The sequence below is a fragment of the Natator depressus genome, chromosome 12 (assembly GCF_965152275.1).
Source record: "Natator depressus isolate rNatDep1 chromosome 12, rNatDep2.hap1, whole genome shotgun sequence".
Taxonomy (NCBI): Eukaryota; Metazoa; Chordata; order Testudines; family Cheloniidae; genus Natator; species Natator depressus.
Genome location: NC_134245.1, coordinates 20,987,522 through 21,042,444, shown reverse-complemented (window position 1 = coordinate 21,042,444; position 54,923 = coordinate 20,987,522). Strand labels below are relative to the sequence as shown.

At 42.7% G+C, this 54,923-nt stretch overlaps 1 protein-coding gene across 3 annotated transcripts; it reads right to left on the bottom strand.

The window, feature by feature from the left end:
- Positions 1–33,303: 33,303 nt before the first annotated feature.
- On the bottom strand, positions 33,304–43,427 carry POP4 (POP4 homolog, ribonuclease P/MRP subunit). 3 transcript variants are annotated; one of them, XM_074968684.1, is made up of 7 exons: positions 43,064–43,427; positions 42,607–42,659; positions 39,864–40,039; positions 39,112–39,189; positions 38,834–38,895; positions 38,246–38,347; positions 33,304–37,792 (listed from the first exon to the last, which is right to left on the bottom strand). In XM_074968684.1, exons 1-7 carry the CDS (start codon positions 43,068–43,070, stop codon positions 37,656–37,658), a joined length of 615 nt encoding a protein of 204 aa, XP_074824785.1. In that variant the 5' UTR covers positions 43,071–43,427; the 3' UTR covers positions 33,304–37,655. The 3 variants fall into 3 exon arrangements, with proteins under 3 accessions (XP_074824785.1, XP_074824786.1, XP_074824784.1); XM_074968685.1 differs by having other exon boundaries at positions 39,864–40,080; positions 43,064–43,424; XM_074968683.1 differs by having other exon boundaries at positions 39,864–40,087; positions 43,064–43,423.
- Between the last annotated feature and the right edge of the window lie 11,496 nt (positions 43,428–54,923).

Here is a 54,923-nt window from a genome sequence, read left to right as displayed (position 1 = left end):
AATTTAAAGGCATGAACAAGTAAAATCCGCTTATTTATACTTCTCTGGTCAAGTTGAGAATCAGTAGCAGAAGGGTGAGTAGTGTCGGAAGAACATGCAAGAATGCACGCAGAAGTGCAGGGAACGTAGCTGAGACAGAACTTGCTCCTTTCGAGATTTTGGACTCGCCCTGCCTCCAGACTGCTCCTGACATCCTGAACTAGATTTCCTACCCTTCCCTTCAAAACTCTGAAGGCAAAGTGTTCAAGTGGTGGTGACCTGGGATCTGGTCATTTTCTTATGAACTAGCCAGCTTCAGGATGTCTAGTGTACTTTCCGTCTAAGGAAATGAGTGTATGTCCAAAGCCTCCTCAATGATTTACATTATAGCAAATGTGGAGTGATTGCTGAAGCTCTAGTAACATTGACATCACTGCATAAACACCATAAAGATAAACAAGAGGCCTCCAACTTGTGTCCATTTCAGAGTAACCAGCAGTTCAGAAGTGAGTATTTGCCTAGGTTCTCTATTTACTCCCAGTTTCCGGACATTTAGATTGTATCCCTATTTGGGAACCCCTTATGAGTTTATACATGGTCTTGTTCACAGGCTTTTCAATGCTGTAATTAATTTCTCCTTACCACACTTCTATGAGATGGGGAAATATATTTATCCCCATTCTGCAGACGAGGATCTGAGGTACAGAGAGACTGCGACTAGCTTGAAGTCAGTGGAGCTATACCAGTTTACACCAGGAGAGGATCTGGCCCATTGATTTCAACAGTGGTGAGGACTTCTACTGACTGGGAAACTATGCCTGCCCTTCTCTGCTGAGCATCAACACACTCTGCCTCACCCTCACCATCCCCAGCTTAGATTATGGGAACTTCATTTACTTTATTCCACAGAGAAGCTACATTTACAGCAGGAAGCAGATTGCTCTTTGAGCAGCAAAGGCAGATGTAAACATAGCTGCAGGTCAGAGGCTTCTTGTTCATTTTCTGACTGGAATCAAAGTTATTGATTTAATCCAGAAAGGCCTAAACAGGCTTGAAGCTGGTTATCTCAAATATCCCATAATCCGCTGAGAGAGCTGAGCTCCACAGGGACAATGCCTCAGAGACTCTCAAAGGTATATAGGTGCCTAACTCCTATAGGTTTCAGTGGAAGTTAGGAGCCAAAATACCTCTGAGGATCTGTGCCAAGGTAACTAGGAAATCCCAGGATAAAACTGTCAGGTGTTGGGGCAGAATGCCCTTAATTGTGTGAGCCCACTGCTGAGACTGAGCCCTCGACTGACAGTATCCAGCTCAGAATGCCAGGACTGCCTTTTTGTTGATGCTTCTGCCCAGTAATGACCCTTTCCCATGACCAGCCTCTGCAGAAACATTGAGATGAAAGGGTATAGAAGAGAAAGAGAGTGATGCATTTGCTAGAACTGTGAGATATGATCACTGTGTTCAGTGCTAAATAAACTCAGCATGTGAAATAGGTGTGAGGAAAAGAGTAGTGTATAAAAAAGGTTGATACAATTTAGCTGGACTGTCTGCAAGTATATATCTTCTGGCTTTGGTCGCCCAGCTTAGCTAGTGTAATTCTGTGCATGTTCCTGTTCTGAATTCTTTTCCCTCGGTGTTGCTATTTTATTTAAACAGTGATCTCATATTCAGTGTGTGCTTTTATTGCACAAGGTAAATCATGATGAACGATTAGGTATTTCAAACACTAAAACCTGGGTAGATTAGGCATTCAAATATTAAAACTGAAAAAAACCCACAACCCAGCACAGGGTACAAGAGTGTGATAATAATCACTTAATTTAAAAACTTCTAAATGTGTTCACCTGTGATTGACTGATTATTCAGAGACACATAAAAAGTTTCATTCAAAAACCTCACTTTGCCTGTTGATATGCCTTTTACTTATGTGGTGAATGTATTTCTTGTCTCTCTTTACCTCAATTTACGTCTACACTACAATTAGATATCCATGGCTGGCCCATGCTAGCTGACTCAGGCTCGCAGGGCTTAGGTGAAGGGGCTGTTTAATTACAGGGTAGCCATTAGGGCCTGTGCTGAAGCACAAGCTCTGGGACCCTCCCTCTTCACAGGGTTCCAGCCTAATCCCAACTGTCTACACCACAAATAAACAGCCCTTAACCCAAGCCCTGTGAGCCTGAGTCAGCTGGCACAGGTCAGCCACAGGTTTTTAATGGCAGCAGTGTAGAAGTTAGAAGAGAGTTAGAGTAAGAGCAGAATTGTGCCATCCATAGGACAGATCAGGGCAACCGCCCCAGGCCCTGCGCTTTGGGGGTCCCCGCGCTTTGGGACGCGGGGTCCAGAGCAGTCTGGGGGGTTAGCAGGGGCTCTGGCGCCGGCAGTAGAGAGTGACCCGGCCCCAGCCCATCCTGCCAGCTCTGGGCATCGCTCGGGGGAGGGGACGGAAGCAGGAAAGGGGCAGGGACTTGGGAAAAGGGGTGGAATGGGGGCAGAGATGGGGCAGAGCAGGGGCGGGAAGAGGTAGGGTGGGACAGGGGCTGGAAGAGGCAGGGGCTTGGGGGAAGTTGTGGAGTGGTGGTGGGGCCTGGGAAAGAGTGGGGGGTGTCCGAGGCCCTGCACCCTCCCAGGGACAGCACTGAGTAAGAAACTCACACATTGAAGGTAAAATTCATCTCAGGAAGAGGGCCCACACAACACCCACTTTTCTGTGTTAAGGTGAGGGGAGGGCTGCACATTCCCACAGCACTCGACTGAGTTTTGTGCACACAGCATATGTGCGAAGAGCTCTGACAGGTCCAGAGAGTACAACACAGGAAAAGTGACCACACGCTCAAGGTGCCCTGCTGACATCTTGGTAACCCTAAGAGCAAAGCTCTAGTTGGATGTGATGCCACCAGCATATCAGAATGAAATGTGGCAGTGCCAAGGTCAAGGAGCACCCCATGATACATCTTTAAAGGTAGGAGGAGATTTGTGGACTCCTGGACAAATGGAATCTCTGTCAGCCTGGCTGTGGAGGTGAGGGGGTGGTAGGTTATGCTGGCTATGGGAGTGTTATGCCGACCTGAGTGAGGAGGAAGGCTATAGAGTATCACATCTTAGGCTCAAGGAGTAAAAGAGCTGCCTGTGAGAGAGGGAAAAGGGATTTCTTTAGGCAGGGAAGGTTGGTTAAGGTTTGAAGAAGCAAACTTGTGGGTGTGTGTCTGGATTGAACTGAAATTCCAAGCCATACAAGAGAACCTCAGCACCAATCTTTACACCTAGAACTAAAAGTCTGGTGTAATATTAGAACAGCGGTAATGGAAATGTTTGAATTTTCAGGGCTTAGTATGTTTACAAGAACTGCAACTGATTTTTAGTGCAAAAATAACCCTATGTACCCAAAAGAGTCCCCTGACTCCTTCCTTAAACCACCAACGTTACTGTATGCAGACCCCATTGTAATCTGCTGGGGAAAGGTGAGTAGGTGCAGTAAGGTAACCAGGCATAGTGGACCCTTGGGGCCTGCTTCTCAATTACACTAAGGACCCTTTACACCACTTTGGCAGTGTAAAGGGGCCATAAAGTGAGTGTTGGTTACATTTATGCCCAGCTTAAGACCCCTTCATGCTGCTAGAGTGATGTACATAAGAATAGCCATATTGGGACAGACCACTGATCCACCTAGCCCAGTATCCTGTCTTCTGACCATGGCCAGTGTCTGGTACTTCAGAGGGAATGAACAGAACAGGGCAGTTTATTGAGTGAGCTGTCTCCTGTTGTCCAGTTTCAACTTCTGACAGCCAAGGGGCCTTAGTGTAAATGAGACTAAGGCCCTTAATGTACTGGTGCCTTTATATTATTTTTATAAATTTGGGCTTAGCTCCTTGAGAATTACCTGCTCAGAATTACCTGCTCAGGTAATGGCTGTTCTGTTCAGCTAGATTCAATAGGACCAGACTGCAATGAACTATCCCATTGATCCCCCTCTTCCAGGCAGACAGACCTGTTGAATCAGCAAAGTGAGTATTCTTTGACCAAGGGCCAGGCCACCCCCCCTCATAGAAAAGCATGTGGAAGGGAAAAAGTTTTCTAGGGAGCTCCGCGAGTTCCCATGGCATCCTCTCACTGGATAAGAGGGTATTTTTTGAGACCAAAGATGGGACAGAGAGCATTATCCTGTGACTGTGCATATGTCCCAAGAGCTGGTGGGACATCTTCCCTGCATTCCAGTTCCAAAAGACATGCTCCATGCTCTGTGCATGCTTTAGTATCCTGTCCACCCCCTTGCAGGAGAGGAATGGGGTCTCTGTGAGTTCATGTTTTCAGATATTTCTATTTCTGGTGTATTGAGATGTACACGAGAGACATCACTTTTGATTCAAAATAAGATGTTTCCTTTTCAAGCCTCCCCCCCTTACCCACCTTGGTAATATTTGTAAAGGGCACTCCCATTAGTTTGCCTGTACACATTTTTGGCTGTTTGAATTTCTTTAACAGGAGCTTCCTCTAATGCCTTAGGCGCCATACCTCATAATGCACCCAGCTTGGGAGAATTTCTTGCTACTACTGCATGCATTAACCTTCATTAATACAATTAGCATAATACTGATTAGGATTCATTTATTCTTTGCAAGGGAGTAAAGCCAGTAATACATATCTCAGGATCAAATACCTCAGACCCTTGTTTTGGGATAGCTTTATTTTGGAGATGTTTATCTCTTTGCATCCTTCCACCTTCTGGGGAAAAAAGTCACTTAATTGTAAATCTGCTTGGATCAAGGGAATGCATTGTGATTGTCTTTCAAGCATATTAAATAGGTGAATTGATCTATGGAAGCCATAGAGCTCAGACATGCTGCTCAACAGTCTAAACTGCCAACTTCATCTTCTTCAAGCACAAAAGCTACTTAGTTTCCCCACATCAAAGCCTTTTTTTATAATAGCAATAAGACAGCTCTAGAGAGAACCATGTAATATTAACTCCAGGGAGTAATCATCTAATCACAATCTGGGGGTGATTTGAGGTACTCAGCTGGACCAAATGCCTCACAACACCCCAGGAGTGGTTTTATTGCATGATAGCAGTACCCCATTGAGCCTTATTGCTTAATTAAAAACAAATTCCCAAGTAATTCATTTTTTTTTTGCCTTCCATAAAAACACAGTAGTACATAGCATGTATAAAACGTCCACTAAATGATGGTAGATGCAAATTTATGTTGTGAGATACAATCCATTTCTTCACCACTTGGGGTTGAAGTTAAATGTAAAACCATTTCCTATAATCTGTGTGCTGCTGTGTTTAGAGAGGAATAAATATGGGAAAGTGAGGTTCATTGTAGGATGCCTTGTTTTTATTAAATGATATGTTTGGTCTCCTAACCCAGCGATTTATGTTACAGACATTACAGACACACAAAGTCTATGTGCTTCCTTCATTATCCTGAGGGTTTCCTGAGTTTCCCATCTGTTTTCACCCATGTCCCTTAAGACACCCCACTGTAACTACCATCCTTTTATTCAGTGCTTTACCACCACCCCCCACAGTGATTTACAAACCTTAGCTAACTCTCACAACAACCCTGTGAGAATGGCAATTATTATCCCTGTTCTACAGAAGGAGAAAATGAGTCAGAGATTTTAAGTGACTTCCCTTAAACCTCAGAAGGGATTTGTGTGAGAGCTGGGATTACAATCCAGGATTCTCAACTACCAAATCTATAATCAGATGACTAGAAATACCACTCTATTAAGGGAAAAGGACAAGATGAAACTGACTTGAAAATTTGTCAGTGCTGCTCCTAAACTAGTTGATAGAGATGCTGTCGAAAATGATGAAGCACCACTCTTTAACTGCTCCCTGACAGTTTATTGGCATGAGAATCCAGAATCAGCAACTTTTAACCTGTGGTTTCCACCTACCAAAACCTAGAACTACCAGGGCATCAATGATTTCTGGATAAAGAAAGACATTGTGACAAAAGCTAACCGGTCAGGGCAATGTTGCACACCCATTGACATTTTCATGGATTAAATGCTTGTTCCTCAAGAAGATGTTGTCCACAAGAAAATGAAGTCCATTGGGAAGGAGATAGGGATGTGGTTATATGACAACATGAAGGCAAGTGTTGCTGAGGAAAAGAGAAAGTCAAAATGGTTAATGATGCTCAGGCTAAAGGGTCAGACAGTTTCAGTCACAAATTTAGATTTCTTCAAAAAAATCTTTCTAGGTTTTATAAGCCACTAGACCAGGCCAGAGACTGATAATTCTGTTTCGTGGCAACTTTGAAGGTTTGAAATTTGTTTTCACTCCTCACTGGAACAAAGCCAAAACCTTTCCAATGTTTTCATGAAACAGAATTGTGTCAAAACATCCTTTTTCAAGTAAAAAAGTTAGATTTTTTGTTTCTCTCTCTCTCTCTCATCAGATCAGTGACCAGAGTGCCTGTACCTAAGAAAATTTTCCATAAAAACATCCCTGAAATCGGTAAGTCTCCATGAAATGTTTCAGCTTCTAACAAATAGCATATTTCGATGAAAACATATTTGGTCATAAATGTTCTGACCAGCTGTACACATCATAATGATAGAATGTTTCCTGACTTAATTTTTAAAAATCTAATTAAAATTAAAATGTTGGACAGATTTGAATATTGCTGGGTAGCATTTACCACCTTAAAAGTCCCCTCATTGGGCTAATGAATGAGAACCAGAAAGTGAGAGTGAGTAGTAAGGAAAGGTGAAACTGACCAGTCTATTTTAATTGTCCAAACTGAATGAAATATAAACAAAAAGAATTACTAAAAATGATTTTTAAAAATTCTTTAAATGTAATTATCGAGGGAGTTATTTAGGTGAGAACATGTATTCATAGAAAAATGACTTTAGAGAGTGTCCTTTTCAAATAAGTGTTTGTGACTGACAAATATGTACCAGCTTTATCAGAACTCATATTAATCTAGCTTTCATCTAACTCATTGAGACAGGCTACACATAAAATTCAAAGTTGAGTATCCAATAAATGAAAGTTTTAGTAGGCAGATTTTAAAGAAGATGTTTTAATAAATCAATTAAATGATTTCCTTTCCCTTCTCTCACAATATTTCAGGCATGTTATGACATTTTACAAGATCCTGTATTAATTTATCTTGATCTACTACAATGATGACCACATGAGGTAAAAAGAAAGCTGAGAAAATACTCTATCAGGTAGTGGAGAGGGATTAAATACACACCATTTCAAAACTAAACTTGTCTAGGACTATCACACATCAGGGAGAAGTTTTTATGAGGGGACACAGGTCAGCTCACCATAAATGCTCCCTGACAGCTTCAGCACAGTAACACGCTTTCATCTCAAAAATCATAGAATGGTGAGTTAGGAGACTGAGCCGAAGCTCATAGAGGTCAGGGGGAGTCTTTCAGTTGACTGCAGTGAGCTTTAAATCAGGCCCCCAGGGTTCTGGCATCATCATGGTGTAGGATTCAGGAGAGAGACTTTGTTTGGCTCCAGTTTGATGGTGCTCTTTGCCTGCTCTTTCTATGTAAGAACTGCCATTGGAAACTTGAAAACTAAATGTATTTGATGGCTGCTTAATGGCATTTGTTAAATGACTTGATGGCTCTCAGACCTATTCCTAGTAGATAAATGTAAAACCCATCATCTCAGCTGATACTAATTGGGCCCTTTGTCTGTAGTCTCAAAAGAGGCCAAGGACTGGATGGGCTTGAAGACTGTATTTCTCTCTCCCCACTAGAAGCAGTCCTGCCTCATCAGAATTGGAACATAATGGGGAGGAAGGGGACTGAGACTGCCCTAGTAGAAAACTTTCTCTTGGTCCAGTTGGGGACCAGGTTTTGAAACAGAGCAGTGGGTCTATTGGCCTACAGTACAGTCAAATGATGGGGTCCTATTCTAGGAACAACAAGCCCTGCTGAGATGGGCAGTAGTGCACTGTTGGTGCATGTCCTGGGTGGTTAAAGGCTCTTGTATCCATTCCATGTATCAATGTCATACCAAAGCACGCCTCATTATGAATGAAATTATTGCTCTGATGCCAATAGTTGTTCAGAACATAAACCTCTCAAGCACTGACAAGAGAATAAATTCCTTGGTTTATGAGTTTTCTGATTTTGTTTGTATTTTTAAGCCTGAAAACAAAGAGTAAGCACAATATTATTGTGACACTTCACCCCATATTCTTCATAGTGATATTATTATTATATGATTATAACATAATTATGATATATTTTATGCAAGATGGGTCATGTAAGGTGTCATTGGAAAAGTTATGATTTGCTGAATATGATTATCCTATTTGTATGCATGTATCATTTTTGTATCTGAAGTTAAAAATATTGGCAATGTATCTGTACTTCAATTGTAGTTACACCTGGGTAACAGCACTAGACAAGATGCTTTCAGTATAGATAGCTAGTTGGGAAGGGCCTATTCAGGGCAGTGAGCCATTAGGGGACACAATAGGCCTTAGAAGAAGTTTATCTCCCACCTGGTGAGCCTTCCTGAGAACACTCCAGACAGCCTGTAAGTAATGGCTGCTATGACTCTACAAGGACATGTGACCAGGCCACAGGATTTTGGACTCCATCTTGGGATGTCAGTATTTTTCCACAAACTGGTCTGGGAACCAAGTTTTGAAACAAAGGGTACCCGCCATATGCTAAAGCTATATAAGGCAAGGAGTGACATCAGTCAACTGTTGTTCTTCACTCCCCACACAAGAAGACTCCTGGAAACACTTAAGGAACAAAGACTGAACTAGGGAAAGTGCTGGATCCAGGCTAAAGGGATTTCTAGTCTGTGGATGAAAGACCTGGGGATTCCAAGCTGTAAAGCCAGTGCAGCTTGTCCCTTAAGAATCTGCAGCCTGCTTGTATCATCAGCCAGGTTGAGAATTTGCTAATTCATATCCTATCTTTCTAGTATCCTAGACTTAGTTTGTGTTTTTGTTTATTTATTAGGTAATCTGCTTTGATCTGTTTGCTATCACTTATAACCTATCTTTTGTAATGAATAAACTTGCTTTTGCTTCATCTAAACCAGTGAGTTGGCATGAAGTGCTTGGGAATATTAGGTCAGAGAGGCTGTTGCATATTCCTCTCCACTGTATGAGGAGACGAACTGTATGAGCTTGTGCTGTACAATTCCCTATGCAGTGCAAGACGGTACAATTTTGGGTTTATGCTCCGGGGGTGGGGGGTGCATGTCTGGGGAGCTGAGAGTTACCTTGGCTTTAGCCTTTCGACTGTTGATTCGTGCCGTGGCTAGGCAAAGAGCCTGCATGTAACTAAAAATGCTTGACTTGGTTTGGCTCTGTATCCAATTTTCATCTTGATGAGGACAGTGATGTAGAATGGGGGTTCTCAACCTTTTTCTTTCTGAGGCCCCCTCCAACATGCTATAAAAACTCTGCGGCCCATGTGGGCCACAATAACTGATTTTCTGCATATAAAAGCCAGGAGCAGAGTTAGGGGCTAGAAAGCAGGACGCTTGCCGGGGGCCTCATGCCACAGGAGCCCCCATGAAGCTACATTGCTCAGACTTCAGCTTCAGCCTTAGGTGGCAGGGCTTGGGCTTCAACCCCATGCAGCAGGGCTTTGGGTTTCTTTCCTGGGCCTCAGCGAGTCTAATGTTGGTCCTGCTTGGTGATCCCCTGAAACCTGCTCGCGGCCCTCCAGGGACCATTGATTTAGAAAACATATTTGCAATAAGAAAAACTCAGTTGTGATAGAAACAGTAAAGAAAAGCAACTGGCAGTAGGATATAACATTCACCAGACTGGCCATAGATGTAAGTGCAGTAAAGTAGCTAAGTAAGTCCATGTAAGATGATGGAACATTTTTCATACACTGCAGCAGTGTCTCTCTTCCTCTGTTAGTCTAACAGCTGGGACCCATTTGGGACACTAAAGGGTAACCCATCAGCTGGTAAAATTTCATTGCTACCACATGTTAGACACATATCTGGTGGTCATCCCCAAGGTGGATGTAGATGCTGAAAGTGGTGCAGGGTTTTTTTTTAATATCATGTAATGTTTAACTAATCTGAAAAAATCATAACATCACAGAAGGGGCCATAATTTACAGAAATGTGGTTTAATTTTGACCAAAGTTAGCACAAATCTTCTAAATACAATTGATAATGCAACTTGTATACTCAAAATAGGATAATAGGAAAGTTTGGGAAATATATAGCCCCGGTTGATATATTTTATGCATGTTCCCACATTTTTGCCTTCAGTTAAAGCAAAAGATGTAATCACATGACACTATGAGTGTGTAATATATTGAAATATTTGCTATTATTTGTAGAATGGAATGATTTGAGAGAAGTTTTTCTGTCTGCTATTTTTATGAAATTGTGCAGCTAATAAGACCCCTACCCCTAATTATGAAACATATAGTTTGATGTTATCTGCTCCACCGGATACATAGGTCGAAATCACATACAGCACAACTGTAATTATCTTCTTACTATCACTGAATACAATGACAATACCTGTAACCGACTTATATAACAGTAATGACTTTTAGCAGAAGGGCTGTAGAATGTCTTGTATGAATATGTAGTGTGAATAACAAAGTAGAGCTATGTATTGTTATGTAACCCTGCACATAACTATGAGCTACTGAATATCTAATGCAACACACCTTTGAGCTATATGTACTCTTAAAAACAGTCGGCGTAATTTGCAGATATTTGAAACATTTCTTTTCCCCCTCAGAATCTGTGTCTAATGTGCTCAACACCCTGTTGCTACACATGCCACTGTCACAGTTGCAAGTATGGGAGCACACCCCCTCTTCCCTGCACTATTTGCATCTCCCTGTTGCACAGGTTCTCTCACAGCTACACCGCACCAAGGGGCGAACGGCTTCTGGAGCATGTGACAGCAACGTCATTTTAGGAACAAGACGTCCTGTGCTATTTGACACTCATCTGTTATTGACCGATGACACTTGAAGCTACTGATCGGTTGCATAATTCCATATGTATGACTGATAATGGGCATGTTTCAGGTGGTGCCTGAAGGACACCATTGTTGGTGGCAGTTTCTCACTTCTTTTGCTCTTCTTAGCAAACAACTTGTAACGCACATTAGCCAGAGATGTTTGCTACTCACAGTAGGCCTGGTTTGACATGAGTAATTGGACATGGATGAGGCCTCATTTCTAGGGAGACAGGATTAGGGAAGTAAATGGATCAGCAAGCTGGAAACAGAATGTCTACACTAGCTAAAATAATGGGGAACCCTCAGGGAACCATTTACAATGGACAAAATACAATGGCTAAGAGAAGTCAGGAATGCAAAGATGGCATAAAAAGTAAGTTGTACATGAACAGTGCGTGGACAGAGTATGCTGTACAGGGATTGATTCCTACAAAGTACCCAAACCAATCCTCAAACATGTGGGGCAATGTACAGTAAATGCAATGCAATGAGTATTGCCCTACCAAAGTCACAGTCCAGTTTGGTAAATGTCATGGTCATAGGATTTTTAAAATAGTAAATTTAATGAGTTCAGCTATTTGAATCTGAAATTTCATGGTGTTGTAATTGTAGGGGTCCTGGCCCAAAAAGGAGTCATGGGGTCTCAAGGTTATTGGGGGGGGTTGCAGTACAGCTACCCTTACTTCTGCACTGCTGCTGGTGGCGGTGCCGCCTTCAGAGCTGGGCAGCTGGAGAGCGGCGGCTGCTGGCCGGGAGCCCAGCTCTGAAGGCAGAGCTGCCACCCGCAGCAGCGCAGAAGTCAGGATGGCCTGGCATTGTATTGCCACCCTTACTTCTGTGCTGCTTTCTGCAAAGCTGGGCCCTCAGTCAACAGCTGCCACTGTCTGTCCGCCCAGCTCTGAACGCGGCAGCGCAGAAATGAAGGTGGCCTGGTACGGTTTTGCCACCCTTACTTCTACGCTGCTGCTGGCGGGGTGCTGCACTCAGAGCTGGGCGCCCAGCCAACAGCTGCCCCTCTCCTGGGCACCCAGCTCTGAAGCCAGCGCAGAAGTAAGGGTGGCAATACCATGACCCCCCTAAAATAACCTTGTGACCCCCTGCAACTCCCTTTTGGATCAGGACGCCCAATTTGAGAAACGCTGGTCTCCCCCTAAAAATCTGTATACTATAGTGTAAAAGCACACAAAAGACCAGATTTCACAGTCCGTGATGCATTTCTGCAACTTTCTGCAATTTCAGGTGGGCCCACAGTAGATGTTGCAATGTTCACAAGTGTCTGTTGTCTGGACTTCTTCCAGGTTCAATGTTAAAAGGCTTTAGCATTCTTTCAGTCACAACTTTTATACTAGCTGGACAGCAATTTCAGCTGCAGCCAGGCCCTTTGTTGTTGCTGATACAGCTGCCTTAAAATGTACAGTCAGGTAATACTTGGTCAGAACCTTATCTTTTGTCTTCTCACAGTCTTTGTTGAGAGCTTGCTCGAGATGGCCATGTCATGCCATATACCACTGATGTGTCTGGCAGTCCGGTATACTGCTCCCTGACTATCAAGCTTATCCTGGCATGTGACTACAGACATTTGCTTTAACCAAAGGCAAAAAAAGCACTGGGTAAATACATAAACCATATCACCTGGGCCTAAATATTTCCCAAGCATTCCCAAACCCTGCCATTTTGAATACATAGTTGCATTATCAATTGTATTTAGAAGCTTTCTGGTCAAAATTAGACTATGGTTCTTTGAGTTATGGCCTTTTTGGTGATTTTTTTTAATGACTTTTTTCAGATTGGATGCCCAATAATGTTTAAATATTATGTGATATAGAAAACCTGCACCACATCCAGCAGCTACATTCACGCTGGGCTTGACCATCAGATGTGTGTCTACTGTGGTAACAAGGAACTGTTTTCTGCCTAGTGGGTTACCCTAACTCATTAATAAGACCCCTTTTTAAATCTGGCCTGTAGATTATGTGCAGTTATTGCTAGAGCAAATCACTTTGTGAGGATCTTGCGCCACCTTCTGGTACTAATGCAAGAATGTACCATACTTGTTAAAATATAGATCAGAATAAGCAGAGAGGTAATAGTTATAATGTATTTTTCTGTTAGCAAAAAGTTAAAAATGGGACGCCACTGAGAAACCCATACAATAGAAAACATGGTTATAAAACTGTTAGTGTGAGATGATTATACACAGATATTCACAGCCTTGCAGCTTGTGTCATCATTTACACAACTGCAAGGTGAGTGCAAATCAGAATGATAGTGTTATACATACTCTTTGCACATGTACAAATGGCAACACAAGATGAACCAGTGCAGGATGAGGGGCTTACTGCTGACTGAGTCTGTCCTAATACCTTGGTTTAAAAGACTAGGGCTGAAACTTTCAAATTTGGGTACCTAAAGTTGGACACCTAACATTAGTCACTCGAGTTTGAAAATGTTGGCCCAGGAAGCTGATTGATTCCGATGTCACATACATCATTATTACACAGCTCCACTAGCTTCCGATTTCCACTATGCAAAACCAAGACCCAAGTTTTGATATTTGGGTTTCTTGATGCTGCAGCCCAGTCTGCTGCATGTAGGGAAAAATGGCTTTGGGAAGACAAGCATAAAGCGCTGGACTCACTAGACAGCTGAAAAAAAAAAACCAATAGTCTACAAAATCATGTTCTTTGGCCACCTTCAATAGAGTACTACCTGCAAAACCTAATCCCAGTTCAGGGGCTCATATTGTGTCTGTAATGTAGCCACAAACTTCTCAAATACCTTGGCCCTGCTCCGCTCCTCATGTCCTTTTCTAGGTGTCTACAGTTTATTCTATCAGGTTTCAGAGCAGCAGCCGTGTTAGTCTATATCCGCAAAAAAACCAGGAGTACTTGTGGCACCTTAGAGACTTACAACTTTATTATATCATCACAAGAACATCAGTGGGAAATTGTAGTAGTGGAAGATGTGGATGACTCCGTGAGGCAGACTGGCAGCAATGCAGCTGCCAGACCCCAAAGAAAAAATAAATAGCGGTATTCCCTTAAAAAATATTTGAGCACTGTTTCCCTTTACCAGATAATAAATGTCAATCCAGTGTGTATCATAGAATCATAGAATCATAGAATATCAGGGTTGGAAGGGACCCCAGAAGGTCATCTAGTCCAACCCCCTGCTCAAAGCAGGACCAATTCCCAGTTAAATCATCCCAGCCAGGGCTTTGTCAAGCCTGACCTTAAAAACCTCTAAGGAAGGAGATTCTACCACCTCCCTAGGTAATGCATTCCAGTGTTTCACCACCCTCTTAGTGAAAAAGTTTTTCCTAATATCCAATCTAAACCTCCCCCATTGCAACTTGAGACCATTACTCCTCGTTCTGTCATCTGCTACCATTGAGAACAGTCTAGAGCCATCCTCTTTGGAACCCCCTTTCAGGTAGTTGAAAGCAGCTATCAAATCCCCCCTCATTCTTCTCTTCTGCAGACTAAACAATCCCAGCTCCCTCAGCCTCTCTTCATAAGTCATGTGCTCTAGACCCCTAATCATTTTTGTTGCCCTTCGCTGGACTCTCTCCAATTTATCCACATCCTTCTTGTAGTGGGGGGCCCAAAACTGGACACAGTACTCCAGATGAGGCCTCACCAGTGTCGAATAGAGGGGAACGATCACATCCCTTGATCTGCTCGCTATGCCCCTACTTATACATCCCAAAATGCCATTGGCCTTCTTGGCAACAAGGGCACACTGTTGACTCATATCCAGCTTCTCGTCCACTGTCACCCCTAGGTCCTTTTCCGCAGAACTGCTGCCTAGCCATTCGGTCCCTAGTCTGTAGCGGTGCATTGGATTCTTCCATCCTAAGTGCAAGACCCTGCACTTATCCTTATTGAACCTCATCAGATTTCTTTTGGCCCAATCCTCCAATTTGTCTAGGTCCTTCTGTATCCTATCCCTCCCCTCCAGCGTATCTACCACTCCTCCCAGTTTAGTATCATCTGCAAATTTGCTGAGAGTGCAATCCACACCATCCTCCAGATCATTTATGAAGATATTGAACAAAACCGGCCCCAGGACCGACCCCTGGGGCACTCCACTTGACACCGGCTGCCAACTAGACATGGAGCCATTGATCACTACCCGTTGAGCTCGACAATCTAGCCAGCTTTCTACCCACCTTATAGTGCATTCATCTAGCCCATACTTCCTTAACTTGCTGACAAGAATACTGTGGGAGACCGTGTCAAAAGCTTTGCTAAAGTCAAGAAACAATACATCCACTGCTTTCCCTTCATCCACAGAACCAGTAATCTCATCATAAAAGGCGATTAGATTAGTCAGGCATGACCTTCCCTTGGTGAATCCATGCTGACTGTTCCTGATCACTTTCCTCTCATGTAAGTGCTTCAGGATTGATTCTTTGAGGACCTGCTCCATGATTTTTCCAGGGACTGAGGTGAGGCTGACTGGCCTGTAGTTCCCAGGATCCTCCTTCTTCCCTTTTTTAAAGATTGGCACTACATTAGCCTTTTTCCAGTCATCCGGGACTTCCCCCGTTCGCCACGAGTTTTCAAAGATAATGGCCAAGGGCTCTGCAATCACAGCCGCCAATTCCTTCAGCACTCTCGGATGTAACTCGTCCGGCCCCATGGACTTGTGCACGTCCAGCTTTTCTAAATAGTCCCTAACCACCTCTATCTCCACAGAGGGCTGGCCATCTCTTCCCCATTCTGTGATGCCCAGCGCAGCAGTCTGGGAGCTGACCTTGTTAGTGAAAACAGAGGCAAAAAAAGCATTGAGTACATTAGCTTTTTCCACATCCTCTGTCACTAGGTTGCCTCCCTCATTCAGTAAGGGGCCCACACTTTCCTTGGCTTTCTTCTTGTTGCCAACATACCTGAAGAAACCCTTCTTGTTACTCTTGACATCTCTTGCTAGCTGCAGCTCCAGGTGCGATTTGGCCCTCCTTATATCTTTCCTACATGCCCGAGCAATATTTTTATACTCTTCCCTGGTCATATGTCCAACCTTCCACTTCTTGTAGGCTTCTTTTTTATGTTTAAGATCCGCTAGGATTTCACCATTAAGCCAAGCTGGTCGCTTGCCATGTTTACTATTCTTTCGACTCATCGGGATGGTTTGTCCCTGTAACCTCAACAGGGATTCCTTGAAATATAGCCAGCTCTCCTGGACTCCCTTCCCCTTCATGTTAGTCCCCCAGGGGATCCTGGCCATCTGTTCCCTGAGGGAGTCGAAGTCCGCTTTCCTGAAGTCCAGGGTCCGTATCCTGCTGCTTACCTTTCTTCCCTGCGTCAAGATCCTGAACTCAACCAACTCATGGTCACTGCCTCCCAGATTCCCATCCACTTTTGCTTCCCCCACTAATTCTACCCGGTTTGTGAGCAGCAGGTCAAGAAAAGCGCCCCCCCTAGTTGGCTCCTCTAGCACTTGCGCCAGGAAATTGTCCCCTACGCTTTCCAAAAACTTCCTGGATTGTCTATGCACCGCTGTATTGCTCTCCCAGCAGATATCAGGAAAATTAAAGTCACCCATGAGAATCAGGGCATGCGATCTAGTAGCTTCCGTGAGTTGCCGGAAGAAAGCCTCATCCACCTCATCCCCCTGGTCCGGTGGTCTATAGCAGACTCCCACCACTACATCACTCTTGTTGCACACACTTCTAAACTTAATCCAGAGACACTCAGGTTTTACCACAGTTTCGTACCGGAGCTCTGAGCAGTCATACTGCTCCCTTACATACAGTGCTACTCCCCCACCTTTTCTGCCCTGCCTGTCCTTCCTGAACAGTTTATAACCATCCATGACTGTACTCCAGTCATGTGAGTTATCCCACCAAGTCTCTGTTATTCCAATCACGTCATAGTTCCTTGACATCACCAGGACCTCCAGTTCTCCCTGCTTGTTTCCAAGGCTTTGTGCATTTGTATATAAGCACTTGAGATAACCTGTTGATCACCCCTCATTCCCAGTATGAGGCAGGAGCCCTCCCCTCACAGACATTCCTGCCTGTGCTTCCTCCCGGTATCCCGCTTTCCCACTTACCTCAGGGCTTTGGTCTCCTTCCCCCGGTGAACCTAGTTTAAAGCCCTCCTCACTAGGTTAGCCAGCCTGCTGGCAAAGATGCTCTTCCCTCTCTTCGTAAGATGGAGCCCGACTCTGCCCAGCACTCCTCCTTCATGGAACACCATCCCATGGTCAAAGAATCCAAAGCCTTCTCTCCGACACCACCTGCGTAGCCATTCGTTGACTTCCACGATTCGACGGTCCCTACCCAGGCCTTTTCCTTCCACGGGGAGGATGGACGAGAACACCACTTACGCCTCCAACTCCTTTATCCTTCTTCCCAGAGCCACGTAGTCCGCAGTGATCCGCTCAAGGTCATTCTTGGCAGTATCATTGGTGCCCACGTGGAGTATCACTCTTGTTAGTAGCGATTAATCAATATGCTTGATAATTTTGTTCACCTTAGTCATTTATTTTACATTAAGAGTAAGGAAATTCTATCACACAAGCACGAAGAGCTTAAATCTCTCTCTGATGCAGTAGCCTCCTCATTTCATTAAGTGGAGCATTACGTTTATCATCTCTAATCGAAGCTCCAGGTTTTCAGTAGGATCCCTAAGATCATAAACAATTGGCCTTTAGTACAATTACAACAGTGGAAACAAAACTAGCTGAATTTTATACACAATGTTGTGGAAAATATGTGGTTCTAATCCTATTTGCAAGTGATTACCAACAAGAAATGTCACACTGCAAACTATGTGATAAAAAATGTAGAGCGTCTGCTTTACTTACTGGGTTTTTTTTTTTAAAGACATCTTGTCTGTGTTTTCGCTGGAGATTAGTTTTAGGATATATGGGACCTATTAATTCTAGGATATATGGGATATATACAGAAAAGTAAAAGAACTATGCGAAAGTAGGTGAAGGAACATAAATTTTATGGCTCCAATACTGCTGTCCTTACTTGGGCAAACCGCCCATTGACCAAGATAATGAGCTGTTAAAATGCGGAGCTTTTCTATTAGGGTGGGTGTTTGGAGGCCAATGTGAAAAAAGTATGTTTAGTTCAGCTCAGTTGCCAGGGAGCCAGGCATCCATATCACAAAAATCACCTTCACAGCAGGCTCCAAGTGTTACCTTTGTTCACAGTATCAGCAGAGTGGCCATGGACTGAATGAGAATGGAGAGTGAATGACCTTCTTACCCTTTAGTGTGGCCCTTCTAAATCAAGGTTGAGGCTCATTAGTGGGGCAGAAGCTTGGTTTGCCTGTGCTGTTATTGTTCTGTGGGGATAAACAGAGGACGACAGTCTCTAGGTCTTTCATTCTGGCACCTTTTGCTCCCTACTCTGTTTAATACATTCAGGCAGAGTTCTTCTGGGTGGTGTCCAATGTCTCCTTGAACTCCTTCACAGAGTGCTGGGCATTCTCTGCTCAATGGCGCCTTCCAGGTCCCTCATTTTCAACCTCCAACCTTTCCCCCAGCTCCATTTAGCCATTTGTTGTGGGAAGCAATTACTTGATTTCTGGGCCTATGGAGGTCTTTAGTTCTTGTGGGCTTCACCAACCCTAGCCCAGAATTCAAATAAGCTGGCATCTTTCGCCAACCCTAAAAAATCTTGTGGGATGGGGGCGGACTCTACTCACGTGAGCTAGAGTGTGTTCGATAAAATCAAAAATCACCTGGAGATTTTAATTGAGGAGGTTTTAATTTGCAACCCACTGACCATATTATCTCATGGACATTGCTCCAGCAGATCAGGTTAATGTTCGTAGAGCCAGAACACTGTTCTGGCATGTTCCGGCTCCACTGCGCAGCTATGTATGAGCACAAAGTGTCTTTGCTAATGGTGTGCGTGTGGTGCTCTGTGGCCCCCAAATTGGCTGCTCATGCCCAGTCGCGCTTTTAAAAATAAACCCTCATTGATCATTTGCTGTTTTGAGATGCAAATATCAAAGAAATTTTCGTACCTGAGATAGCCCTAGTCTAAAAATACCACCCTTAAAAATAAAGTGCTCAAATATTGCAATAGTGGGTGCTGCATAAGACACTAAACAGAGAGACACTATTATTTAGTAATAGAGATCAAAAAAGTATCTAAAATAAGTAAACTTGTATATTTTCAAGCAAGGATTTGTTTTAAGAATGTTAGCTCATGGGCTGAGCACTCATATGCCACGTTTTAATCTCATCTGAATTTTTATAGCTGCTATAACCTGTGATATATAAACCTGAAAACAGGGTTTTAGAACAGAAATGCCGAGTCCCTTGACTATAGCCTTGCAAAAAATGTCGCAATAATGAGCTGCAATACCAAGACAAAATAGAATGAGGATAGATGATTGCAAGGCCGACTTAACTCTCAGTTTCATCACTTTATTTGGGTTAGGCCAGAACTTGAGAGAGAGAGAGAGAGAGAGAAAAATAGTGTGTGCGTGCGTGCACTCTAGCTTCAAAGAAACAAGTGATTTTTTTGCAGCTGAATATAATGGGTGAGATCCAGCACTCCTTACTCATTCAGTTCAATGGGAGTTTTTCCCCAGCAAGGCAGGATGGGGCCCAATATTGTGCACGATAAAGAACAATTTAATTTGGTTTCCTATTTTCCTCTCCTTCTTCATTTCCATACAGAATAAATGAAAATCCGTTCCCGAGCTCCCCAGCCTCCAGAAGGATTCCATGTGCCAACGCTGCTTTCCCCGCTCATTATCATAGTGTTGCAATCAAACTCTAATTTTTGAAATAAAAAACTGTAGAATCCTTTATTGGCAGTATTAAACCTTCCATCTTCATTATTTAGGATGGCTACTTACCTTTTACTCAATGAAGCCATAATGCAACTGCTCCTATAAAACCTATTGAAATGGCTACTGTGGCAGTGAGTAGATTTTCCTCTGTGTAAAATAATCCTCTGTGAGTGAGGCATAACTATCATTTACATTAATTAAGCAGCCATATAATGGGGTGTTCAATAGCTATTACATCATTTAAATTCTTCAATGGACACCTCAACCACCCGAGAACTATCCAGCTGAACGTTTGCAAGCCCATAATTTTAAAATAATCCGTTTGACACAGAACTCACTTAGCAGAGAATGTTGCAGACAATCTTACTGAAAGAAATTCACCATTCATACAGATTTATGTGGCAGTTTTGACACCCAAGACACGGTAATCCCTTCCCCCCCACTTCCCCCCGACGAACAATGCTATTTAATGAACATTGTCAATGGTCTTGGTATTTTACACACCTTAAAAGAAAGTATTATGCCTACCCCAAGAAGCTCACAGGCTAAGGTCCTGAACCTGCAGTTGGATCCATCCAACCATAAGGGTATCTGCCCACATGCATCCTGTTGCAGGATTTAAGGCCTGGGCCTGGATCTGGAGACGCAAATCAAAGGTGTATTCTTTACTCACAAAGTGTTGCTTATAGCATTTCCTGGTGCTTGCCGACTGTCTTACAGTCCCAGCTGCTGCAATGAACAGAGCTTGTGAAAATCTCCACTTCCATGTTTTTAAAAAAGTATGTTTTTAGACCACACGGTTGGGGAAACAATCTCAGAAACATGACCCAAGTGTCTTTGAGAGGCTCCACCCAGCAGGCAAATAAAACAAACCCACATTTTATTAGTTTTCTTAAAACTCTCATGATTTTTTAAAGCCAGTTATTTGGGGCTTGCGGGGGGGGGGGGCGGGGAGTGTTGGATCATATTAAAGAAGTTCTGTATTAAAATCACAAATGAGTTTGATTCCCCATAGTTTAATTTCCAGGGTATTACTAATTAAGAGGTCTCTTGGTTTTTGGTGCTGTTTCTCTCCCTCTATGTGTGAAACTTGCAAGCTGCTAATTGCTTTAGTACATTCTAAGACAGAGTCTGTTCTCAAAGCAATTCTTTGTAATAACAACTACTCACACAGAGAGAGACTCAAAGCAATACTCTGTAACAACAGAAACAGCACCCAGAGACTCCCCGCCCTTTTGTTGTATTCATCTTGCTTTGTTAACAATTGTGATTAAAATAGAGATAGAGGATATATGTGGATGGATGCTTGGTGTGGATAATAACTGAATGATTAGGGAGGTGCCAGCCTAGGAATCCAATGTCCATCGGCTGAAGAAGGCGTCAAGTGGAAATAACCAGAAGACCCCCGGAGGGCAGACTGGAATCCACCCAACAGCCTCAAGAATGGGAGAACCAAAGAACAAGATAACATCTAGCAGCACGGAGCCGTCAGGAATGTGCCATCTGCTGATTGATTCAGCAACAGCATGATGAAGCAATTCCCATAGACTGGCCTAGGAAGAAATTCCTATAAAAATGGACTCTGGAAAGTGAGAACTTTGGGGTCGGATTCTGCAAACCAACTTCCAGGAGCATCAGATGTGCATCTGACACGGACTTGGCTCCACTCTCGTGTACAGGCTACCTGGTCAGTACTTTGTCACGAGCAACTTCTAGGCTGGTAACTATGATAACAACCTTGCAGAACGTGTGTGTGTGTGTGTGTGTGTGTGTATGAATGAATGAATGTGTGAATAAATATGAGATTGAATGGAATGTTATAGCTATAAGTAACTGCTTACTATGATTCTTTCTGTATTCACAGTAAATGTGGTATTTTGCCTTTTCCCCTTTAATAAGATCCTGCTGGTTTTTATTTTATTGGTATAACAGGAGGGTGGGCTGACTTTAAATGCTTGGGGTTGGCAATACTGTCATTTGACTAATAATTTCACTGAGGTCAATGGGATTACATGGCGGTAAGAATTGTAGGAGCCAGGCATAGACAGTCTAAAATGTCAAGTGATGTAGCATAGGTAAGATAGACACTAGTTGGAGGAGTAAACCTAGTGTAACAGACCAGGGCATAGGCTATCTTGCCTAATGGTTATGGCTGGGCTGGGGTCCACAAGTCGAGGGTGGCCATGAGGCAGTAGTCAGCGAGCTGGGATCAGTGAAATCACTAGTGCTAGGCTCAGTAGGCAAGAGGGCCAGAGCCCAGACATCAGAGACAGTTACCAGGCAGGAATCAGAGGGAAGAGGCAGGGTCAGAGCCAGGCTGTGGTCAGAGATCAGCGATCGTTACCAGTCTTGAGCCACACTAGGGTCAGAGAGTGGCGATCAGAAGGTCAAGGCGTGGGACAGCAGTAAGCACTAAGGGTATAATTTTCAAAACTGTTAAGTGGCTTAAGCACATAAGCCTGGCTCCTCAGAGGGTTTTAGGTCCCTAGCTCACATTGAAGCTCACATTGAAATCAATGAGAGTGAGGTGTCTAAATACCTTTGAAGATCTAGACCTTAGGTGTTGCAAGGCTGAGCAGATCAATGCCTAAATAGCTGTAAAAATCTGGGCCATAGGCACTTTAGAAAATGTTACCTATGGGGGGCTAAGTTAATCAAGTGCTTTAGAAAATGTTACTCTAAAAGCCGACATTAATGCCTATGGTTAGCCCCTCCCCCATATCTACAGACCCCAACCAAAATGCAGAGTAAATATGACTTAAAGCTGGCTATCCAAGCAGTGCTGAATGATTGTCAGTGGGATTGAATTTTTTTTTTCACTGTAGACAATACTAGGCCAGGAAGGCACATCACAGGGTGAAGAAAGAAGAAAGGAAAGCAGCCAGCCTTTCTGACTCTCAAGGAGGCAAAGCAAGAGGTGAAATTCCTTTATATTCCTGTGTTGATTGATTTCTGCCTGACTGCATGAATAAAATTATATTCCTGCTACTGAGAATGTTCTTCAAGTCATTCTTTATTCGGCATATAATGATGCTGGGAGCACATTTTGAGAGTTTAGGGAAAGAAGGCTGCGTGCATTACATCACTAACGTCAAGATGAGCTTTATATTAATTGGTAAGGCTGTGAGTCAGTCAGAGAAGTCATGGATTCTGTGACTTTTCAGGACCTCCGTGACTTCTGCAGAGGTGGATGTGGCTGGCCCGGGAGGTGGAAGCGGGGGCGGCCTGAGCAGCTTGGGTAGTCACCAGGCCAGCCACAGCAGCCACTGCTGGGGCAGTCACAGACTGCCGTGCTCCCCCACTCCGCAGTAGCTGTGGGGGGGTGGGGTCCCTCAGGCTGCCACGCCCACCCCCCCTCCGCCCTCTCAACAGCAGCAGGGGGGACTCAGGCCACGCCCCCCCCCTCCAGACCCTCCAGCAGCAGTGGGGGTCTTGGGCCAGCCACCCCCCACAGCTGCATCAGGGGTCCCGGGCCACCCCCTGCCCCATGGCACCCAAGATTTAGTCAGGGATATATAGTACAAGTTATGGACAGGTCATGGGGCTGTGAATTTTTGTTTACTGCCCGTGACCTGTCCATGCAGTTACTAAAACATAGCCTTAATCTCATCAAGCACAGAAGACCCCCCCCCCCTACATTCTATATAATTTTATGAAAATATGCTAATAAGTGTGAATACAATGTAACTGGAATATGCTTCAAGCAAAAGGTCTCTTGTAAGGAATCATTACCAAGCTTATAATCTACTGAGTGTGGTCATCCTATTTGTATGTATGTATCATTCTTGTATCGGAAACTAGAAATATAACTCTGAGGGCCTATTGTAATTTTGCAAAGTGTGGACCATTAATGGTAGTTTGGAATCTTGATGGCGCCCGTCAGCCAGGACACTTGACTGTGGCTGGCTCTGTTCGCTTGCAGCCCTGCCTGTGAGTCGGGCTGGGAGGAATGATGGCTTGGGCCGGGGGTCTCACAGGACCGTGTCACCTGTCACTGAAATCCATCTTAAACATGGTGCTTTTAGAAGTGGGGTGGCGGGGTGGGCGGGAACCCAGAGAGACAAAAGATTCCTGCCTTGTGCCAAAGCTATATAAGGGGGTGGAACAGAACAAAGGGGGCTGCAGTCATGAGAAATCCCCTAGCTACCACCTGAGCTGGAACAAGGGCTGGACCCGGGGAAAGGGTTGTGCCCAGACTAGGAAGGCATCCAGTCTGTGAAAGAAACTTATTGAAACATCTCGGACGGTGAGATTTGATCTGTATTCAGTTTTCCTACTGTACTAGGCTTAGACTTGCCTGTTTTATTTTATTTTGCTTGGTAATTCACTTTGTTCTGTCTGTTACTACTTGGAACCACTTAAATCCTACCTTCTGTATTTAATAAAATCACTTTTTACTTATTATTTAGCCCAGAGTATGTATTAATACCTGGAGGTGTAGGGGGCAAACAGCTGTGTATATCTCTCAATCAGTGTTATGGAGGGCGAACAATTTATGAGTTTACCCTGTGTAAGCTTTATACAGGGTAAAAGGGATTTATTTGGGGTTTGGACCCCATTGGGAGTTGGGCATCTGAGTGTTAAAGACAGGAACACTTCTTACGCTGCTTTCAGTTAAGCCTGCAGTTTGTGGGATGTGGTTCAGACCTAGGTCTGTGTTTGTAGCCAGCAAGCTTGTCTGGCACAGTCAGGCAGGGCTCTGGAGTCCCAAGCTGGCAGGGAAAGCAGGGACAGAAGTAGTCTTGGCATATCAGTTGGCAGCCCCAAGGGGGTCTCTGTGATCCAACCCGTCACACCCTCTACTGAATATGTTCAGATGAGTCTACTGCTGTTTTTAAAGTAGATGGAAAGAGAGCACAGGCATTGCCCAAGTTGTCTCTCTTGCCCCACAGCAGGAGGGGGGTACTCTGGGGGAGGGGAACCTGGGGGCACCATGGGTGCTGGGGGGGGCAAGTGGGGTGCCATAGGTGCGGTGCGGGGGAATCAGCCTGGGGGTACCATGGATGCTGGGGGAGGGGGCAGGGGCAGTGTGCTGCCTGGAACCCTGGCTGCTGCTGGGATGGGGTAGGTGGCGGCACGCTGCCTGGGACCCCCCACTGCTGCTGGGGTGGTGGGGTCTGGGCTGTGATGTGTGGCCTGGGCTCCCTGCTGATGCTGAGGAGGCAGAGAGGGGGTGCAATGGCCTGAGACTGCCCCAGCAGTGGCCGGTGCGGTTGGCCCAGAGGCTGCCCAAGCTGCTCGGTTGGCCCCCAGGCCCTGCACTGCTGCAGAAGTCCCAGAGGATCCGGAAAATCACGGAATCTGTGACTTCTGTGACCAACTTAATGATGATGTCCTATGTACTGTTGAGTTGATGCACAGCTGAGACAACACTAGAAAGGCCCAGTTGGCCAATCAGAACAGCTCTCTGATCAATCAAGGATCTGCTCCTACAACCATTACATAAGTGAAATACCACTGAGCTCCAGAGCCAGACACTAATATAAAGACAGCTCATGAAAGGGCTTTTCAGGGGAGAGCACTTACCACCAATACTAATTTTTTCTTTGATACAGGGGCCTTGGGTCTCCATTGTTTTCTGTAATCCATGCCCAGCATGCAGACACTTCAGCGCTAGGTGATTTAGAAATACGTATAGACCCCAGCTACTATTTGCTTGTTCAGCAGCCCAGTGTGACAGGTTGGATCATAGAAACCCCCTTGGGGCTGCCAACTGATGTGCCAAGACTACTACTGCCCCTGCTTTCCCTGCCAGCTTGGGATTCCAGCACCCTGTCTTGCTGAGCCAGACACGCCCATCTTCTCCAACACAGACCTGAACCATGTGCCCCAAAGCTGCAGACTTAACTAAAAGCAACTTAAGAAGTGTTCCCATCTTTAACACTCAGATGCCCAACTCCCAATGGGGTCCAAACCCCAAATAAATCTGTTTTACTCTGTATAAAGCTTATGCAGGGTAAACTCATAAATTGTTCGCCCTCTAAAACACTGATAGACAGATATGCACAGCTGTTTGTCCCCTCCCCCCAGGTATTAATACATATTCTGGGTCAATAAATAAAAAGTGATTTTATTAAATACAGAAGGTAGGATTTAAGTGGTTCCAAGTAGAAACAGACAGAACAAAGTGAGTTACCAAGCAAAATAAAATAGAACACGCAAGTCTATGTCTAAGAAAACTGAATACAGATGAAAAACCTCACCCAATAAGCTTCATTTTACAGACTAGTCTCCTTCTAGTCTGAGTCCAGCAATCACTCATACCCCCTGTAGTTACTGTCCTTTGTTCCAGTTTCTTTCAGGTATCCTTGGGGGTGGAGAGGCTCTCTCTTTAGCCAGCTGAAGACAAAATGGAGGGGTCTCCCATGGGCTTAAATAGACTATCTCTTGTGGGTGGAGACCCCTCTCCTCTCTCCTATGCGAAGTCCAGCTCCAAGATGGAGTTTTGGAGTCACACGGGCAAGTCACATGTCCATGCTTGACTCAGTTTTTACAGGCAGCAGCCATTGCTTACCTACTACCTTGAATGTCCTCATGTAGACTTCTTATGTGGAATGGAGGCTTCCAAGAGCCATTGTCCCTTAAGTGCTTCTTGATTGGGCATTTAATTTGCACATTCCTTTCTCAAAAAGCATTTGGTCAGCTTCACAAAGGCTACTTAAAAATCAAGCCAGTACACAGCCAATATTCATAACTTTGAATACAAAAATGATACATGCATACAAATAGGATTAATAGATTCAATAGATCATAACCTTTACAGAGATATGTTATACGGCATATGTGGCATAAAATATATTCTAGTTATGTCATATATACATTCATAAGCATATTTCCCATAAAGCCTTATGGGGGGGGCACCGTCACACCCTGCATATTGGGATTGTCGCTATACAATTGGGACATCTAGTCACTCTTTGTGTGTGGTGGTGGGACATTGTAGCGACCCAGCATGAAATAGGGAGGCTAAAACTTCCACAAAGTTCCATAAAACCAGTGGTTTCTAGGTAAGTCCTTTAAAATAGTTATACCATGTAACCCAGCACAAAGGTTCTCAGCATGCTGTGTTGGACTAGTGTGTGGGGCAGCTTTTTTGGGCTGACAAATATGGTTGGAGTTGTGTGTTTCATCATAACTGCTGTTCAGTGCTCTTCATTCTCCCACCGCTAAACAGATGGCTGCAGGTAGCAAGCTGGTAAGATAGCTGGGATAAGCGTAACCATGGGTGTCATTGGCTCTGGCTTCACTCCAAAAGCTAGGTGTGGTTTTTACATCACAATAGGGCTCTTGCAGGGAAAAATCCTCATGGAGACAAGGCACAGGCAGATTTTGCTTCAGTATAGCTAGTCACGGTCAACCCGTTCCCTCCAACCTTTGCGATGGCTGCCTTTTTTCCCCAGTTGTCAGATGCTGGAGGTGAATGGTGATGCCAGAAGGTAACGAGTGTGTATGGGGTGACCTGGCACTGGAGTGACCTGGCAATTCAGAGCAGGGCATATAGTGTAGAATAAGGGAACCTGGGGCCAACTTCTCAATGGTATGTAGGTGCCTCTGAGTGGAAAGCAGGAAAAAAAGGCTAAGGAGACGCATGACAGTGGAGGGCCTGGGCCAAATCTGCTGTCCTAGACAGTTGCCTGCCTTGCCTATAGCTGTAGTGTTCTCTGAGCTCAGTATTGGTTGCTAACACTGAACCACTTCTACTAGCCTGTCTACTGGGCTTTAGCGTCATCGCTACAGTAGCGTGGAATTGTTCTTTGTTGCACTAATTTAGTTGAACCTGAGTTAAAGTGCTTGTGCCAACCACGTCAAGGAACCAATGCTTGTAAAACAGTTGGGACAGCTGCTATGCAAGGTGCGTGAACGTTGCTAGCTCAAGGAATTTCAGCCATCATGTTTCTGCAAGGCCTTTTCCCCTACTGTAGCTAGGACCTAAGTGTTCCCTACTTTTACTTCCAAACCCAAGTGCCCACAGGAACCTGCAGAGCAGCTGATTTAATGACATTCGCCTCACATCTTCAGTGCTGCCTGTGCTATAGGTTACTGGTTAAATTAAAAATAGAGGGGAAGAAATATGTGAGCTCATTTGTATTAAGGCTCTATGATTTCAGCATTTGCTGAAGCTCGTCTCCAGATGTGAGCGATTAGGAAGCTGCACGTATTGCAAATACTCTATGTAAGGGGGGAGTTATGAACAGAAATACTTTCTACTGATTGCTAACTGTATTAACAGCTTCCTCTAATGCATATTTCCCAGACACAAACACACACATCATATGAGGTATTGCCTTTACTGGGATTATTATAAGAGTTATATATTAGTCTCAACAGCAGTCAGCGATTGCACTCAGAGACCATATTTCCTGTGGGAAGCGAACACTTCTATTCATTTTATTCACATCCCCAGGACTATGTTATAGTATTTTGTAGTTATTCCTACAACGATTAAAGTTTAGCTTTATGTTTTTTATATAAACAAACAAAAGAGAAGTAAAAATACAAATAAAAACATGTGATGCAAGTCTCTACCCAAATCAGGGTTTTTGGCACAGGTAGATATGACGTTTCTTGTGGGGGTTCTCCGCATGAGAGACCGAGCGATGACACTAATGGCAGAAAAAAAGCTAAGCTATGCCACTTTTTCAGCTACCAAACCACATTAATATGCCAAGGATGCTTTTCCATCACGCTCCCAACACCTTTGCTGTGCTGAGCGGGCAGTGACTTTTTCTACATACCAGGGCTGGGTGAACCCAGGCAAAACTTTTTGTTAGGTTTGCAAAACTTCTTTGTGGCCACAAAACTCTTCTCCTGTACTTTAAACCAACATAGGGATTTGACAATATCGTTCTAGTAAAGAGAAGCCTGTGGCTCACAGCTAGATGAACTCCCAAAATCTAGGCTAACACAAGTGGATGTCCTATATTAGTTCTTCTGCTGTTTTTTCCCTCTCTTTGCCCTCGCTATGCCTTCCTCTCCACCACCTAACTCTTTATTTATCACTCTATTCCATTTTTTTCTTTGCCCCATGACACTCTTTTTTTCAGCCTTGCTGAATCAGCTGAGCCCAGTAGTGTGCACAAGCCAAACTTTTCAACCTACAGCGGTCAGCTGGGCTTGACATTAGGCAAAAACTGGTTTGCCCAGCTCATGTGCATACACCTCCTTTTTAATGTGCCACCCCATTCCTAACGCTTTATTGCTCCAACCCGGGATGTACCATCGCCTTTGACTTTGTAACACAACAGAAACCTAATTAAAAACAGTCTGCTTCCTTTTATACAGAGGATCTCCTGTTACAATAGGAAGCAAATGGTAGGCTTCCTACTTTGTCCAGCAATGTGCAATAACAGACTACCTATAGGGCTATATAGTATCTAGTCAACTAGCAGTTATAACATGTGTAATGTTTTCTTAGCCAGTGTAATTGAAGAGCTTGCTTATAGGCTGTGACACAAATATTCTCTGATGGCCAGAACTCATGAGAATAAAATGTTCCCAGTGACAGGCATGTAAATTGGATGAGCTTTCCCAAAGCTGCAGCCTTCTTCTTAAAGACAAGTCTGATCAAGATACATGTCCATGGGTTTGGGGCTGGGCGGGAGGATTGGCTTATGCTTTTGTCAAGCTTTCTGTGAGGTTGGTTGACTTAGACCCATAAACACATCCTCATAACTTCCTTCTCTATGTAACCCAGTACTTTATACCAAGATGAAAGTGTGAATGGGCAATGCAGAAGAATTATGGGTAGGAGTCATATGAGCTGTACATCTCCGGGGACAAAAGGTGAAAACAAGGAGTGGCATATTTTAGAAAACAGCATAGATCTCATCTGCTATTTACCTGCATGTTTGTATAAAATATTTGCAGCAAAATCCAAATTTCTTATTTTGAATTTGCAAGAATGGGCCGGTTCAACAAACCTCCCATTTTCATCCTTATGATGCCAGCTTTGCACATAAGCGCATTTCAAATCTGAAATTTTGTTTCAACAAAGACATGTTCCTCAACAATACATGCAAAAAAATACACTACATGTTTCAGTGTGAAATCAGCCGGCTCTTCTGACTTTCTGAGCACCAAAATGTCTCAGATTGACATTGGGGTGAAATTTAATTTTAAAAAAATCCATTGTATATACCCTTATATGTAACCAGACTGAGTTCCCCAGGTCAAGAGAAGTTAGGCCCATTGGCCCACAATTTTAAGACCTCCAATGTCACTGAAGCTGGCCTAGTGCCGTCATGTTCTGTCTACAACAAACACTGTTCAAGCCCCAGCAGAACACCCACAGTGAGTCTCTTACTAAAAGAGTTGATGAAGAAAGTAGCATTGATGACTCAGTGTATGTGACTCTGCCTGCCAAATCAATGCCCCAATAGTCTAGCAGGACAAGCACAGTGCTGCTGGTGGTGTCTCCTTCTGGATGAAATGTAAAGCCACTTTAGTCATCAACTATCTTGTGCCAGCAAGTAAAACTCTTGTGTCCCAACCTGGTTCATCTGGGGTATGGCCTACCTCAAATTACCCTGGTATTTCAAACGGAGATAGCTCTCTTCTTCCCTTACTGTCTTTAACTGTTGTTCACAGGTCAATAGGTACCAACTTCTGCCTCAGAGGTAGTTACGTTACAGCCGTAGCTGAAGGGATTCCAGAGTATATAATTAAGAAACCGGTTTGAAATGTATATATATTATTATTAATGGGCAAGTAGAAATTTATAAGCAATCTGGAAAAAAACCATTGGTTGCAGCTAAGCAAGCCCATTCACTGGCTGACAGATAACACATCCTCAAGAGAGACTAGGTGTAAAAACCTTTAAGAAAAATGTGTTTCTGCCCCATGCAAGTTTGCGTTCCACATGTGACAGGGTAGGTGTCTCCGGGGCAGCTGTGATTAATTTTCCTATATTATAGTATTAAATCCATTAAGTATTAAATATCTCACCTAATGAAGGGAAGGAGAGTAGTCATGAATCAGCAGAGAAGCATTAGTGGGTGATCACGTCTTTCTTCATTGGTACGTAGCGTCTCCTCTTTCACAAACAGTAGGGAGACGTTTACTATGCTTTTGCTCTAGAAGCCCAGATAGGAGTTCAGTTCAAGGAGCTTATTGGTAGACAAGGATGGCTGCTACTGTACAGTAGTTTGTTGTTGCTTAAGTGATTTATGAAAGCTGTTTGGAACGCCTCAAAGAGTCATTAAAAAGGGACTCTCTTTAGGTGATTTACCAACTGCAGTAAAGGCTTCTTGAGTGCTTTAGCTGCTCAGATCCCTTATTATGCTTCATTTGTCATCTGTCTTTATGTGCTACTAGCATGTGATTACCTTGAAGAGTCCTTTGAACATCTCTTCAGCACACACCATTGTAAATAATGAAACACCTGGCTATTATTTATCGAAAGGAGCCTGCTATGTGTTTTTCATTTTTGAGTGCTGAAATATAGCTCGAAAAAAAATGGAGCCTGTGTTACGGGTAGTAAATTGTATTTTGTTCCTGTGGCGTGTGCACATACAATAGAGGATGTGCCCTTCACAGCACAATGAAACATGATTGGGCCTAATTCTAATTTGTACAGCATTCTCATTAATGATGTCTATTTAAGACATCCATTAGCGACCCTTAATGTTAATGAACTGGACTGTGCCAATAAAGTTCTATTAGCTTCCCCTCATTAAATTAATATTATAGACATTTAACAGATGTCTTAATTAGATACTACATCAAGGAATATGAGCTACATTAAAATGAGGCCGTTGAAAGTTTGTGTGAGATTTATGTTTTCATATAATTTTGTTTACTGTTCTTTCTACAATCTTGAAGGGAACAAAATGATTTACATTTCCAGAGACCCTTGAGAGAAGTACAGGACATTTCCTGCTTTTTTATCATGTTGGCTTTTAACAGCAAGTCACGCATCCTGCGGCACAGCTCTATATGAAATCAAAGACCTTCCAGTATTTTATTTTCTGAAACATTTTCTGGTTTTAATATCTTTCCCATTACTTACACCTCACTAATAGTGACATTATTTTAAAGTGATTCTTGTTTTTTTCTGTACCTTTCTTCCCATAAACCACACTTTAAATTCCCCCTCTTGCTGGTGAGACATCCCCATGGTGGTGCTTTAACTTATTGAGATGAAAGCTAATACCACATGGCCTCACCTTAAAAGAAACGAAACAACTAGTTAATTCTCTTGAGAAATGATTGAGCCACTGGTGGTGTGCTTGTCAGTAACTGAGTCCAGGGGGGCATCAGGGGGATAATTGAGGCTGAAGTTGGTTTGGTCAGGAGGAGCCTGCTCAATCTCCTTACTCCTATCCCAAGAGGTAAGGGCTCCTGTTGCATTCAGTGAGTCCATGAGCTGCTGTGGCCACGTGCTGGGTCTGGAGAGGTGGCTGGATGATGCCCAGCACAGCTCTAGCCTTCACCTTAGAGGATTTTCTGCTCATTGTGGTGCCCTCAGTGCAGGTGGATTGCGTATGGGGGCTATGTACTCTGGTTCTCTCTCCCACCTTGACCCCTCCACTAGATCTGCTGCAGCCACTCCCAGCTGCTCCCAGTACAGCGTGCGCTCCTGCGGCAATGGAGCTGGCATGGCTCCTGGGAACATTTGCGTTTTGTTATGATTGACATGCTGCCACCATTTTCCGGAGGAACAAAGGTGAAAGAAGGGAAATGGCGATTTTCAACAGTTTGTAACTCAGCTAAATGTGAATGGAATTGCAAGTGAAAGACATCTAAGGTCCAGCCTTCAACTTTCTCCCTGACAAATTTCAAAGGCCTGGTGCCAACAAGCTTCTTAAAAAGAAAAAGAAAAGAAAGAAAAAGGGTAGGGATGGGGCATAAGAATCTTTGTAAAGGACAATGATAGGCAACCTATGTATAGGGGTCACTACCAGCTCTCTCTAGAATAAAATCCAACTTACCTCACAGAAGGATGATATGAAGAGAGATATGAAGAGGCAGAGACTGGAGTCTAGGTGGTCAAGTAGCGAGTGGAAGAAGAAAGGAGTCGCGGGAAGAGGTGACAATGGGGCCTGAGTTGTGCCGCAAGTGGACGACAACAATTATAAGTGAACTCACTGAAAATTCAACTACATTCAAATGGGAAGTTATTGTAGACTTGGGCTTTTCCATTACAAGTGTTGCCATGGACTGCTCTCAAAAACAAATATTTATAAAAGATTTGAATGGTAGAAGCCTTTTAAAAAACAGTGCAGGTATAAAAGGCTAGTAATCTGAGGGTTATTTACAAAAGGACGCTACCTAACATTGTGTAAGTTTTAATGACATAGGGTTATGAAAGACAGCACTTAGGATGAAAGATTTTTATTCTACGTCTATGAAAGAGGATATTAGTTATTAAAATCTTATTTATTTTAGGACGTATTGGATATTCAGATAAAGGCAGGGCAATGCAAAGAAGGGTTATACATTGTTAGCCATATTATATACAAATGCAGGAGAGAAGACACAAACATGATACTGAGACAAATCTAAAAGCTTTTATTGACATGAATGTAACACCACCAAAACCACAAGCAAGTTTTGAAGGTCCTCCCAAACTGAAGGCCAGTAAAGCTTTAAACAATGCCACTTCTGCATGTCAACAAACTTCGACCAAAACTTTTAGAAACATTGCTTACAAATAGATATTTTTTCATACCTTTTACCTCCAAAGCCAGAGGCTCTTAATAACATAACTCCAACTGTACAGGCCTTAGAAGTGGAAAAAGTATCTAATTATTGTTGTAGTATCTGACTACCTGCCCCAAAAGAAGCACACAGGGCCATGAAATAGAAATCAAGTCATCTCATTAGGCCCCATCTTATGCTAGTTCTTTACAGACAGGACTAAGAAATAATGCTGATGGGCATCAGATAAGAAACTAGATAGATACACCAATGTTTGAGGGCTGTTCCTTATTGGAAAACTGGGATTATTGCCTTCTGATGAAACATCTATATTAGATGCTATATTGGTACTGGCAGAAGTTGAGGACTATGAGTATTCTATTTTGTGTGTGTGAGGGGGGGAAGAGACAAGCGGTGGAAAGGGGAAGAATTCATCATTTGGGGTATAAAGAAAATATTTTTTCTGATAGCTGCCATTTAAAAAAAGCCCCCCCCCCCACCTCTCTGAAACTAGTCAATTGTACCCAAGGCAGAGAGAGAAAGGGGAAATAAAGTAGGGTCAAGGTGGCTAGAACGGTCCATGAAAGTACAATTTATTACAATGATATTACTGCAGACTATGAATAAATATATTAAATCAACATTCTTAAAGTGAATTTTGTGCTCATTAAAAAGTACCAGATAGCACTGTAGTCCAAACTTCTTGATAACAGTTCTATTAGAATTTACAGGGCCTGGTAGGTATTCATGCTCCACTCCCATGCATTAAATACTGAATTAAAATTACCATTGATACTCAAAGTGCAGTAGTTTTATATATACAGTAACTTAAGCTTTGCATATTTCAGACCAGCTTTCAAACGCAGTCTGGTTTTCCAGTAACAAAACCAGCTTAAACACTATTTACCTGTTTTCACGATTAGTCTTAACTAATTTTATAAATACATTTTTGCTTTGGGATACTTTTAAATCAGGATATGACCAGTTTAAACTTCAAGTGGTTTATTAGTAAAAACCCAAGGTAGTCTTGCTTCATGAAAACACAGTTCATAGGTTACAGCTTGTACGCAAATCAAATTTAGAACAACACAGACAGAGGAGGAGTAACAATTACTTTGTGTATATTTTTTTAAGAAGCCTATGGTATGCATTAGTTGTGAATGTTAAAAAGCTCCTTGTGAAAACTGTGGGAGCTATTAATATAATTTTATGAATGCTGTGCATCTCTCTACTTGTTTGACTATTGTGATGGGGCTGGCTCTATGGAATCCTCGGCTTAAATTGTGGCTGGACTCTGATCAGATCTTCAGGAACCCAGCAATTACTCTAATTCAATTGCCTAGCACTCATATGGACAATACAGTGAATCTACTATTAGGAGACTACTTTTGACCCCCTCTCAAGAAACATTTAAATCAGTTTTCACCAATGCAGCAGCCCTGCTGGAAACCTAAGGAGAGTGTTGCTACAAATGTATCTAGTTGTTTCACTATACTTGTGGTTCATTATGAAATGTGTTCAAGAGACCAATTAACCAAACCTAGCCAATTTACTGCTAAAAATCAATAGTATAGCACAGGAAGGAGTTACTATGTTACTGATCCTTCCAGGAAGCTGTTTCTAGCAGTGTGTCAGTTTGCCACACATAAGTGCGCTTCCCAAAATACACCCCCAAACCCACTTCTATAGCACAGTTGCTTACAAGTTAGAAAGCACTTTATAAGATCCAACCTACCATTTCCTTAACTTCTTGTTCTGTACCTTTTCTTATCTGTTTTGGATACTACATTTTAAATAAGTTGACTGTGAAGGAACCTGTACTTAGACATAGAGCAAATGTATCTTGTCTTTAGACAGAATTTATATTTGCTAATGCCAAAAGATACGTTTTGCGGTGCAGAGGGTTGTGGGATATATAATCTCTCGACATAAGTGAGGAATGTGGACAGAACTGTGGAAAAGTTAACATAACTGCCCACATGCTGGGTATAATACCATTAATATGGTATGCCCTATGCCTAATCTATATGTACTGGCTAACAAGATCTGCAAGCAGGAACTCCGAAACAAAGGAACTTTGAAATAAGTAAGCCTATGACCTGAGGGACAGACTCAGAGTGGTGGGTGGGAGCAGATTGTCCAAGAGGCAGAAGTTGTAGGATGCAGCCTGTCTCATAGGCCCAATGATGGGGAATGGGGCACCAAAGCCCAGTCAGACTGGAACAGGTTCAGAGAAGGGTTACTATGATGATCAGGGGAATAGAGACCCTATTTTATGAGAAGACTAGAAGAGCTTTTGCTAGGCTAAACAAGCCAGGAAGGCTGAGTGTGGATATGACTGCTCTCTATAAATACATGAGGGGTTAAGCACTAGGGAGGCAGAAGAGCTATTTAAGCTAAAGGACAATGTGTCAGAAGAAGAAATGAGTAAAAACTGGCCCTGAATAAATTCAGGCTAGAAATTAGGCTTCTAATGACCAGAGAACTGAGGCTGTGGAACAGTCTTCCAATAAGAGCAATGGGGACAAAGCACCTAACTCGTTTTAAAGTGGAGCATGATAAAGTTTATGAATGGGATTATCTGACTGGGTTTCCTGCACCCAGGAAGTCCCTGCCAGTGCTATGTCCTATGTTCCAGACCGACAAACTGGCAAGGAGGGGCTAAGTTTAGCTTAGCCAATATGTTTTTAGGCTTTTGTTGTTTTAACCCTTTTCTCTGTTATGTTCCCATGGCCACATAACACTTATTCTGAAAGGAAAGATTTTATGCATTGAGAATTCTACCTACAAGGATATTTTCTGTTTTCAGACATGCTACCTTTATAATCCTGACCAAATTAATGCCTTCTTCCTTTTTACTACAACATAAGCCTGCATTTGAAATTTTTTTTTATTTCAGCACAGTAATTTTTGAAACACATTTTGCCCAAGAATTGCAGTTTCTATAAAAGATATTCCCTTAATTTCCTCAACACAGGCAGGGTGCAATGATAAAGAACCTTTGCATTACACAGCTTAATATGAGCATTCTTTTTAGGAGTGTTAAAAGCATTTCCCCCCCCCTCTGTTTAATATTCTTTGAACAACCTTAAAAGGCACTCAGGAGCAGCCACGGACTAGGACTTCTTGTTTGCCACACTAGAATACTAGTATTCAAATGCTCCTCCCTCTCAGCCTGCCTTGATCTAATAATTGTCAGAGTTTCAAAACAGAGGGACCTCCATATAATATGCAAATAATTTAAAAAAAAATCAGAAAGATTGGAGGAAAGTGGAAAAAGGATTGAGCAAACCTCTCCCCTGTGAAGATACTATTTTCTATTCCACAGTGAAATCTACAAGTGTCCTATTATTTTAAAGGGATCATTGCAGAGTTAGCCCTTCCAATGCAAGACAGCCAGAATGGGTGATCTGGCAGAGTAGACAAGAAATTTAATGAAGTGACAAGTCATACCACAGTGAGAAGACACAGGCTATAGTGATATCCTTGGCAGCTAGAAAGACTGCGCTAAACTTATCTATGCATTTATACTTCTCTCATCTGCATATTGTTTGTAAGCACTGGTATGTGTCACAGATACGTCAAAATAAAACTGATCAGATGAAACAGTTGCTCCTGCTTCTAGGAGAAAATAGTTTACACAAAGCAAGTGTATAAAATTTAAGTCATAAAAAATTATTTTGTGTTTACACCACCAAATGGTGATTATACTGTAAAAGACTTAAGTCTTTTACAGTCTTCTTACAAGCACTGTAATATGTATGGAAGCCAAAACACAGAATTTAAAAACAAGTTGTAAACAAGATTTAATTCATTTTCAGTACATAAATTCCTCCATAGAACCCTGTCTGTCCACGAAACACGTCAGAGAGAGACAACTTTTAACATCAGGAATTAGAATTCATACATGTTCCACCGTGTGATTTACCTGAAAATATGTAAATTGAGACATCTATTATATACACTAAATCAACACAATTAAAGTTATATTAAGTCAAAAAATAATTGGGAAAAGGATTTTATTTTTAAAAACAAAGTGATGTGAATCACAAATATTAGTTTACTATTTAAAAAAAAAAGACCAAAATGTTATACACTATATTTTCAGGAAATGAAATAATGACATATTACTGCAATCTGAGGATTCTGGGAGACCACCTAGTACATAAAAACAGATGTAACTTAAATGTGTCTTGTAACTCATACTTCTGTATAAAGAAACACTTTAGAGGACGTAGAATTCCATATGTTCTTGTTTTTTAACTTGATTTTCAGTTTATGAATGAATCCCCAATATCTTTGAATTTCCTTAAAATCACAGGTCAATAGTTCCTTTTGCTTTGAACTTCTTTGCAGAACGCTCACTTGCTCTAAGTTGGAACTTGCTACCATAGATGTGGGAAATAAAGCCATCAACCTCCAGGCTAAATACATTGTTAAGCTTGGGAATAACTGAAAGAGAAGTTGAAGAGGAAAAAAACAAAACAAAACTATCAGTAATGTACTAATGTAAATCTCTGTCCTTCAAGGTTCTGGTACTTTGGCATGACTAAGTCTTAAAAGGCCTCTCTTCTTCAAGAATTCTAATGTTTGAAAGCATCCAATGTTTTGAAACATCCTATTAGTATGTCACAAAGAGCATCAAAACTGACAAACAGATCAACACAATCCATCTGATTCTGGCATATCTTTTGCTATTTTCCATGAAGCCAATCTGTCCATGGGTGTTCTGCTCTGGTGAGAATTCTGTTCAACAAGAACATGGCTGCATGATTTTTATTAATAAGTACTATGCGGCCTGCATTGCCACTTGGGCTTACAAAGAACGTAGCAGATGAATAATGTGCAAAAGTAATATTTTGACTACTCAAAATGTGAAAGATACAGAAAACTTGTAGTACATACCTTTTAATTTATCTTCTTTAGTGATAATTTTGAAAATATGCTTCATTTCCTGTAGAATAATTCCCGTGATCCCAACATAAGAGGGACATTTTGATTTAGTTACTAAAAAAACCAAAAAACAACAACAAACAGATGTATCAGTGGAAGAATTTGCAAATGATCTATATTGTAGCTTCATAATTTTAAAAAGGTAGCTTGTAGTAATTCAGAATAAATGTATCTAATTCTACTATGAAGTCATACTAATACTAGTAGCAATCACATAGCTATTGGTGGCTGTGCATATTAACAACGAATTCTAACAAAGGAGGGTTTCCACAAGTACTTAAATGAAGTACCGGGGTGAGTCTGATTAGGGGGGAGTAGGTCAAATAATAATTAGGTCTCAATATGTGACCCCAAATTAGGTAACATTTGGAGAGTTTACACAAGTACTAAGACTACAGAAAGAACGGTTAAATGTGTTTGTGGCAGAAGTTAAGGGAAAGGAACATGTGGGTTTAGAAACAGAAAGTGTAGGGTGACTGCCACCCCTTTGGGAGGACTTTGAAAGAAGCCCTCAAAAAAAAGGAACGGAAAAAGTAATACCTGTAACAATAGCTCCATGGAGATCAGCTTTTAGCAATTTGGCCTGAATCATCTGTGGTTGTCTTAAAAAAAAACAAAGAAAAACATTAAAAAAAATCTATATTTACAATAAATTTTGTCTGTGGTGTTAAAGTCAGTACACTTTTGTATTTACAAAAATATAGAAATACATGCTTGTTTAAAAACATTATGCAAAATGTTTATACTTATGGTAATAAGATGATAGTCTTTGAAAGATCAATCTAGAGCCTACATATTTTTAAATAAACTGAACTTACGCATCTGGTCTGAGTCCATTACACAGATCCCTGATGTATTGTTTCCAGAGTTCATGTAATGGTAGAAACAACTCATATCTTCAATAGTCAGCAAGAGACAAAAAAGATTATACAGTATCTTTTCAGAAGGCTGTATGATACAAAATAACAGCTTAACTACTAACCAACCTATAATTTACATACAAAGTTAGAACTTGTTTCTTTGAGTATCTCATGAAGTCATTAGCTATACCACATTCCAAGCTGTAAGATTACTTACTCTAAAAAGAGGTTTCTAATGTACATCACATAAGATGCTGCATTTTGTGTGCTTAGAAACTCCTACTCTTGTATTCTCTCTGTCTACTTCATTTTTCAACTATGCAAAGAGGATGCATTTTAATAAAATCATTTAATGCACTGTGAGATACTAAGTCTGGTCACTGTCATTCTAACCTTTTAAACTAGGGACTGTGGCTCCATATAGTAATTTGATACTGACTTCTCACCATATTTAGATTTACAAGCACAAAAAGAAGGCAATGTCAGTGATATTCACAATATATACCTCTAAAATAAAAAAATAAAGAACTGTCCTTACATGGCCAATTGTTATGAGCAACACAGAACTGACCTAACTCAGCAAAAGATTAAGAGTGCTAATTAATAACTGTTAGCACCAATACATACATGCTGCTGCATGTACACTGCTTTCAACAAGCTTTCAACTTTTACTTGATAACTCACAAAAAGAAAGCCTTTTAAGTTCTTACTTTTGCTGTTCTGGCTTAATTTCAAAGAGACGCATTTCTCTCCTCTGCTTGGCAGAAAAACCTTTTGTTTTCTTCCTTTTGTCCTTTTTCCTTCTTTTAGGACAATGCTCAAGAACTACAGCTTTTCGGGTTAGCTTATCCTGGATGGCTTCATCTTTCAGTCGTGGCATACTACGCTTCAGAAAGGCATTTACAAAAGCTTCAGCCTCTTTTGATCCTTGAGGCTCCAAAATAAAAGTTGTTAAAAGTTAAGAATATCCACTGACTAGTAGTCTCATCAGTGTTTGGTACCACTGATATTAAATACATGCTAATGTACCATGAAAAACTGATAATATTCTAGATACTTAAGTTATTTATATTTCCATGAAACATTTCCACACTGACCCATCAAAGTGCCTCAAAATCCTTAAGTGAGGGGATTAACTTTAGAGGTGTGATGGTAGTTTAGTTTCTACAGCCATTCCATCATCCTTTTATCTGTGAAGGTTGAATGGGTTCTGTGATGTGGAAGTCTATTCATTAAACATTAGCTATGAGAAGTAAATGATTGCAGAGAGGCTTGTTTACAACAGATAACTTAAAGAAGTGAAGCCAGACTCATTGCAAATAAGTAGGGACCTACCAAATTCACGGTCATGAAAAACACGTCATGGACCGTGAAACCTAGTCTTTTGTGTGCTTTTTACCCTACACTATACAGATTCCACAGTGTAGACCAGCGTTTCTCAAATTGGGGGTCCTGACCCAGAAGGGAGTTAATGGGGGGGAGGGGGTCACAAGGTTATTTTGAAAAAGAGTGGGTAATGATATTGCCACCCTTACTACTGAGATGCCTTCAGAGCTGGGTGGCCCAGCTCTGAAGGCAGCACCCCACCAGCAACAGCGCAGAAGGGTGGCAATACCACACCATGCCACCCTTACTTCTGCACTGCTGCTTTCAGAGCTGGGTAGCCAAAGAGTGGCAGCTGCTGACTAAAGGCCCAGCTTTGCAGGCAGCAGTGCAAAACTAAGGGTGGCAATACCATACCATGCCATCCTTACTTCTGTGTTGCTGCTGGCGATGGCTCTGCCTTCAGACCTGGGCTCCCGGCCAGTAGCCACCTCTCTCCAGCTGTCAAGCTCTAAAGGCAGCACCGCCACCAGCAGCAGTGCAGAAGTAATGGTAGCAATACTGCAATTCCCCCTACAATAACCTTGTGAACACCCCCCCCCCCCCAACCAACAACTCCTTTTTGGGTTAGGGCCCCTTCAATTACAATACTGTGAAATTTCAGATTCAAATAGCTGAAATCACGAAATTTACAATTTTTAAAATCCTATGATCATGATATTGACCAAAATGGACTGTGAATTTGGTAGGGACCTACAAATAAGCCATCTATCAGTTATCAGACAAATCTGACTTTGTTACTGACTTTAAACAGGTGACAAAGCAAAAGAGTTCATATTCCAGTAAGAATTCTGGGCCATCTAGTTCCAAACTCACTCTTAAGAGCCAACATTCCCATTTTCATACAAACATCCTAATAATTGTAAAAAGAAAAATACAGATAAGACAGCAATTTGTGCAGGAAGAGTGTTGTCCAAGTTTCTCCCCTGAAGTCACCACAGATTTTTAAGAATCTGTTTCAAACAGAAACTGTTATTTTCAGGGTTATGTAAAACAGCTGTTTCAAGCTAAAAAGAAAAAAGAAAAGGAGTACTTGTGGCACCTTAGAGACTAACCAGTTTATTTGAGCATGAGCTTTCGTGAGCTACAGCTCACTTTCAAGCTATATCCCAGGGGTTCTCAAACCAGGGGTTGGGACCCCTCAGGGGGTTGCAAGGTTATTTACATGGGGGGTCACGAGCTGCCAGCCTCCACCTCAAATCCTGCCTTTCCTCCAGCATTTATAATGGTGTAAAACATATTAAAATATGTTTTTAATTTATAAGGGAGGGGTCGCACTCAGAGGCTTGCTGTGACAGGTGTCACCACTACAAAAGTTTGAGAACCACTGCTATATCCACTTGAAAGTTTCCATGTAAAACGTAAAACACCAGCTATTGTTATGAAAAAAGATAAGCCAGTTTAGCCAACATCGCTATGATACATTATTTGCTAAGACTTTATGAAGTTTAAGAGGCTCCAAATTTGAGTCTTAGAAAACAGGCAGGGGAAAAGACAGTGACAGTCAAAACATTCAGGCAAAATTATTCAGGACCCCACTACACACAGAGAGTATATGTATAGAAAAAAACAATTAGGGCCCTGCACCTGTGTTGAGAACCATTGTCTCTAATCGGGCTCCACATAGGTGCAGGGTCCTGTCTGCATAGATCAAGTTGGAGCACTGAGTCCTTGAGAATGAACAAGTTGTTAGAAAAACTTTATAGAAAAATAGTTAAAAAAATTCTAAATACCATCTTGAGCCACATGTAGTCAGGTTTCTGAACCTGTGTTTTTAAACTGGCTCATAACTCTAAAATGATCAAAATGACCTTTGCTAAGCCGAAGTGGAAACAATATTTAGTGCTTGCTGAATGACTCTGACCAAAATGCCAAGACTAGAATTCAATTCTAACATTATCTTGATTAACCTCCCTGTACCAGATGAAAATGATCATGACCAAGGTTTTAGATAAAATGGACAATCTGAATAAGAAACAAACAGCATTAACTCACGTTACCAGCTACAAAAGAGGTGAGTCCAGCTCACACCATTTTCTTTATGAGAACAGCAATTAAAGTAGCTGATACCTGGATATCCAATAGCTTTGCAGCCTGCGGCGGTAGCGTACTATAAATCACACCTGGAACACACGTTAACACAATTCCCTGTGATCAGGGGCATCACCTTTCCCCACACGACTTTAGCGAGTCTGCTCCACCGCCTGGACCCCCACCAGAGAGCGCGGTCCGGGGACCAGGGACACCCACCGCGAGCAGGGAAGGGCCACGCACCGAGGAGCGCTGGAGAGCACGACGGGACATGCCGCTCGCCCCTCAGCGGGGCCGGGCTGCCGGCAAACGCGGGGGGGGGACCCCACCCCAGCAGGGGGAGGCGCTGGCCGCGGGGCGAGCCCACGGAACGGCCGCTGTCTGCGACACGTACAGCTAGGAGCTGGGGGGGGTGGATGGGACCCCGGCCCACGTTATGGGGGGCGGGAACGGGGCGATAGAAACCTCTCAACGGCCCAGCCCCCCAGGCACTTACTCTCCATCTTGGTAACTAGGCAGCGCTTCCGGCTCCTACCAATGAAGTCAGGACGCTGCGACTTAGCCCGAGGCGCGTCACAGCCAGTCTCCCACAGGAACGCGCATGCGTAGCAGCGGGGGGGAGGGGCCGCAGCAACTAGCGCGCGCGCGCACAAACATCCGCGAGGAGTTCGCCCCCTGCAGCGCAACAGCCTCCGGGGGCTTTGTCCCCTCGGCCAACAAAAGCCAAGCGCATGCGCCCGTGTATCTCGACCCCCAGGGAACGCACGCGCTGCAACCTAGGAGCGCTTGTTCACCAACGATTACTGAAGGAGGACGCATGCGCATTGATCTGCGCTGAACGGGCTTTCGGAGAAGGGCGCATGCGCAATAGCCCCGCCCCGAAAGGGCCGAAGTAAAAGGAGGAGGCTGCCGCTGCTGCCCCCGGAGCCGGCCTGGCGGGCGGAACCCGCGAGATGTTAGTTACCAGGGAGGCTGCCCTGGCCCCGCCGAGCCCACTGGCTCGCAGGACTCCAGCCGCAGGAGGCTGGATTAATGCAGGGGCTTTAGGGGCTGCAGCTTCGGGCTGAGGGGCGGCCGCAAAAATAAATCCGTAATTATATGCAATTCAGTGGTCACCGGCCCATCAATCGCGATTGACTGGTCGCTCCTGGAGCCTCTGCCAGTCGATGGCGATCTCCGGGCTGCTAAAAGTCCAGCCGCGCAGCCAGGCTCAGGCAGGCTGCCTGCCACGGCCCCACACCGCTCCCGCTGCTGGCACGTCTTTGCGGCCCCTTGGCGGCGGAGGTGGCTCTGCATGCTGCCCGCGCCCCCAGCACCGTCCCCGCAGCTCCCATTGGCCAGTTCCCGGCCAATGGGAGCTGCGTGGGCGGTGTTTGCGGGTGTGGGCAGTGCACAGAGACACGCTGTCCCCCTCCCCCCGGGGGTGTGCAGAGACGTGCCAGCAGCCGGCCACTTCCAGGAGCAGTGGGGGGCGATGCCCGAACCCTGCTACGCCGCTGGCCTGGAGCCACCTGTGGTAAGCGCCTCCTGGCTGGAGCCTACACCTCAATCCCACCCCCCAGGTCAGAACCCGCTCCTGCACCGAACCCCCTCCTGCACCAAACTCCCTCCCTCCCAGAGCCTGCACCCCTCACCCCCTCCTGCACACAAATTCCCTCCCAGAAAGAAACCCTCATAACAGCTCTTCTAAGGTAAGAAGTAGGCTATTTTGAATTAACTTAACTATAGTCTACATGTTTTGAGACTGAAATGTAACCACAGAATGGCTTTATGTTAATTAAAAGGCAAGTTTAGTATAGCGTTAATAGCCTCGATGCCATAATTGTGACAATTTTGTTTTAAATTAGGAAAAAGACTTGTATACAGGGGCTTCACAAAATCTAATAGCCCTGGGCCCACAGGAGAATTAATCTGGCTCTGCTGCAGGGGCTTCGAGAACAACATCCAACAGCAACAGCGTGGCAATACAGTCAGCACAGGAGGCAACCCCCAGTCTCCACCAAGACACCCAGTCTCATCCCCACCCCGCCAACACACCACTGGCACCACCTGTACATCCACTGGCACCCAGGCCCTCACCAATACACCCAGTGTCACCCAGCCCTCTGCTAACACGCCCACTTAGCCAGCTCCTCACCAATACACCCAGTGTCACCAAACCCCACATCCACTCTCACTAACCCCCACCAGTATATCCAGTGTCAGACCCACCACTCACTCGTACATCCCGTGCCAGCCTAGCTTCTCACCAATACACCTAGTGCCAGCCCCTGCACTCACCAATACAGACACTGTTCACCCACCCACTCACTAGTACAGCAACTTTTAGCCCACTTACCAGTTCAGCTACTGATAGCCCCCCCAATACCTCCCTCCTATTCCTACTCCAGACCTTAACCTCCCAGTGTTACCCTGTCCCAATAAGTTAACCTTTCTCATACCAACCCTCCCTGATACCACTTTTTCCCCCGGTACTGCTCACTCCCTGATACTACCCCCTTGCTATATCCCCAGTACCCTTCCTGCCTGATACTACTTTGATATCAACCCTTTGTCAATACCCCATACCTATCATTGCTCCTTGATGCTTCCCAGTTCCAATCTCCCTGATTTCACTCACTCCTGATATTACTCCCTGCTTGATACTATCCCCTTCCCAATACCACCCTGAAAGCACTCCTCTCCGGTACTATCCCTTTGTCACTAGCACATGCTTATCGATACTTCCCTGATACATCCCAGTCCCACCCCTTTCCTGATTTCAGTCACTCCCTGATTCTAACCCCTCCCAATACTTTCATCCCTTTGTCCCTACAGTACCATGATGTCCCTAATACCGCCTTGCTGCTGCCATCCTCTCCCCGATATCTTCCCAGTACTAACCGCTCACCAAATACTTCCTTGATTTCAGCTATTTGCCCATATGACCCTGATACCATCCTCTCCTCAGTACTTCACGAATACCATCCCTTCATTCATACCACTCACTCCCTAATACCATTCCCTTACTGATACCTCCCTCATACCACCCTCTGATAACCTCTTGATATCAGCCACCTACCAGTGCCAATGCAATACCATCCATTCTCTATACTACCCGCTCTATGTTATGTTTTTAACACAGTTCTCTCCACACTATCAACCCATTACCACTTCAGAAGTTATTTTTCCTCTTTTGGTATTCTGCTGTCAATTGAATTGTCTCGTTAGACTAACCTCACACTTGGTAAGGCAATTCACATCTTTTCATTTATTTATACCTGCTCCTGTATTTTCCACTCCATGCATCTGATGAAGTGGGTTCTAGCCCACAAAAGCTTATGCCCAAATAAATTTTTTAGTCTTTAAGGTGCCACAAGGACTCCTCGTTGTTTTTCCAGTGCCATCTGTGACTTGATACCACAGGAGATACTATTCCTATCCTGATATCTCCCTGATACCATTGAATCCCCAGTATCATTTCCTGGTATCACCACCCTGATACCATCCAAACCAGCCAGATACTAATAACGCCCCACTATCCTCCCAATACCCCATACACCCTGATGCCACAGCTACCATCCTGGTACATATTCTCTAAACCCTAAAATTCTAAATCTACAGAGATTTACAACAAGAAAAGGAGTACTTGTGGCACCTTAGAGACTAACAAATTTATTTGAGCATAAGCTTTCGTGAGCTACAGCTCACTTCATCGGATGCATGCAGTGGACAATACAGGTGGGAGATTTATATACACAGAGAACATGAAACAATGGGTGTTACTATACACACTGTAACGAGAGTGATCAGGTAAGGTGAGCTATTACCAGCAGGAGAGCGGGGGGGACGGGACCTTTTGTAGTGATAATCAAGGTGGGCCCTTTCCAGCAGTTGACAAGAACATGTGAGGAACAGTAGGGGGGAAAAATAAACATGGGGAAATAGTTTTACTTTGTGTAATGACCCATCCACTCCCAGTCTTTATTCAAGCCTAAGTTAATTGTATCCAGTTTGCAAATTAATTCCAATTCAGCAGTCTCTCATTGGAGTCTGTTTTTGAAGTTTTTTTGTTGAAGAATTGCCACTTTTAGGTCTGTAATCGAGTGACCAAAGAGATTGAAGTGTTCTCCGACTGGTTTTTGAATGTTATAATTCTTGACAATTTAGGTTCACTAAAGGAAGAGGATTTAGGTTCACTAAAGGAAGAAGAATGCTAAAGTCATGTCACAGGGATAGATATGGAGTTGGTGCATAATGAATTGCTCTTTGGTAGAGGAACAGATAGTTATGAGAGACAGTTACTTACTGAGGCAGTGTATAAAAAAGATGACTACTCTGTTGAGTGCTATTGTGGAGCTGTAAAGCACTGGCTCGGTACCTGATAGCAGTGAATGCAACTGTAAGTTTGAGTGAAAGCAAGAAATGGGCTGGTGGCGAATTCAAATCTCTATGGATGTAAATATGGGTATCCACTGAATCATCCTGAATATCTTCCCAGGATTCAGCACCACCACAACAGCAAGCAGATCTCTCTATTTTAAAAAGATTTAACTCTTTGAATTGTCACCGCTATTAAGAAAAACTCAGTTTTCCTGAACGGGAATATCAGGATAAGCACTATAGGTCTTTAGAGCCATATGAGTGCTCCTTCGCTGGATTTATGCTGCAGTTCCTGAGGCACTTAAGGGATTAATAGTCAAATCAGTGTTGGCTGTGCTGGTGTTGTAAATCCAATGATCCAGGCTAAACTAGTGCCTGGGGAAGCCAGTCTTTTCCAGCAGTTCCATGTCTTCATCCTCCAATTTACCTTTAAGTCTAATGTAGTGAGGGAGGAATGCATGTATGAGTGTGTATGTCCCAACAAAAAAATTCTGAGAAGCAGGAGTTGAAAATTTAATCCAATAAATATGAGGAAGAATAAAAAAAGAAACAGAAAGTATACAAAGAAAGTGCAAGTGAGATTATGGAAATGAAAACCAATAAGTGAAATGTAGACAGAAAAAAATCGAAGTGAAACAATGTGGACATAATTACAATACATTTCCATCAATACCTAGAACCATCAAATGGGTTTCACAATGTATTTGAAGGGATGAAGTAATTTAGGGGTTGAGAAACAGATATAGTGATACAGCCCCCACTGTTATATGGTATAAAGGTGCTTATATTGGTTTAATTTATTCCCCTAAATGTAAATATATATTTATTATCCTCCCTAAATTTAGGGGAGTAAACTATACCGATAAAAGCACCTTTATACCAGTATAACTTTATACAGTAGGTGGTTGTATTACTTTAATAGTATCTGTTTCTAAACCAATATATTTAAAGTAGTACAAAAACTATGTGTAGTCCAAGTTTAGGGAGTCTTTTGGGGAAATTGCATATAGATGTGGAAGCAATGAAAGGATGACCTAACTGTGGAGAGTCATAAAAAGGGGAGAGAGTGGCTTTTTCTCTTTTCCATTTCAAAGGGCTAAAATTAGAGGAGCAAAGTGAACAAGTACAGTAGTAGGATATGAGATCAGAGTAGCAGGGAACAACATTTTGAAAAATAGGGGGAAGTTATCAATTGAATTTGGAGATGGATGGGACACAAATTAAGTTGATGGCTATGTGTAAAACTAGCCTAGGTTATATCAAAGTGTACCCTACACTTGTGCTAATAGAAACTGTTACCAGCAATAAATATAAATAATACATAGAGGGAACATATCCAGCTATTTTAATCTCTCATGACTGACATATTTCTGTTCCTCTAGGCCAAACTATATTAGGGGTATTGTGTTTTAGGGTACTTTGGTTTAGTGAAAACAAATTTTTCTGAAATTCTTGTGATCCGATTTCCTCCATCTAAATGCCAGTCCTTCTGGCAAATCCTCCACCCAACCTTGTTCACTACCAAACCACCACCATCAGTAGCACTTCTTGGATAAATCAATGGCATTCTTCTTACCTAGAAGAAATCATTTGGGGATGGATGTGTGGCCCAATCCCTTTCTTCATATCCCTTCCACTTCTCAACTCTATCAAGTATTTTCCTCCTAGGACCATCTATCCCTTATTCCGTCTCCTGACATTTCCCCTCAGACTCTCCTCCGTGGAACAGGAAGTCATCTCTGAGTTTAGTGCACACGTTGGTTTTGTGCCTGTATTTCTGGAGCACTTAGGCTGATGATATTGAAATATGAACTCTGACTCTCAGCCTAGCACATGCATGGAGTACATTAATAGGAAGCCTGAAGATGTTCACCTGTTTTGTGCAGGAGTCCACCACAATTGCTGTAATGTTATTTTTTGTATAATTCACCTGTAGTGTGCCAGGCTCTGCCTTTGACCCTAATATCCTATTAGTATTTCTTACCAATTTGGGTTCAGATTGTCTCATTTTGCCTTTAAAGCACAGAATATTAAACAGGAATACACGTGGTTAAAAAAACAATGTTGTTATCTCCCCCCATTTTATTGTGACACTTACAGTTTGATTGGTTTCTTAAAGCCCCAAGTCCTGGAATCCTGTGAATACATCAGAATCTAAACTTTCATTCAAAAGAAAAAGTAAGTTACTGGCCCTCATTGTTTTGGAGAAAAGTTTGAACACATGACTCAAGTGCAACCTAAAGGAAAAAAAGATAAGGCAAATACCCAAAGTGCATTTTTTAAAAAAATTGCTAGATTTTAAAGCCAATATGATTATTTGCAGGGTCTGACTCATGATTTTTGAAAGCTTGTGTTTGGAAATACTGAAAAAATAAAAACTTAGCATGAGCCAAATGCACAGTGTGACGAGTACCTTTTTCACTAGATGGCAGCCTAAGATAAGAATTAAAGTGAAAAAGTCTCAGATACCAATTACTGTGGTTCTGCTGAAGAGAGTCTTTTTATCATGTCTTGCAGACACTTTGTTCAAGTCTGGCAGCAATACCTACCTGCTACTGAAACATATAGTGCACCTCATTAAAAGGATTTTGCGTATTGCACATTTGCAGCTTCTCTCAACACATAGGGGCCAGATTCTCATTTACACTCAGGCCCCTTTGCACCACTCCAGCTCTGTAAAAGGACAGTAATAAATAATTTACCCAGAGCAGGGTAAAGAAGCCTTGGTATAAATGGGAATTGGGTCCATAAAAAGCATTTAATGAGTAACAGCTAAGAACCAATAAAATTCCCATCAAATACCTTAGAGTAGGTTTTAATAAAATACAGACAGCAAAAAAATCTGATGTTTACCACATTTACAGTATTAAAAATTGTTTGTGTGGAGAAGTGTGCTGGACATTCCTATTTGGGAAAAAGGGGTTTTGGAGGGAGATAAATTTGCCTATTTTTCAAGGAAACCAATCATAAGAGCAGTGTTGCAATTGTGAACCCCGATATCCTGTCCCAATTCCAGTGTGAATAATTGGATTTTGCCATTTGAATTCTTCCCGCAGTTTCATTCAGAAAAGGTCATCTTTATTTTCTGTGCCAAACTGTTGTGTAGCATTTCTGTTTGCTGTTAAACAGTCATTCCTGTAGAACGGATTAAGTTTTGAGATCCTCTTTACTATATACAGGAACATCACTGCCGCACTAGTTTGGTTTTTCACTCAGCTTTTGATGCTGTCAAATGGCAACTTCTCAGCTGTCTCCTTTGCAATCAGTGGTGATTTGTTCTGTACACGGCCAATTCCCATCCTATTTGAATTTCCATTCGTTCTCTTGATGAATAACCTGATATGCTGTGACTGCTATAGACTGGTAGACTAGGAACCAATAGTTATGGTGGTTGTTACCTGCAGGTACATGAAGAATCAGAATTGTGGTCACATCTGTGTCTTTTGGGGTATTCTCTGTTGATATTTCAGGTATACAGAGATGGTGTACAATCAGTGCTTCTCTGTAGAATCTAATTCTACACAGCCCACTTCCAACCGGGAGTTAATGTTATTTGGCCACCTTTTGTTCTAGCATTACAGGTTTCCTATAGATCTTGATAGTGATAATTAACCTAACAGCAGTACAGTACCTTCCACGTGAATAGCAGAAATTGGGACAAGAAAAGGAGACTTAAAAGCAGTACTGTGTTACTAGGATGACCATAATTCCCAAAGTGAGAAATAGGGCCATGTGTTGTAGATGATGGTGGTAGGGGTGAAGTTCATGGAATAGTTTTGGTCAGGGTTCAGATGTCTGCACAGAAGGGCCCGGATAGGTGAGGGAGGAAGGAAAAAGCATGTCCAGGTCTTCCTTTCCCACTTTTCAGTTAAGATAACACCCTTCCCCTTTTGGAATAAAACCCTAGATATGCGATAGTAAAGGGCAGAATAGGGGAAAATAGTATTGACACTTGTGTTCCCTTTCCTCTGAGGTCCAGCTCCTTTACTCTATTTTTACCTCGTGTCTGCAGGCACAATCCTTCCCCAATTTCTCCTTCTCTTATTGTCTCTCTGTCTTCTGCTCCTCCTGGCTTTTTCCCCTCATTCCTTTTTTCTTCCTCCCTGTTTTAATCTACTCCTTTATTCTTTCCTCCCTATCTCACTGCTGCACTCCTCCTGTTTCCCTCTCTCTTTTTCTACCAGATTTGTTTTGTCAGTTTTTTGCCTTCTTTCTATTACTCCCTAGAAACAGATACCTTTTTCACTTCATACCTTGCATACCCATACAATCCAGGAAAGGGCTGATGAATAGGAGGGCAGATATCAACCAGGCTGTATCAGTAGCCACTTGCAATTGGTGGTTGCATGGCTGAGCTCCCTGGAGCCTTGTTACTTCCAAGGTTGCCTAATCACAGTGAGTCTGACTCTCAAGGACTCATGAAGAGTGAAGACTTACCAAGAGATCTGTTGTGGGGGTGTCAGGGCAGCAACAAAAAACAAGCCTGGTGGGTACTGTTGGTCCTTGAGCACATATGCTGTCAATGAGCATGCTGTCAGTTTAATCAGCTCAGCTGGCCCCTTGCTTCTCAGGTGGAACCAGGTGCCAGTTTTATAAAACTCATAGATACTAGGAGAGTCCCTGAGAAAAGGGACAGTCCCATTTGCCAGGCACACATGATCACCTGTGTGTCAGCTCATTTAGATAAGTGAGTATAAATAGTCCCTTTGTAGGAAGTGTCTCTCTCCTCTGTAGGCACCTCTGCACAGTCATTGTAACAAGATTGATTTGTTCCCATACAGAAAGGTTACAGAGGGATTTTAGGTTTGGGGTGGATGCATCTTTTTCCTGCTAGACAATGTAAACTGCTTTCAGAGACCAAGGGCCAGAATTTTAAAGGACTTGAGGCATATAAATACCTTTCAAAATCTGGCCCCTAAGTCTCTAAGCACTGTGCCTCTAACAAACATAAACCTACTTGCAGCCTTCCAATTTAGCAAGACATAGCAGTTTGAAATCAATGGAAGATAGGAACCTGAATACCTTTTGAGGATCTGTGCCAATGAAAGGTAGGGACCTAAATACCTTTGAGGATTTGGGCCTTGGTGCTTGGGTTAAGGAGAGAGTAGGGCTGAGACACATCCATTTACCTTCCGCTGAGTTTCCCTGAAACTGCCTTCCACTTAGCAGAATCCAATGAGGAAAACCTCCAGCCTAGAGCTGATCACCACAAGCTCCAACACCTTCCTCTTGAGACCAAGTGCAGTGTACGTGGATAGAGGTAGTCTCAGTCATTCTCATACCTCACAGGTCTTCTGGAAAGGGAAATGGGAGAGGTGAGGAGCTGTCTCGCTTTTGGAGATGAGAGGAATGGAAGATTTGTGGGGTTTTGTTTTTTGTTACATGGATGCTCATTACGTACCTCAAAAAAGTCTGCATTGGCTCCATCCATAACGTTCAGAATGACTATGAAATAGATTTTTATTTTAATGGATCAATGTGTGTTACCAACATCATTTAAAGGGAATGCATGAGTTTACATATAATGTTGCTACACAGATTTCATCATGATTATTATTGTTCAGTGATCAAATGATACGTGACAAGGCACATTTTGTACAAAGATTATTACAGTAGTGTGTGAATACAGGGGTGTATTCAGTCACAAACACCTTTACAGTTTTGTTCAACAATAGTATGTACAACATCCCTTATATTCTCACAGCATTTTTCCAGGGCCCAAAAGAAGAAGAGGTTTCCCAGCCCGGAGACCTTTCTGACTCTGGGCTCAGCTAGCCCTGCTCCTCAATCTTGCACGTCCTCTTTCTGTGCCTTTCTTATAATTCTGGAGCAGATGGGCTAATTTGCTCTTTAGCTCACCCAGCCCACACCTAACTCATTACCCCAATCAGCCTTGGCTGGGGAACCAATTGGTGTGAGAGTGATCAGAGTGCAGGCTCATCTGTTAACTTCCTGCACTCTGTCACAGTCACACTTAATTGTTATAGATCTCTAGAGAGTTCAATAGATTGCTTATAACCATCTGCAATATTTTCTACTGATGTGAGTATAACTATGTTACACTTATACTCATATCTGCAACATGTTTGTAGCAGCAATTAATCATGTATTAACCCTTTATCAATGGACCCTTAATAATATGAAGTGTGACATAAAACTTTAAGAGACGTCCAGATAGACTCCAGTAATAGAAATAAAAATGAGCCCACTTGTCCATGCACAGAAGGACTCTATTGCACGGAGATTTTACCATGAGACTGTCATACACAAGGAAAGGAAAACAACTGAGAAGATCTAAGTTTTGATTCCTGCAAGAAGCTGGGCTCTCAATTCCCACTGTAGTCAATGGGAGTTGAGAGTGCTCATCATTTTATCAGAGGTGCTCAGGTAAAGATATGTAACTGATTAAAGGCATTTGATCAGACTATATATAATATAGTTTCTCATGAGCTGCAGACTTCTGGCTGGGGTCAGTGCTATTGTATTGCATTTTAAATAAAAACTCTGGGGTCAACAGCATTGTAATACATTAAAAAAACCCTGCCCTGTTCACGACAAGATATTCCTTCAATCTCTGCAACAAAAAGGTGATAAAATATAAAGAGACTAGTGTCTAAAGAGATCAAAAGTAATAAGTAGAGCTGCAGCTCTGGAGTGAGCTAGCTTGTCAGGTTGTTAATTAAATGAACCCTAATCTCAAGAAATGCTGGAAGCGGATAGATGAATGTGGCAATGCTAGTTCATTTGCCTCGTCACTATGTTAATTTTATCATGAGATTAATTTATACATTTTGTAATGGAACAAGGAGAGAAAACCTTTTAGCCTGCCAAGGATTACTCCAGGAGAGAGTGACATTTCAGTTCTTTACACTTGTTAAAATAAAAGAGTAGCAGATTTTGGGCTCCTGTAATTGTGTACATCTTAAAATATTTAATTTGAACAATCCTGCGAACAGACTTAACCATTCACTGACTTGTGGCTGAAGCCGAACTGTGTTTGCAGACAGCTGCGTAGGGACCATGGTGCTCTTTTGGAGGGGAGTGAGCATAGAGCTCTATTTAACAAACATCTTGGGTCTGATTTGTTGCCTGATTTAGGAGGTTAATATAATTAATTTGGATAGTATGGGTTATAGGCTCGCCAGTTAATCTGATCAGAAGATAAGGTTCTTGTCCCAGAATCAGGCTACACAGAATGTGCACAGGACCCTGGGGGGGTATGCCAGGACTCTCACACTGAGACCAAAATAGTCTTAAAGACTTTTATTGAGATAAAAAGGAATTATAATCAAATGGTAAAATAATCAGAGTTACAAATGCAGTACTATTATTTTAAAGATACATATATTATATTATGTACTGTAAAGCTTTTGATTAATATACTGTACTCACACCCTTCCTTGATGACCTGGTTATAAGAGATCAAGGACCAGCCTTGCCTCGGGTTCCTCAATTCTTGAGTGAGAGGTGCAGAGCTTAGAAGAAGCTAGAGCTCAGAGCTATTGAAGCTGACTTAGAATTTCACGTAACTAACTGACTTAAAACTTAAAATTAAACTAACAGTAACAAACTAAGAAAGACGCTTGGAGCTTATGATCAGATTAGATTTCTTGGCATGGTGGGTCACCCCTCTTATAGGGCATGGGTGCTTGAGCCCTCCGTCTATGTCCAAACCTAGTTTCCTCACTCACCAAAGTGTTGGGGTTCACTTACTCCATAGGCTGGTATGTTTGTACATATTGATGACATATACATACATATTAATGACCTCAGATCATTCACACATTTGTTATTTTTGTTCTTCTGGTTATTTCGGTTCTTTTCTTGTGGTGTACCTGTTTACAGAGGGCACGAACTTCGGAAAGCCTCTATGCCCCCCTGCTTCAATGCATCCTTTATCTATCTAAGTTAAAGGTAACTGCCATATGTGGTCCTTATGCTTTTAACTTATCACTATCTATCTAGGTAAAAGGTCCCAGACATATGTATGCTAA

Coding starts and splice junctions, on each gene's coding strand:
- POP4 (XM_074968683.1), bottom strand. Junction 39,190..39,863: donor ATTAAGCCAGAACAGCAAAA/GTAAGAACTTAA, acceptor TGACTATTGAAG/ATATGAGTTGTTTCTACCAT. Junction 38,348..38,833: donor CCATGGAGCTATTGTTACAG/GTATTACTTTTT, acceptor TGGTTTTTTTAG/TAACTAAATCAAAATGTCCC.